Below are 62036 nucleotides of genomic sequence, written 5' to 3' on the forward strand. Positions count from 1 at the left end.
TAGCTGAAATAAACCAGTCTAGCCGTATCTTCATCGGTGAGTTGCCTTATTTTTCGGACTGCATATGCAGCTGAACTGAGCTTACCTGCAGCGGTGTTGACATGGGCTCCCCACTGTAGTTTCTCGTCCAATGTTAACCCTAGAAAATACAGTAGACTCAGTAGGATGCAATACCTCCCCGTTCAAGGTAATATCTCTGTTCAACTTTTTACGTTAGGAAGTAAAAATTCAACACAAGTGGTTTTTTTGGCATTTAATAATAAATTATTTGCAGTAAACCATTCAGATATGTGTAAAAGAGCACTGTTCACTTCGTCAACATTTGGGTCATGCCTATCCACATTAAAAATTAATGAGGTATCATCTGCAAACAGAACTATTTCACACCTATCCTGCAAATAATAGGGAAGATCATTGATATATACCAAGAACAAGAAGGGACCTAAAATTGACCCCTGTGGAACACCAATGTTAATTGACGCACCGCTAGAACGTTCTCCATTAACAACTACAGTCTGTATCCTATCATGCAGGTATGACGCTATGAGGTTCTGTGCTTTTCCTTTAATTCCATAGTGATTAAGTTTATGTAACAAAGTACAATGTTCAACGCAGTCAAATGCCTTGGAGAGGTCACAAAATATCCCCAGAGCATTTTTTGAGTTTTCCCATGCTTTATATATATGTGTTAGAAGTGCAACCCCAGCATCTGTGGTTGAGCGCCCCTTTGTGAAACCAAACTGTTTGGTGTGCAGTAAATCATTAGATGCAAAATGACTACTCAATTGGTTTAATATTAACTTCTCGAATACCTTACTTAATGTTGGTAAAATAGGTCTATAATTGTTACAGTCTTCTTGATCGCCCTTCTTAAATAGAGGTATAACTTAACTAAGCTTTAGTAAATTAGGAAATGTACCATAGTCACAACACTTATTAAATATAAAAGCTAAATTTTTCGCAATATTTTCTATGATATTATTAACTAAATTTACGGACATTCCCCAAAGATCACAAGTATTTTTTAGATTAAGCGTCTTAAAGGCAGTAACAATATCACTAGCAGTTACGTGTCGTAATTCAAATAATGTACTGCACCCCGCAACATGGTCCCTCAAAAAGGTTTCTGCAAGTGCTGAAGACGAATTTAAACTATTAGTAATAGTAACAGGGACACTACTGAAGAATTCTTCAAAAGCAAGCGCAACATCAGCACTTTTGTCAATAACCCTGTCATTATTTACAAGTTTTATAGTATTACTTGATTTGCTTTTACCCATTTCACCATTAATAATAGACCAAACTGTTTTAACTTTATTATCCGATTCGCGTATTTTATCTCTGATATACAATCGCTTCGCAGTAAAACAAACAATTTTAAAAGTTTTTGAGTAATTTCTAACATAACTAAGAAAAGATGGGTCTTTATTATATTGCTTCATACCATATAACTCATAAAGAACGATCCTACACCTATGTATGCTAGGTGTCGCCCATTTACTAAATGGTAAATCCTTGGTAATATTTAAAGATTTAACTTTAAATATTTTTTCAAATTCATTATGTACTAAATTGAAAAGATTTTTAAACATTTCACAAGGATTATTATTACAGGATTGATCATTCAGTACGGGCAGGTTTTTATTAATATTATCTCTAAATTTATTAATGCCTTTTTTACTTATAGGCCTAACATTAATTCTTTTAAATTCAGGTAAGCAATCCCATTCAAAAACTACTTTCTGGCCACAGTGATCCGAAGTGAGTGTATTGAGAATATTTTTCTCTAAACAGAAGCAGTCGCAGTATATATTATCAATACAGGTTGCAGAAGTAGGTGTAATTCGTGTGGGTTCATTAAAAAGTTTATACAGATTAAATGACTGAAACAAATTAACAATTCGTGTAGCCGTTTGTGTTCGTAAAAGTATATCAATATTAAAATCACCACATACTATAACTTTTTTTTTACTCCTACTTAAACGCTTTAATATTTCTTCCATGACTGTCTCAAACATATTATAGTCACTGGAAGGGGGTCTATAAACGCAAACAATAATGTAACGCTCCAGTTCAACACAGGACAGTTCAATGGTCCGTTCTACAGAAAGACTAACAATGTCAGTTCGTTCTTTACATTTTACACTATTGTGTACAAAAATAAGAGAACCTCCATGAATAGCATATGTCCTGAAGTATATACTTTTTAATGTATAATTATCAATATTTATTACCAACTGACATTGTTTAAGCCAATGTTCTGTTACACAAAAAACCTTAATTCTATTATGATATAAAATAATTCTTTTCCCATCACAAGCACAATTACACATTGCGGCTTTCAACATGATTTTCAAGAAATCTCAACATTGTAATTGCGATTGTTTCTATTCTTTATAAATTTCTATTTATAAAGCATTTGAATGCCATAAAAACCAAAAAATATAAATTGCGATCTCTCTCAATATAAAATGAAATGTAGTCTTATGTCCAGAGGGCAATATAATTAACTTCGCTGAAATGTGTTCGCTGACATGTTCATAAAATACAGCATATTTTATTTAGAACAAGGTCACAGTTTTTCTTATCTATATTATATCTGAAGAGTTTGTTTGTTTGTTTGAACGCGCTAAACTCAGAAACTACTGGTCCGATTTGAAAAACTATTTCGGTGTTAGATAGTCGGGGAAGGCTATTATATATCATCTCGCTAAAAACAACAGGAGCCTAGCAATGCGGGTATTGTATAGTTTGTTTATTTCACGAAAACTAAATGTTTAGAGCAGATTACTTCTAATTAGCTGCAGTAATGTAGCAAGGTTTATTAGAGAGACGTGACAGCTTTAAGCTCTCTAATGCTGTAGTACGCCTAGCTTTTACATTCTAATGGAAAAGTTATGTGAATTTTAAAGGCAATAAATAAAGCACGAACTTGTTTTACTGATGCTAATTATTCATGAGAATAAGTTAATTTTATTCTTACCCTGTTGGTAAGTTAGTAAGCAGTGTAAACATATAGATTGAAAAATAGTGCCTTAATTGTTTTGTTAAATATTCGACATTTCACTATCTCGATAAATAGATTTTAACCATGACATTTCCAAATTTGCGCAAGCAGATATAAGGTTACAATACAAGGGTTTATTAGCAATTAATACAGTTACAGTGACGACTGATAATTTCGAGGTATTCGCAATCAAGATTATTGGTTGTGGGTAAATATATTTGCACACATATTGTGTTCCTTTGAGCTATTAATAAGCACGTAATAAAATCAACTATGTACAGTTACATATATTTATCTATCGTATATGAAAATTGTCTTTAGTATCACAGCAAAAAAACGATAATTAAATTTATCATACTTACTACTGTTACACCTACAAAATTAAACACGTACTAAATTTGATTGGCTGTGAAATATAAGCTACCAAGTGAATTACTTGAGTTTGAAGTCAAATGAACTAACGAACTCTATTCAGCTCTGAGTTACAGCAAAATACCTGTAAGAGCATTAATTATTATTTGAGATTTATTCATTGAAGCCTTGAAGCGATCGGAATAATAATTTTGAATAAAATTTATGTAAAGTTTTGATTTAACTCAATATTAGTGGTGAACTTCAAAGGAAGCTTCAGATAGAAAACATCAGATAGATGTTATGTATAAAAAAAAAACTATAAAAGGTACAAATTCACTGATAAAATTTTATAGATTATCATTAAACCGTTGAATGAAGAGTCTCAAGCATTAATAGGACAGCTGATTAAGCTCCTTCAAAACCATCAATAATTACCCATCGGTGAGAATTTGACATTTTCATATACTCAACACTTTCACATTCAGCGTTCCACTACACGCAACTAATTACTAACTACGTTGTCATAAAATTAAATTAAATAAATATAGCTACCTTCTTCCTTCATTTTAAGAAAGTTGTTTAAAACAACAATTTATGTATCATGATGATACGTGGAGTGAAATTCCTCCGTGCAAAAAGACGACTCATGACGTATTTGATTTATGACTTTTTTAACTTTCAGGTGCCCTGCAATCTCGTATTTATCTTATTTCTTAAACTTCCACACTTTTGTAAAAACAATTACGTAAGAGACATTATTTATAAACAAATATTGTGTGTAACTAGTAACTACAGCTCTCAACCAAATTTCTATTACCTACATATCATGATGAATAATTGTAGGTATATACTAATCATTATTATTACAATACAAAAACATCTTGATAGATACTAATATAACAAGAGAATAGAAACAATAGAGCCGCCCACATAATTACAATACACGATAAAACGTTGATGGCTTGTTATTATGTGATGATAATATCGATATCGATTACCGTCAATATGAATGTTCCATAAATATTTATAGTGGTGTGCTTATTGTATCGATATCTTATATTTAGTATCGCTATTCCGAATTGTTTTTCTCGTAATCTCGGATTATGTAGGCTTTCGTTGTGTTTCGAAGCAATCGCTTACAAATAGATAATTGTAACAAAAACCTTCAGATAAATATGAAATGCCATTATAGTATATTTATTAACTTGGACATAAATAAGCAATTTAAGTAAGTTTTTACGACACTTAGGTATTTCAAATATAATTTGATTAAGTTAAGTTCCCTCAATAGACAAAAATGTATCAGGAAAAAATATAAATACTTTAGCCAAATTATTAAGCACTTAGAATACATAAATTTTATATGTATTCTAAGGTTTAAGCATAGATGCTCATTATGATAACAAGCACCTTCATTATACAAGGCCAAAATATTAGAAATATAATATCTGGATATAGAGAACATATTTATATTCTACCCCGTACGTCTCATTATGGGGAAAATGACAATCCTGATTATGGAGGAACCTGAGGAAAATAAGGTAATATTGACGCGATAGCTTCCATTGGCTTCATTATTTTCTTTTGACAAAAAATTATTTTCCTCCTAAAAAATTTCCCGTGTCATCAAAAATCTTATTTATAAACATTCAATGAATTGTTCATGTATAAAATTAACAGCAATTGAAAGAGAAACCTTCGTATAAATATTTCGGGAATAATAAGCCAATTTGGAATCTGTAAGCGACGTAATGTCAGCTGCCGTCATCTGTTATTTTACAATTAACCCATTCACTGATTACACAAACGAATACCTTTTTATTCGAACAATTAAAGATCGCAATTTTTATTGTGCTCTTAATTTATACCTTTTATCTATTTATTTAATTTTTTTATTACTAATACATACGTATACTTTATAAATTTGCAAATGATAGAGAGACTCCTTTACATTCACTATTCATCTATTTGAAGGTAGGTTCTGGGAACGAGTAAAAGGCGGCATTTGTCGTTCGTCTAATACAAACTGACATGTACTTTCCTTCTTTCTTTTCGAGTCCTTTCCAGAATTACCAAATACTTTTAAAAAATAATGAGTTCCAACTCAATTCCAAATTTAAATTCAAAGTTCCAGAAAAGAACAAAGTTTTTTAATCGAAATGAACGCAGTGAATAAAAATTAGCCTACATTTTTGTGACTCTCTCCTCTCTCTCTTCATAGAATGTTCAAATTCAAACTACTTGAGAGCTAAAAATAAATGGAACGTACCATTTGGAATTCGAGAGCTCTCTTAATTTCATAAGCGCCGTTAAAATTTCCATTAAAATTTCGTACACATTTCAGAACGATTGGAAAATTTTAATCAACGATGCATAACTTTAGCTCCATACCAACTTATAGAACGTCAAGCGTGCGCATACATATTTCATTTAAATTGCCATTCAAAGTTGGGTAACTTTGGAATTCCGGCGTGTGTGCAACTCATTTGCTTTATGACACGTCAAATCGTTCTACATCAGTGTTCGTGACAGTCGGAAATAATTTACGTGCACCGCATTTATGTGAAACGCTTGCGATCCGCCCTGGCTCCGCTTCCGACAAAATGAATCTAGTACCTAACGAGAGACTTAGATATATCAAGCTCTAGATGTATTAAACGTATTGTTGCAAACGTTCTTATAACTATTAAGATTATGAAGTTGAGAACTTAATCCGGAATCTGTATAAGATATAGCTATTCTAAGAATTTCAGGCTTGTAGCAGAAATAATACTCAAACAAAAGTCATTCCAAAATATCTCAAGGGATATTTAAATAATGTATTATGAAAACTGTAACAGTAGGTATGTGTAGTGTGTATATTTACAAATTTTATCATAATCTTGCGTATTCAGTATGTTGAACTACTAGTTAAAAAGGGAAAAAAATCAACTTATGAAAATAAAATTTACATGTGAATTTTCAAAATATTTCAACGTACGGACGCAGTTATTTTGTAATTTGACAATATTGCACAACATCAAATGCCGACATCGAATTTAATTAGCGTTCTTAAGCGGGAATTTGTCATGATGTAACGGGGTTAGGTATTTCAATTTAGCATTAGTTACAATTACGATACAAATGAGATATATGACGTACGGAATAGAAAGTGGTACAATATATTGCAAATAAACAGGAACATCTGTGTAAGAGAACATTTCAACAAAGCGTTATAGAGCGGGTAAGAACTTCATACTACGCAATAATTAATTACCTATCCATATGTACCTCTAGTTCATAATATTAAATTTTATTTGATTAGAATTTCTCTGTAATTCTATAATTGTTATATGACTTATGTGTATCTCAATAATTATGGCAAATTAATTTCATAATAAAAAAGGGTTATAAGAATGTGTTTTAATTTTAACTTTAATTAAGTGATTCAACACGCACGCACGATAAAAATAACGCAATTTTAAGTGAATATAATTAGTTTCTATTGAACAAAAAGCTCATGGAAAGCTTAATGTGAGACATGATGAGAAACCAAATTATTTTTTATTTCATAAAACCTTCTTCATATTTTCTTTTCATCCGTGTATAATTCATATTCAGTTAATTTTCGAATCCTCGTTGTTCTATCTCGAGGGTAATTTGTTTCATGTTATTTCCTGGATTAAGGAAAGGTGAAGTTAGATATTCTACTTCAGTTGAGAAAAATTCTTCAATGTTTATTATATTCTGGAATATTGACGAAAAGTTTGTCTAAATGGAAAGTTAGTTTCTTTATCATGCATGAAATTAAATACAATTGTGAATTGAATAAATAGATAGCTGTAGTTACCATCCACAAAATAATTTTTAAACTAGTTATTAAACAGGACACATATTTTGTCTTGTCTATAAAGCGTTGAACTTCTAAGAAATTGTTCGGTAATAATTTGAAAATATTATAAAAAAGGACAACTCACCAGTGTATCATTTATCATAATCTCTACGGCCATTTAGAAATTACGTTCGCGACAATAAAAGTCACAGATATACATAATTTCATAAACATTCGAGACATTTCGCGCCTTAGAAAGTCCTTTAAAAGAATATTCTTCCAAACATAATTGTAAAATTAAGATCTAAAATAGCTATTGTATACAGAAATGTTTGTGTATCTAACTGAATATACTAAACTACCAATAAAAATAACAAGCAGTACATAAAATATTATTGATCATACACTCAATACAAATTTCATTTAACAATTCTATACCGTTAAATATACTCGCAAAACAAGTACCAATAAGAAGGTAATAAATATGAACATAGAGAACAGGAAAATCCACGTGATTCGAATCTGTCCGGGCAATAAGATTTACAATCAACCTTCGAGTGATATCGAGGGGAGTCATCGAGTCGTGAGGGCTTCGAAACGGATTTACAGTCAAATTGGTATCAGTGACGAAGGACATTGAACATTTAATAGCTGTTGGCCCTCGTCCTGGCTTTCAAAGCTTACTTCTCTCATATATAACGCCAATTCTACACGTTTTTATCCATCATGCGTGTATTTCGCAAGATTACTGTTAAATCCCCTTTGAGAAGTCAAGCGGAATAAAAAAGACACCGGGAATGACAGCTATTAAGGATAATGCGTGTATTCAATTTAGTGCTTTTGTACGAAATAACCTGACATAATATATCTTTCTTTTTTGAGTTCATTTTTCAAACTATAATGAACTCAAATAGACTAATAAAATGTTTACTGTGTTTTAATCGTGATATTACATGAGTGCATATTTTTATGATGATAATTAATACAAAATTCATTATTATCTCACATGTGTTATAGCTACGCTACGTAGCTTCGGGTCTACGCTATCTACACTTATATAAGCCTACGATCACCTATCTCCAAGCGCTCACCGCTTATTGCATTTCGTTTGACGTATGCATTTGATTGCCTTTATGAAAAAAAAACTATCTGAGATAGATGAGTCATCTGATGAAAGCTTAAAACCCAAATTTCTGTCAGTAACTTCGAGCATAAAACCTAATATACCAACCTAAACCATCTATACTATTATAATTTAAAGACAAAACCAGTTTAAATATTCCATTTCTGTATATACGTGCTTATATTTAACGAGTCACAAAGATTTCTACTTTGTCTCCAACACATACAATAGCACGAGAAAACAAAACCTTTTAGTGTCGAAGTTAAAAGCTAAGTGGCAGTAATGAGCCGCGGCAGGCGGTTGCCACGTTTCTTTATATAATATATACGTGAAACCAAATATTTATCAGAATTACCGTTTAGAAACGGGGGCGTACCGTGTATCAAATTACGAAGAAATGCTGTTTTGTATATTGTATCTGTTTTTGTATCGCTATGAAGAGCTTATTAGGTATTTAGATAAAAAGTCTACGCGTGTAAAGAGAAATTTACTATTACTAACATTTATATTTCTGAAAATATAAATATGAAATTTTATCGTTGATGTGAACAAAAAAGTGTTACACTGAGATCTCTAACGCTCATTACGATATCGAGACAACTCGAATAATGAACTGAAACACAGTTGAAGATAATATTATGTTTTCTAACCCTTTCATATTAAACATGTATATTGAAATTTTTTCCCCTTTTTATTGCAATAAATAAGTTCATTTAAAGTTTAAACAGTACGTATGAAAAATTACTGAACCGGCAATTTAGAAGAAAATTACTAAATTGAATATACACTCCAAGAATTATAAGAGCGTAGGTTGTGTATCAAAACTGTAGTCTTTAATTTCGTATAATTATGCTTTTGCATACAAATGATTTAATAAAATTCTTATTAACCGTTTTAATGAATAAACAATTTTTACTTTTCAAAGATCCGATTTTTTTATTAATATTCATGGACTGAAATCGTATGTTATATTTATGATGTGCCTTGTATTGTGGAAGATTTAATCATTATATTTTTAACTCTATGAATAAATTGGCTTGTGTGGTACGGTTGCGTTGCATCTCTCAAAAGTGCTTCAAGCGCCTCTCCCAAGTTAAACAATTTATCTTCAAACTTCAGGACAGTCATCATAAAATAAAGTAGTAATTGATACAGAAAAAAATGAAATATAAAGAACAATAACCCCAAATAAAACAACACATTAACAACATTCAATAATTTATTTCATGTACTAATATGCCAGCTTATACAGATTCAACTTTATACATTTATGCGTAGCTTATTTACATGTATTGTTAACAATTATTACGGCAGAAGCAACGATCGTTATTAACATGGAATAATTTCTTCAATATTTACATTTATTCTCTTTTGTATGTACATACTATATCTTCTGATTAAAGTCATGTAAACCGTCTTTAATTTGGCGCAAATATTTTTCTATATTGAGACAACAAAAGTATTTCATAACAAAAATATTTTTGAGACAAATTATGTCAATACTAATATTATCTAAGAAATTTAAATGTTAAAATATATTTTTATACATTATAAATAATTAGCTTTCCACGCGCAGCTTCACCCGCGCAGTCAAAGAAAAACCCGCATAGTTCCCGTTCCCGTGGGATTTCCGGGATAAAACCTATTCTATTTCCCGGGGTAATTTTTATATTTTCTTTCTCGGGTATGAAAATATCTCTATACCTACCAAATTTCATGCAAATTGGTTCAGTAGTTAAGGCGTGATTGAGTAACAGACAGACAGACAGAGTTACTTTCGCATTTATAATATTAAGTATGGATTACACAAAATATAAGAATCGTACAAAAATAAAACATCCTTTAACTTACCATTACCATAAAGATTAATATAATATTATATTTACTATAATATTTTACATTTGAACCGCACTAACTAATAACTGTTGTTTTATTTGCGATTTCTATGCAAGAATTAACTAATTGGAAAATATGCAAAGCTTTAAACAGTTTGTATCTAATTTATACTAACCCAGTGTTTCTTATTAATTTATTTGATGTATTAAACAAAACTCTGATCAGTTTAAATAACAATTATCATGGTCTATAACTAAGTTTCTTTTTTCAAACAGCTGTAGTGTAACAAGTAAGCATTGTACTAAATTGAATTATTATTGTTATTATTAATAAACGTATTCACGATTATTTATTACAGACAATCATCAAATAAGTATATAAACTTCTACATAAAAATAAATTAAGTGAGAAAAGAAACTGATAAAAAGTCACAAATAATTATGATCTCCTAAACATTATAATATGTACCTACATCTCAATAACATAATCAACAAATGTTTATTAAAACAAAAATTACTGATTTAAAATTAATGCATAGATAGTAATGTTACACCATGTAAATACTATTGGCCACTATAACAATTTGGATAATATTACAAACATAGCTTCACTTCAACAATCACATTTAAGTTTGCCGTAATCCGTCAACTAAATCACTTTCACTGTACACAGTTAAATCACCATTTCAAGAAACGCTATTCCAAAGTATCACAATTACACTTCAGTCCTATACAAAACTATAATATGTCAAAGCGAGTGCATGCTAGCATCTGTATCGCTTTCCACGTTGCCTAGCAACAGGCTAGACTCGCAAGGGGCAGAGTCCCCGGAGGCTTTGGGAGGCAATAGTCACAGCTCGATGGGAGCTGCGCCCTTCCATGTTACACCCGCCCTTAGTAGGTGATACAGTCGTAGTACGGACCATATGCATAGACACTGGAAGGAAAGGTAAGGGTTAATCTTAGGGTTAATCCTAAATACACTGTATTAAAACGTACGATACTTAAATAATAATAACGTACTATAATTTGCATACTGATATCTAAATGTTATAAAATTGCACGAATTCTATATGTATAAACAAAGACAGAAATTAACAATTTAGTGAAATTTTATTGAACAGAAACTTAAACAGAATAAACGTTTAAACATAATTTGCAAATTAAATAATACCTACTTTGTAACGAAATATTACATGAAAAGATACTTGCGTCCGCCGATTTAATACTTACGTTTAAAAATATTCTCGGTATCAAAAACGATATTTCTGCTTTACACATCGCGTCGAATTGCTGTAACAAAATAAATTAATTACATTTTCATTTAAGCAACAATTCATTACCGGGCCTAATAAAACGCCCAAAGCACCAACAATATACAAAAATATACGATGAAGTAATTTATTGTACAATTCTCTGCTTATATCTAAATTGGTTTTTTATTTTTCATCTTTATCCTATTACTTATACTTCGTTCCATTTTAATAAATGATAATGTATCTGTATTCTAGATTTTGTAACAGAAATAAAAGCGGCATATTTGAAAGCTTTTCTCATTTTTAACACACATTGATTGAATTGTTTTTCTTTCATTAAACGATAAAAACAGGAATCCGTATGAGCATTTCGACATTGTTTTATATTCCTAAACAGAACCCTTCCTAATTTTATATGATAACATGAAAGGCTACGAGTTGTGTATTACAAACAAAATGAATTCTTTATTCATCAAGAGGTGGGTTGACTGCTCTTAACGTCAACATTCGGTAATTGTATCCAGGATATCTCCCGATAACATTTTTCTTCCATTACGTAAAGCAGTCAAAGAAATTCAGCAAATTGCTTCTAGAGCCTTCTTATGTTACTGTTGGAATATTTAAACGGCCGCAAACTCGTAAGTATTGACTGAATTATCTTTCAATATAACACTTTTTAACAATTTCGCTCGGAATAAATTTGAAAGTACCACGGAAAAGTTTTAAGATGTAAGATTGATGTAAGTCTTTAGAGAGTTGTCTTATTTTTGGGCCAAAGAAATTACGGAAGAATAAACAGTCCCTGTGTTGTCGAAAATCTTATTATTCTTTCATGCTTGGGTTGGCTTCAATTTGGCAGTAATAAGATTATAATATATGAGTTATATATTTCACTACATGTATTTATAAATATTAAACTGTACAAAAATATTTTCAATTTATTAAAGTTAACTATATTGAATTAATCAAATCATTTGCAGGTAAAAATAGAATAAAATAGTACCATTCGAAAGCCAATTTACTACGATCTGAAGCAAAACAAATCGGATTATTATAATTTTTACATAATATAGATAAATACTTTACATTCCATTAAAGTCAACAAAATCGTGAACCACACCCACGCTCGCGTGATGTTTTATTCAGTGCGTACAGCCCTTATCAACTAATGGAACTTAATTATTATGGTCATAATATGAAACTAACACATAATGACTGTTTATTTAGAACTATTTATAGTACAAATATACATGTATTTGCTATATATACTTTCTTAAATAGTTTTTCAATGTTGAAGAGTTTAATTGTAAGGATATTGGTATTTTCTTTGCAAACTCAACTCAAACTCAAACCTGTAGTTCTTTTAGGTTGTTGCTATTCTGATACAGTATATTATTTCTTATCAAACGCCTTCTTTTAATGGCGCCAGCAGAAATTCTCCAAAGATTTTTATGCATCTAGGTTATTGGTATTTTTAAGGAATGTCACACACGAACTCTATAATTGAATTTCAGTACCGCTTCTAAAGCTGGGGGCTTATCTGTTTAAATTAAACACTTGTTAATTGTTATACTCATTCATATAACTCTTTATCAAGCATAAGAACCTGATTATAATAAATCTTTACCATCAGGGTCTTAGATTCCAAATAACTGCCAATATTATCATCCTAAGAAACTTCTTTATTTACCTTCGTATTTTACATTTGCCTAAGTGGGTAAATACTTATATAGAAATTTAATAAAATTCCACAAAGTTTATTTAAATTATTATGTTTATAAAGTTACCTAGACGGATCCTAAATTAGAATATTTCGACCTAATCCTATCTAGAACTAGTGATACATTACTAGGCGTTAATGATGCAGCAGATATCGAAATGGCGTGTTATGTGAGACCACAGACTAATAATAATATACTACGTATGTGAGACTGATTAACTACGCTGTATTTCAATCCTTTGCTGAATCATACTGGTCAAGCCTAATGAAGCCATTTAATCTATGCATATATTTCAGAAGGATTTACAGTACATTAAGCTTATATTTCATCGTTATACGGCTTAGCCGTAATAGAAATCCTGTTGTAATTGTGTAGGTATTTAATGTCGGTTTAGAATATTATGTGTCAGTTTGATAATGCTAGTTTGGATGGTAACGTACTTTTAAATATTTGATACAATGGAGAACGTGTGACCTGTTTCTTCGACACGTTAAAATAAACCCAAAAAACATGCTTGATACTTTCAACGATAGTATATTATTATTTAGATACCTAAAAGGTATCTTCGCAACATAAATTTACAATACATATTTCAAAACCATAAACAACAAGACGGCGAACAATAGAACAACGAACCTAAATTTAAAGTACGTACTAAATAACAGGATTATTCACGAGGTAACATTATACAAACTGTATAATTTAATTATGTTCTCTAGTTATCTTAAATTGTAGCAAAGCCTACGTAATACAAACATAACCTTTCTATGTATGAGATACTGCGGTAAAGGCGACAAACCCAGGCATTAGTCGTGTTGAATAGCTATGATATTCCGGTTGCCGAAATATGTGTTACGGTTCACACGTGCTTGGTCCCTCGAGCATACACAAAGTTGAAAGAAAGATTGAAGACGAAAAGGGAACCGACGTCACTGTCAATAAGATTGGGAGTGAGCTAAGAATAAACGTATAAGGTAAGTTCAGTGTAATTCTTCTGAAATGAAGTTTTCTATAGCTATGTTACAATATTCTTATAATTGAATAAAAAAATAATGCTGTATTGATTTTCATTGAAAACAACAATTAATCAAACACCATTCTTGAAAATAAAATCAAAGTAAATATCAAATATCCAACTCAACTTTCACACTGAGATGAAGTGTTGTTTATACAAGTTCTAGCGCATAAACTTAACAAGTGATCACATTGCTCAGCGGAGTGGAGCCGATCTCGTTATAATCATCCCCTCATAACCTTCATGGCGATGGAGGCTGACCTATAAACGTGATCATGAACTTGTGCCTATTACGTCACACAGCCACGTGATTGCTTTTCCATACTTATATAAGTAGAGAATAAAAAGCTATGGAAAGTATTCTGAAAGAGGCATGACGTTGTGGGTTTTGAAGTTCATGATATCAGAACAATTTGTGTGACAATAGGAAAATTATTTTACTATATTTGGGATAACTTAATCTAAGCAAAAGTGGAATGATAATCCAAAAAAAATTTATAATTCGTGATTAATAGAATAAATAGCAAATCCCAAAACGGGGTGGAACTTCTTACGTGTTACTGCTACATTCTCATAAATTTTGCTACACGAACTTATTTATACAGTTTGTTAGCAGAAAATTTTGTTCGCTTTTTGTTCATTTATTAATCTTCATAATTGCCAGTAAAATGCTGCATATTATTTGCCTAATAGGGAACTATATTTTTGTTAAATTTAACGAATATATGCGTCACTTGATGTAAGTATACACCATAAACATTCACACGAAAGGCACTCAACCCTAAGTAGGATTTGGAATCAAAATGGTTCTGAGGGAAAGGTTGGCAACACTCTAATACTAGGCTTTTTTATCTCACAAAAACACAGGATTACAAAATTGCCGTTATTTCTCTTAGACACAAAAGAAAATACATACGCGAACTGTATGAAATCTAGGAATGGATTACACTTAGTAACACAAAAGATATCTTCAATCCATCTGATATAGGTCACATTGCCGAGACAAGCCTTGACGAACTAAATAATTACGACAATTATGTGTCGTAGAACCTTCAAAGTTTCTACACAATGACTTAAGAAATTAAGTCTGTGTTATTAATAATAAATGTATTCCATACGCGTGAAGGTCATTGCAAACACGTGTCAAAGTTTAAGGTCGAGTTAATGTTATTGTTGAATATTATAATGAACATCAACAAACAATCACGGTAAAAGTCTAAGACTAATATTAAAGAGCAATAATTTCTGACATAACTATTACAAGAAGTATCTAGTACTAATGGAAACTGTATTCCGAGAAACTTTATACCTATCGCATTATTACACTAATAAAAAGCTTATGTATCAATATTATATATAGTCTCATGGCACATAGTAAGTGAACATGACAAAATTTTGAATCATGGCGGCATGATATTTCAATTTCCACCCTATCCTTGTTATTGATCGTCCTTCAGGAATAAGGGCCACGTTTATAATGAGGCAAAATTTTCGACTACAAACGTTTTTTTAAACCCACAGAAGGAAAATTATGTCACCTCATCAGCGCTTGGGAATTTTTAAGTAAACTTGCGTCAGATACTTTGATTTTATTTTTGGAAATAGGATTTGATCGTATAGTATATTTTTTATAATTAATGTATTTTTTATAATCCACCACGATCTACTCATGAATACATGAACCTTATCTTTTATACTTATGCTAAATTTATAAGCACTACTTGCAGCAAAATTATCGCAAATTTATTTTTATTTAGAACGTATAAACTGAAAGTAAATTGTAAACCAAATTACAATATGAAAATCTATAAAACAACAGCTTTGAAGTATACTCACTTTATTGACGTGATCTCTTAAAATATTGGAATACACCATGGCCATCGCTTCCAAGGCCATAAACGTCATGCATCCAACCACCCATGGGACTAAAAATGCAACGTTTTCCTGCAAAAATATTATATAAGAAAAGAAACAAGAATAATAATTTTAAAAGTTTTATCTAAAAATGGTCAGATAAAAGCTTTCTTTAAGATTAAATTAAGAAGTTACTTATTTCTTTAATGTATAAAAATTAAAACTATACTTTAGTTTTACCAACTTTGAATTACCTACTTGCTCGAATTAAAAAAAACTTTTAACTAAATGAAAACTGAATTGTCGGTTGTTAAATGTATAACGTATGAAGACCGTCTTAATATCCAATTCCTAAGAATATTAATATCCAATTCCCGATTTCTCATTTTCTTCATAATTCGATACAAATAAACCAAAACTGCCACCAATATATTTGTAAAATATAATTTGTAAGCAAACTTACTTTATAAATACCATAAAACAGAAATATGCTGAGCACAATCATGAACATTTGCGTTCCTATTATTGCGAAGTATGCTATCTGTACACCTGCAACAAAGAAAATTCATTTCAGTTACCATAAAAATTAATAAATACACAAAAGTATATCTATATATAGAACTATATCTTGCAGAAATATTTAAGATAAATCATTATTTCTTCGACGACATGTGTCATCCGCCAACACGCACTTGGCCAGCGTGGTGGATTATGGCCTGTACCCTCATAGGAGGCCCGTGTCCCAGCAGTGGGAACGTATATGGGCTGATGATGATGATGATGATGATTATTATTTCTTCATATCAAAAGCTTTTTTTGCTATATTGTTTTAACATGTTTAAGTACCTACTCATTAATTATCTGAATATAGAAGTACATTATATACATTTTCTTGTATCGCATAAGTTGTACCTATATAGGTAATTTCTTTTTTTCTTTTATTTATTTATTTATTTATTTCAAGAACATAGTGGCTTACAGTCACGCCTAGGGCATGCACCCGGGTTTACCCGGTTCCGAAAAACCCGGGTAAACCCGGGTTTTTTGATGATCTTGAGAACCGGGTCTGAAAAGTATGAAACCCGGTTCTCCCGGTTCCGACCAAAATACTAAAATATAAAGTATTATTTATATTTTGCTGCATTATTTTAACAAATTTATTGTATCTGGCAACGTCAGACTCACGTGCATCGCGAATTTTCGTGCCACGCCTCAAGCGTGGCTCTGATTGGTTAACTAACCTTAGATGCCATAAGTTTCCTACTGTTGTATTACCAAAAAAAAAAATTAGGCTTCGAAAATGACAAAAATAAGCTACAGAAATATTTTTATTAGATTTGTCGTGAATTTGAAAAGCTGTTGATTTTACTGTTTCATATAATGATCCAGTCATGTTTTTGTTTTTGGTATCAAGCTGAAAGTTATATTGAATACTCAAGTCTTCGGTCCCTTGATGCTGTGAAAAAGTCAAACTCACAAGTCAACGCATCAAAAGATACAGCCATAAATGCTGAAAATTTTCGCAAATTTCGACATTCCCATGGGACTCAAAACCTACAGCTGGGTACTTTTCATGAACACAGATCCTTTAAATTTGGTAAAAATAACGTCTTATAACACAGATAAAAGAAAAATTGCTAGAAACATAAATTTTAAAGTTACAACATTATAAAAAATAGGTTTGTTCGGAGCCCTCAGAGCGCGAGTCCGACTTGCACTTGGCCGGTTTTTTGCTTTACAGTTTGCAGTTAATGAATAAGGTATATGTTATATTATGATAACAAGGTACTTTTATAAGACTGATAAATAAAGAGAAGTATTGAAATTTTGTTTCTTTATTAATTTAATAATAAGACACAAGCCGCGTAAAATAAAAGGCCCATCAGCTACTTTTACAGATACTTTTGTTTAATTTCGTATTTTTTCCGAAGTATTATGAAAGAACCGGGTAACCCGGTTCTACCCGGTTCTGAGCTCGATTTGGAACCGGGTTTCAGAAACTTGGAACCGGACTCGGTTCTGCATGCCCTAGTCACGCCAAAGCACCACTATGCTATAGGTAAACCAGAATCTGATGGCAATTAGGGAAATCAAAATTTTGAGTGTGCAACCCTAGGGAAAATGGACTGAACGATCTTGATACTGCTTATTTTTTATTTTGTCCTCAATATCAATAGTCACATTACATAAGTGGACAATACTGTACTAAATAATGAGATATCCACTTAATATTATGTAGGTACATACTTACATGAATAATATACAATTATACATGTTACTTTTATACAGGTAATACATATTATTATTTACACATACCTATATTTGTATATTCATTACCAGTATGCCATGTGAAAATATCGATATAATGATAATGTAGATCAAAACTGCTTATAATTTTTTATAAATAAAATAAAAATAAAATAAAACTATGTTTATTTTCATAAGTATTAACAGATAAACACATTATAAAATTGACTTGGACAGCTTGGACTTGACGAATAGCCGAATTGGAAACTCCTGTAATAAGTTTTCATAAAATTATACTCTAATCAACAAACAATATTATTATATTATTATTTACCTAGATATAATATTTTTTTTAATTTAAAGTATCAAAACGGGTAAGTCCAATTTACCAATAAAATCTTCAAAATTGAAAATTGTGATGTGTTTGACCCTTCTTCATCGAATGTTTTTCTATACACATTATAAACAACACCTCTTGCTTGTGATCGCAGCGGCTTTGTCGACATTTTCGAAGATTTTTTAGACAAAATCCTAAAAATTATTCATTTACTGCAAAAAAGACAAATAATTTGACAACCAATTTGATAGTTGTCAAATAAGTTGCCACATGAAAATCTTTGATTTCTTAAATATAAATATGCCATCAGATTCTGGTAGACCTATATACAGTACAATTTAATCATTATTAACACAATTCAAGTCAAAATATACAAGTCAAAATACAAAAGAAAAATACTAACTGCAATTAATTTAACATTATGACAATACAAATAATAATAATATATACAGATATAATAGGACACAATACAATGGAAATTTACAGAAACAGAAGAAATCAGACAGATTAGAAAGTTACTCAATTTAATTAAAAATTGCTATCCAGATAATAAATGGCGTACCGAATAAATACAGTCATACTGTCAGTGAAGAAGTCAAGATGTTGGTACTGGGCAAGCAAGTCTCCGAGCAACTTTCGCGCTCGCGCGGTGGGCGCGTTCCTAGCGCGGTGCGTTCTTATTCCTATTCTCAGAATATCTTTTTTGCAGTTTAGCATTATAACGTCAGCATAATATTATATTCAATTAATCTACAGGCACAGATTTCTACACTAGTGCTACGCGCCTACGTTTTTTAAATTACCTTTATTATTTCAAAATTTATTGAATTGTATCTGTGATGAGAATTGCGACACTTATTAAGTATTTTTTAGATTAGTAAGAAAAATAAATAAATATATTTTATATAATATTAACATCACCACCTCTATCCTCGTTATCAGTCAATTTCATTATCCTTTACCTTGCAGTACCTAACTATACTGCACAATTTTTGAATTCAGCATGCTGTATCAAAACAAAGTTCCTATTCACCGTTTAGAACAATGACATGTTAAATGCGCAGATAAATAGAAAATTTCCATTTGTTTATTTTCTTACACAAGATCTTTAATTAGTATACATAGAGTATAAAAACAAAAGCTCGAGAGTAAACAGCTGTCTAGTTGGATATGGGGCTGAAACTAACCAGACGACCGCCCGCGGTTCGCCACAGAGTAAATAACAGGGTGAAGTTAACGTGATTAACGTAAAATACAGGGCCTTAGAGGGCAAATGGAGTAATCAATAATCGTACATTAACAGTGTATTAAACTTTGCTATGAACCTATTACATAACTTATTATTCAACATCTGCATAGAAAAGAATAAAACGCATTACTTGAAAGTGTTAATAACAGTGATGCTCATGCAAATATGGACCATATTTTAATTGCATTAGTAAGTTTTAATATTATTGGAAATTTATTGATATCCTAGCACTTTCATTTTAGACTCATCATTACAGAAAGCTGTCTTCGAGCAATTAAGATCAATTTCGAAATAAACGAGGATAACATCTTCGTTATTAACCGAAAGAGTAAAGGGTGGATTACAGCCTGAATATAATTAAGTATGAAAATGTTAAATATTACAGTCTGTTAATTTTCGCGATCGCTTGTTTACTTCTCATAATATTTAATACCCTAATAAGGTATCGCTTGACATTTACGCGTATACCTACGTCTTCGAAAGTGAAAATAATATTGATCTAAACTACTCGCCTATGTAATAATTTTATTAATTACACATTCATTTTAATTTCTTGCTCTTACGCTTATAAACTTAAATAAACGTAAACAAAATAAAATGTAAAGCATATTTGCCTTACATTTTCACAAAGTAAAATGAAATGGTGTTAATCGCACAAAATAAATCTCCTAAGAAAGTAACCCCAACTCGATTAAAATTTTATCTCTAAAATATCTTTGCAGTTTGAAATAATCAATATCTCATTTCAGACGCGAAAAACTGGATCTGATAATCCACCCAGAAATGATTGGTTCGAAAAAAGCTGTATTAAACCTCAAAGTAAATCTATGATGTGGAATTAATATATTTACTCTCTTATAAACTGTTTTTCTAGTAAAGATCACTCGTTAGAAATAAGATCCGTCTTGTTCCTCAGCTATACTTTGACATTTTATTGTAAAGAAAACCATTTTTTCTACTCTTCTTATTAGCTTGTAGAAAAAATATTTTTGTACTTAAACTTCTCGTAACATAAGTAGCAAGATTTAACTACCACAAGCATTAAGATAATTGTATGCTAATTCAAAAAAGCATTGAAATGTATACGCTATATATTTCAGCCAGTTTCACATTACCTAATTCCCGTTTTCAATTCAATTGCCTTGTGTAAATCCGAAAAAGCCGCTCAGAAAGTACAATATTTACAACCGCTTGGATCTAATTTATGCGACGAATGTCTTGGGCCCGAATAAAGTGACACCATTTACGAAGGGAATTGTTTCATTTATATGTCCCCCACATTTTATTGTATGTGTAATTTAAACAGAATAACCCACTTAGCCCCCGAACCTAGTCTAAGATTTCAGCATCATAAAAACCCTTTGTTATTTAACTTGTAAATAGCACTCATAAAAAATATTAAACTCTTCAAACTTTCAAGTACTTTACATTGTTAGTTGAATAGAGTTTACTTAGCTCTCTTAAATAAAAATGATCAAAGAGCTTAAACCTTAGGTCCATTGTTAAACAAAATATTCATAAAGAAACCTGGGAGAGTAAAATCCAACAATATTAGTACCAGACAACATTACGTATTTTTAAACTTTTCTTTGAATCTTCGCCGTATTTGTTCATGTAAAATTGTGAAGTAAACGAGGACGGTATTTAAAGAAATGCGTCCTCTGTACTTAAATGTTTTTATATATTATTGTTTTATTAATTGATATTTCTTCGACTTAACATCGAAACCTTTTTCTATACAGATGAATTAACAAGACCCTTCATTTACAGCTCTGGCTAATGTAAAATATTTATAAGCCCAGAATTAGAAATACTATAACTTAGATAACGAAATTAGTATTTTCTTAACATTATGCGATATATTTACCAATAAGCTATACATATGTACAACCCATTACTATAATCAAAGTATCAATTTTTTTCTGTGTACAAAAAATAAATATTTATTTTTTGTACCAATCAATCTAGGTTTATGTAAATTTCAATACTATTTTCCTCAGCTTAAAAGTCGCTCAGGTAAATAAAATGTTATCGTCAATTTATTGTCACTACCGAGGCATTTGCGGTCGCGAGGCGTCCTGTTCAGCGATCAATTTTAACAAAGCCGACAATAGAGATCCTATATAATCCTGCAATAAACCTACAAATACTATGGGTCCCAGCTTGTGTACAATTTACATTAATTTGGTAACCTTACTTGAAATTCAAAAGAGATTCCGACGGGAGAGTTGAATAATACAACAATATTTCGTGTAAACAATGTAAAGTGGCTGTTAGTGGGAGAAACGCTGTAGTTACATCGTACAAATATTTAAGAGTAACATATTGTGTTGGTACAGGTGTTTGGGAATGTTTTTAAGAACAATTAACGGGGATTCGATTTAATAAAACCACACATTTAACCTTTTTAAACATAGTGATGAAAAACGTTTGATTTGTCAAACCTATTATATGTAATTAACAGCTTATTTAATTATTATATAGCCGGAAATTTAATGTAGTTTTTTAGGACTAATAAAATAATATTTCTTTTTAATCAAAATTAATTTTCAATTATCTCTGTTCTATGAACAGATATTGATGCGAAAAATAATTAAACTTTCCAGACTTACTGATTGCCAATCTCTGTTGGAGCACGCAAATTATATGTTTTAAAATTAACATTTTCATTCCGAAATCTCGTTTTAATTTATTTTAATTATCTGTTTTTAAAATCTCATTCGTTATTTTTATCATTCTTAAGTCTGTGAGTATTTTATAAAGGTTACTTAGTAAGTTAGCTTGACTGTTTAATTTTATAATTTAATTTTAAAATAATGTGTCTGGAAATGCAATTCAACAACTTACTTACAAGAGATGTTATAGTTACTGTTACAGATGTAAAGTAAAGCTTAAGGAACAATAACGACAATACCTTTGTCTCACATTATTATTGTATCATATTACATTAAAACTTTAATGCCAACGTATCTTTACCATGCCATAAACCTTTAATTAGAGCTACGGACAAAGCGTCGTTTGGAAATAAAAATTAACAAAGACTAAAAACACCCACATAACACATTATCTTTAAAACAAATGAAAACTCCGAGCAGGCATAAAAATAAACGTGACATTTACAAAGATAAAAACATAGACAGTGTTTTCCAACGAAAACTTTGCGGCAAATTATGATTAGAAAAGTTATACGCCAATGTAATCTAACTTTGATTGGATATAATTACAGGGAACAGAATAATATGTTCGCGGAATAACTTTCGGCTAATGTATCCATCTGAGATGTAAAACAAACCGCGATATAAAATTTATCTCATTACATTGTACCGCTTATGAAGTTAAGAGTGTGAGTTAATTTTCAGCTATTATACTGACTGAGAAAAATGTACTTGGTGTAGATAAAATCCTACATATTTATTTTATAAATGTGAAAGTTGGGATTGATGTATTTGTTACTCTTTCGAGAATAAACTACTTTGCGGATTTGAATGAAACTTAACAGTAATACAGGGTGTAATCGTTAAGTGTGCACAGGCGATTTTTCCGTAAGTATTACAGAAAACAAAAAACTTTAAACTGATATCGAAAGTACTTAACATAATGAGTAAAATGGCCGTAATAAATTTTTAAATATAAATCGAGAAATATCAAAAAAATTATCTTTAAGCCCTCCCATACAATTAAGTATGAAATATGAATAACCCATATACATTTAATATGAAAGATTTTAGCTTTCTTTTTTATATCTGTGTTATTCTGATACAGAATAACACAGATATAAAAAACTTTATTTTGCCCGCGGGTTTGCCCGCAATGGAAACTGAGCGATTAGTAAACTTATAATACAAAGTTGCCAAGTCACTCATAGATTGCTAGAGCGGTTCACAAATAACTAAACTTTTTCGATTTCTGTTTGCGTGATCACATTTATTAAATGGCAGTGGATTCAACACAAGTGTAGAAGGTACCATATATACTGGTATAATCTATGGTACCTATAGTTGCAACAACAGCACTAATAATATATAATAGATAAGTAATAAGCTCCCAAATTCATCAACATTAACAAGATTACAATCCAAATTACACACAAACATTTAAACCTCTCACTTAAGAATATGCTATTATTATTGTAGTGTATGTGAGTGAAAGAGAGGGAAGTATTATGTCATCTCTTGCGCACATCCAACGGTGACACCGCTCACACAGCTCAGTTGGCTGCAGGCGGTCGGAGTGAGAGGACGTGTGCGTCTAAGAGCCGATAATAGGGAAGGACATTCACTACATTTTGGCGACGAGGTAAATCGGGAATAAATGTAAGTAATTTTTTTGATAATAAAAAAATTACAAAACAAAAAAAAAGGGAGGAAATAGGTGTGCTGTGATAACTATTGAACTAATTATATCCACAGTCGAGTTACATCGAAGGGAATATTAAAGTTAATAATAATATACACACATACTTATTTTCATTATGATATTTTGTTCCGCTTACAAAAAAAAAAAAAAATACCCGCACAAAGTAGATAAATAACATGTGCGACGTGCGTGCCTTTCGAGAGGCCACCGCGCCGTAGAAAACGAAGGTTTCGTTTACATAAAGATTTAGCAAAACCTCTAAAATAATTGTAGCCAGAAGGATAAAGTAGGTGTTGTAAATTGTTTCTTGTATACATAACTACACTGATACAAATGCATACGCGGGCTGTCTTTATTGCTCGAGCGTATGGTGCCTGTGTGATAAATACACTGTACAGTGTACGGGTATACAGCTAGCGTAGTCCAGTATGTACTCACGTAGTCATGCATAGGACTGTAACTGCGTTAAGTGAGACTAAATGTGATATTTTGTTTAGTCGAGGTTGTAGATTATTATTTTGGGACATTTGTTTACATATAAATTTATTAATACTGATATGTAAAAAACCTGCTTAGAGGATTGGTTAAACATGATTAAATGAGCTAAGAAGGTTCGATTCCCGATCAGCTCAGAATAGATTTGTCTGGTTACAAAAATATAATTACACCAAATACCCACTTATATCTTATTTAATTACTCGATGTGAAGTTGCATGAGTATTATTTAAGATTATTCATTATTGCATAAAGAAGTAATTAATGGTTATCATGCAAGGAACGTAAGTTTCCTGGACAGGCTAATATAGTAACATTATGGAAGTTCTGATGTATGTGTTTCGATGGTGATGTGGACCACGACAAGGGATTTCTAAAGTTGTTGTTGTTAAGCTATAATGTTACAAGATGAAGCCTGACAAAAAAAAGGGTAACGCCCGTGTACGTACTTTGAAATGTGTTACCAGATGATGCCTGGTAGTACAGGAAAAAACGGGTGATGCCCGTGTGTACCTTGTACTGTGTTACCAGATAATGCCTGGTGGTCAAGAAAAATCGGGTGACGCCCGTGTGTATTTTGTAATGTTATACCAGATGATGCCTGGTAGTACAAAAACAAAAAATCGGGTGACGCCCGTGTGTATTTTGTAATGTTATACCAGATGATGATGCCTGGTAGTGCAAAAACAAAAATCGGGTGACGCCCGTGTGTACTTTGTTATTTCATACCAGATGATGCCTGGTAGTCGTAATATAATTACAATACAGGTGATGCCTGTAGTGATGTGATACGGGTGATGCTCGTATAAAATGTTTATATTTTGGGTGATGCCCATATTGCGAATTCATGCACTTAAATACGCGATTTTAAAAAAGATGTGATAGTTAGTCATCATTTCATAGTGTTTCTTCTAAGATGGATTGTATCTTCGAAAATACTTACGGTTAGTATTGTTATCCAAATTAAAAATGGAATAATACAATTTTAAGAGTATAAATAGTAAATGCTAAAATATTTACAGTAGTTTTTATTATTCATAATATCTAAAAGTGACTTAATATTTTCATAATTTCGTACTTAACAGATTTTGTTTAACAAAGAAAGAATAGTCATGAAGGTAAAAAAAAAAGTGATAGTTCGTCACCATTTCACAGTGAAGTATTGTTCGTAAGATAGATTGTATCTTCGAAAATACTTACAGTTAGTTAGGATATCAATCCAAATAAAAAATGGAATAATACAATTTTTAAGAGCATACAGTGAATACTAAAATATTTACAGTAGCTTTTATTATTCGTATCTAAAAGTGACTTAATATTTTCACAATTTCATAGCAGATTTTGTTAAACAACGAAAGAATAATCATAATGATAACAATACCTAAAATATCTGCGATAGGTATTGTACATTTAACCGACAACTATAAAGTTAGACAGGTTAAGTGATAATATAATTATCATAAACAGGGTAAGGTAACAAAACAATGAATATTCGTAAACAAAAATAAATGGAATGAGAGACATACAGAGTAGTCTCAATATTCATTATTTCAAACTAGCCACCTGGCAGACGTTATGCTCTTTCGCCCTTTATCGGTTCGTTAAACGAATTGGAATATGAATATTATCCGGATTGGCAAGCCGATACGCCGCGCGCCGAGGTTGGAGTTACACTAAGCAACATATTTGGCTATTCATTTTTATTGTATATACTATGTGGCGTTGTAGGTGAGGTGGAAACAAAAAAAATAATAATAAGAACTACTCACCATACAGTCGACAATTAATTTAGTTAATTAATAAAATAAAATACAACTATCAGTAACAATAAGGGTCGTGGTGTGCCTAGGGTCCAAACCCTCTGGTAGGGCTCTTACCGATATAGGTAGACGTAAGATGGAATGCGCGTCGGTTTCAGGTTGGTCGCTAAATTCCTTCAACAGGAATTAAGGAGCCGAAGCAAGCAAGACGTAGGATTTCCTCAGCGGCAATCGTAGCAATGTCGTACTACTACTGAAGATGGGTCTTAAGCGGTATGTAGCAGCGTATGAGGTTCTTTATCGGAACGTGGCAAGGACGCGACAATTCCCTACGCGGGAACGTTGCAGGTATGTAGAAGCTTTCTAAACGGAACGTAGCAGTAGTATAACACTACTCCCTCAGCGGAAATGTAGCACCCCGGTTTGGGGTTAGGTATAACACACAATCATTACATGTTGGAACGTTGAAACTTTTACGTAATTTATACAATAGTATACCGTGAAAGACAATAGTTGGACAATAGACATTTGCATAAAATATGAATCGTTAATTATTGTAGATAAAAATTACTTTGATAGATAGTGTATAGTGACAAACAACCTGTCATCAAATATACACTTAAAATATTTAGATAAATAATAAAGGTCAATTTCAAGACGAACATTTAATGTAAAATAAAAAATGGCATATATACCACATCATACCGCAAATATTGGTATATGCAAGTACCGTGCATGGTAAAATCATACACCATGTGCATCTAGTTATTACTATATTAATAACGTCTGTTTTTAATTTAAAACACCAATTTAATTATAGATGAGAAAATCAGCAACACAAACACCAACGTGAATAGTATTATAAAAGTCAATACACTAATAATCTTATTTACAAGTTTAAAAAGTTATTAAGAATTTAATAAGATTTACAACGTAGTAATTCATATAAAATCCAAGTTTTAATGGTGGTTTGTAAGACTGGTCTGATTTCATATTCATAAAGTACCTACGTATGTACCTACACCTTTTAAAGCTCATCTTTTGAACATTAAATATCGCACGCATTAACACCGCTGCGATCAAATAATGGATATCGTACTAGATTGAAAATAAAGATTATCAATTAAGAAATACGTTAAAGATTTCTTGTCAAAGCAAAAAAAAAAAAATGTATTATCGCGAAAAGTTCACCATTCGTGCCTTGGTCAGAATATAAATTCCAAGTATTAATCTCTACAATAGTGAGTGGTAGTGGTATTGATTTCGAAATACAAAATTGAATATTGTTTTGTACATTCAAGTTAATTAATTTATGCAAATACTTATATAGTTATAGGTAACAAAGTTTTTATTGATTGTTACAGTTAAATTTGTATTATTGATTGTTACAGTTAACATTGTAGGTACAGTTAAAAAAAAAATTATGTATCCAACTACTTATTTTCAGACCATTAATGTGTGATTAATGTCTAGCCAATAATTATTGTCATTAAGTTATCTTCTTCTTTTTCAAGTGGCTATTAAGTTGTCAGTAATACAAATACAAATGTTATCATTAGCACTGACTAATAATAATATACTACGTATAGGTACATCATAAGTAACAAATAAAATAAAAAAATAAAAATGTCTTCAACAAAATGATACATTGTGATTCGTTTTAGGTACGTTACATTAAAATTAAATTTTAAATTTGTGTTATTAATGTAATAACCATACAATGGACAACACCGCGTGTGTGTTGAGGTTACAAATATAAAATAAAAGTAATAATTAATCACGCTTTACTAAGATATAATGTATTCATTATTGTATTGTCAATAAATTGTTGTAATATTGTCACTGAAGTTAAATCTGTACGGTTTGGGTAGGTCATTAGCGAATCGAAATGAATCGGTTGCATACAGTCATACGAACATACAGGTGAAGCTAAAAGCGGTTCAATAGTCAATGTCACAGTATACTACTATGATATTGTACATGTACTGTTACAGAGCAAGCTCCACAATGCCTATAATTCTGTCAGAGTGGTTTATACCCGAAAGTTTGTATTTAAATAATTGATAATTATGAACCTTAACATTGTAATACATGTGACATTTTAATATTGCGTGACCTATCGGAATTTATAAAATTAGGAATACAAATGCGAACCATAAATTCATGTTTCTGTATGAATTAAATATTTTTAATGAGCTATAAAAAAAAGGCTGCCACTTTCTAGCCTCTAAACTATCACCAAAAATATATCATAAATCGCTTTATTGCGATATGAAAGAGAGACGGACAAACAAATAAATAAACAAATCTTCCCTGTGCCTAAGGATCATATTATGATAACTTGTTGTTGCTTAAATAAGAATAAATAATGAACCAATTAATATGTTTGGTTAAAATTTTGCCGTATAATATTTATTATATTATTTAGGGTACAGATATACATATTATAATACATTCCGATTTTATTAGGCATATTGAAATTTAATTAAAATTGGAACATAATATATTGTTTTAGTAACGAAGTACATATAAACAGAATATAGATATTAGATAAAAACCGAGCATTTAAGTATGTACCTACCTAGTCTATAGGCATTTTACTTGGTAATAATTGTACCGAAGTTTTACTTATATTGTTACTAATCCAATTATAAGGTCTTTTGCAGCTATTGTTTAATAATAATTTTAATATGTGGGAAAACAGTGGTTACTTAAATGGTGCAGATGCCGGTGCAGGTAAAGTGAATTAAATTTTGCGTCAGAAGAAGCAGCATTCACCTCTTCTAAATGACCTGGAGTGCGTCATGATAAATAGTGAGGAAAAAGACAGATGATAACCTATGTAAGTTCCACATCAACAAAGTTGTGCAATAGTCATGTAAGGAAAAAAATAAAACAGGTTAAGTATAGTACCTACAGGTACAGTACAGGATTTAGTCAAAAGTATAGTTAAGTTACAGAAGGAACATAGCTCAAACATTATACCTTACATATACATTAAGTTACTGAAAACGATTTCATTCCATTGGTTAATAAATAAATAATGACTTAATAAACTTAAATATAAGTTTACAACTTATTCATGATAGATTGTCGTATACTTAAATAAATTGCCATTATTGTTATTATAAATACCTATGTAAGATGTTACATTTCTATGATTTTGAAGGAGCAACTATGCCTATATATGTATTCTTGTCGGCTCTTCTCTGTCGAGACGGTTTTCCGAACCAATGGTAAATTCATATTTTTCCCTAAAACGTTTCCGGACGAAGTCTGGTTGATGAATGAAGGTTTGAGTTTGAAAAATTATTGATATCGATTTTAATACATATATTGTATTTGAATATACATATACGTATTGGAAAAAAAAATGAAAAGGAGAGATGTTGCATATAGATAGAATTATATTACTAGGCCAGGTGACACATTCTACTCTATCGCTGGTATGGGCGGACGTGTCCCTGAGTTGTGTGTACTAACTGATACTGGTGTTTAGGTATGGACTAGCATACCCGAATGGAACATAATATTTTATTTTATTTAATAAAATTAATTGAAAAGAATTAAAAATTTCTAAAATAAAGGAGGGATGTAGTGTATGTGAGTGAAAGAGAGGGAAGTATTATGTCATCTCTTGCGCACATGCAACGGTGACACCGCTCACACAGCTCAGTTGGCTGCAGGCGGTCGGAGTGAGAGGACGTGTGCGTCTAAGAGCCGATAATAGGGAAGGACATTCACTACAATTATAATACTTATAACAAAGTTTGCTAAAAAATAATACCTATGTACTAATTACAAAGTTTGTTAAGAAACACAGCTTAAATTAAAGCAAACTACAAACTACTCGGCTACTCTAATTAAAAATATCCGGGAACATTATTCATTGGCACAATAACTCACGGACAATTGTGGAACATCGATCTGCAGCTCCCGAGGGAAATAATTACTTAAGCCACGGATATAAATAACTTGACGCACTCACTCTTGATGTGGATCAACGAGGATTAATACTAGAGCTGTTTTATTTCTTTATTTTATGTGCGATGATTTAGTAAACACTACAGTAAGTAATTGGGCACTGTTAAGCGTGTCTTGGTTGCGAATTATGTGACTGTATATTCGTTTTTCAACCGAATTCAAAATAAGTTCTCAATTCGATTGTGTTTTTTTTTTACTTTGTAAGCTCAGAACTTTGGACTGGATGAATGGAAGTTTTCTTATTCAAAATCTGGTGCTCGTAGGACTACCAATTAAATTGGGTTTATTTCGAACAACTTAAAGGTTGTTTAGTTTTGTGTTAAAATTATTATCTCATGTGTTATCAAGCAAATGGGATTGTTGTTTATTGAAAATAGAGATAAGAAGGGACCAAGTACGGCTCCAATCATTGCGATATTATAAAACAATAGAATTTCCTCTGTGACTTCACGTTATCGCATAACCGTTCGCCATGCAAATTTCCTTCCCCTTTTACACCAAACAAGCATTGTTTTCCTGATAAAATGTTTCCTATGTTCTTTTACATAAATGTTTTGTAAATATTATGTAAAAACAAACAGCAATGCTCGTGTACAAAATACACGCTTTTGTCTTTTTTTCTTTTTAAATTTCCCCGTTCGAGTGTGACTCAACTTCAAAATTCCCTTACGCCACATATAAGAATAAGGAGGAACGTTATAAAATCTCAATTTATTCTAATAATTTATTTATAAAATTACTGACCATAATAAACATCGTCCAATTCTTTATACCTCTTCGCATTTACTCCTATTCTCCAACTGTACAGTAGCACCACCAATATAGATATATTCTGTAACAAAAGAAAAATATTTCATAACTACATTTCAAATTTTATAATACATATCAATAAATAGAGCAATAGAATTGAATAACCGAAGAAATCCATACTTTATATTATAAATACGAAAGTAACTCTGTCTGTGTGTCTGTTACTCAATCACGCCTAAACTACTGAACCAATTTGCATGAAATTTGTTATGGAGATGTTTTGATAACCGAGAGAGGACATAGGCTACCTTTACTTTATTTCGAAATATGTACCACGGGCGAAGCCGGGGCGGACCACTAGTTTAAAGCAACCTAACAATATTTCACAAGAAGCCGTTAAAAAATATATTGACCAAAATCGTCTTTGATAGTAAGTAATGGTTAACATTATGACTGAAAGAATTTCTAATCGAAAGGATTTAAAGACCAGCTATCTATCATTAGTCTCATTCATGATTCAACTCGATATTTCCAATAGGAAACACAATTCAGAACAGACGTAATATTGCAAATCAATGAACAAAAATAACGTTACTTCATATAATTAACGAATGTACTTAAACACATAATGATAAATTGGAATATTAACGGTATTTAATTTCATCCCTTATCTGTATAAATATTAAATAATTAATTCGTCAAACAATGTTTTCATAGTAAATAATAGTTTAATTATTCAAAAGTGATTAAAATAATCCCGATCTTCTAAACGAGTTCAACCTTCGCCCTTGTCTAAATATGCTAAGCAAGACAAATTAATTAATTCGATACAAAACTCAATTTCCAATGAATAACTCTTGAGTGTCCCTCAAAATATTATTCATTTGAACGTAACTCAATTTGTACATGTTTTATGAATCAAATCATTATAATTACATTAAATTACATGAACATTGGAAAACATGAAAAATACCTATCCTCCCATTTTTGAAGTGAAACTTCTTTATCAGGGTTGGAAAAAAATTTAGTGTAACATTTTTTCGTTACGCGTGACATTTTTCCGTTACGCGCCATCTTTTTCTTATCCCTACCACGCGTGATTCGACCGACGTATTTCTGTAAAGTTGCATGCATATTAAATTATTTTTTGAAAAATAAGGTCATAAAGAAGTTTCACTTCTTATGTGTGTACACTAGTACACGCACTCATTTTTTATTTGTTTGGTTGGTTGAAAGGAACAAATGTTTCAAGGTGAAATACCAAGTCCTATAGCCCTTACAGATGTAATTTGTTAATTTGTGTTCATTTTATTCTATTAAATAATAGTGAAAACCAAGTAAAAACTGAAAATGACTCTTAAAATTGATTATGTCACAACTCACACTTCAGTAGCATTATACAGAAACAATGAAGAGCGTTTGCTTTCGTATTCGCAATCCGGTCCATAAATTCTTAAATCGAGACGAATGCTTCAAAAGCCTTTTAAGCCTTCGGTTGCTTTTAAATGGCTTGCTACGAGCTTGATCGAGGTTTCAGCTTTTGCCATAAAAACGAGACAAAATTAATCAGATTTTTGCTCTTATATTAATTTATGGTGTATATTACAATAAGCTTATTTTTTCTTTTACAAAATATTAGCGTAAATCAATTTGTAGGAAATTAAATCTACATGAAAAGAAAAAGAAAACAAACTCATTCGCTTACACATCAACAAACACGCTTTAGTTTAAAAGCTTTAAATAAGCTCCAATACACATACAAAAATTCATTGAAATTGCTTTAAAATCGAGGGTTAGAATTTTTAAATGAAATCAAATACGATTAAATTAAAATACACATTAAAATTTCGATACCAAAAAGCGATTTGTCAATTTTCTAACGTTAAATCCAATTCGCAGAACATTTTCCGATCGAGAACAAATTGAAAATCATTTCATATAAGCTTATCCCGCGCTATCGGATTTATATCAAAATATTAGATAAATTTTAACGTTCAAATATTTTAATAAGTAGATATGTAAGGTACATTGATAACATTATATTCAGTATGTAACTATAGCTAAATGAAAACTAAATAAATTTTCATCCAATAATTTGATTGTTTTATTTTGGGTTTTGTGCTTAATTACTTTTAAGCATTCCTTCCTTTAGTTATTCCCAATATCTTGGTGAATATTAAAAATTGGCTTTTTGCGCTTTATCCAAAAAATTAGTGTAATATAAAAAAAAATAATCTTAATATAGAAAACGTAGGCAAATTTCGCACTTGAACTAGCTTTTTTGTTATTTACTAAGCTTATCACAAACATATTTCCTAGTTAAAAGTTCCCTTCATTTGTTCATCTAAGTTTACTCGTTACATTCACCTCGTGTATAAAACTTTTGTTTTTATTTTGACCTCAATTCTTCTTGGCATTATGCAAAGTTTAGTTCCCGAAATACCCAAAGTTTTATTCAATTACTTTGTTTTTGTTTATGAATGAACAATGGATGTTAAAAACTTTTTGCGAGGTTTTTTTTGAGCACATTATCTGTAAATGTTTTTCGAAATGTTGGAAAACATGTAAATATTATTTCGTAAAACGTATTGAGAAATTTAATTTCTAATGATAATACATCTAGGCGAGTAGGTATAAGTGATATGTGTGGCGGTGATGTTCACTCGCCTCTTATATTAGTTTCATTAATAATATGAAAGAACTTTCATACATTTTACAGAACTCAATACTTTCAAAATTAGGTTGCTCATAAAAAATTATATAAAATATGAAGCTGATACTGAATACATCCGGAATATAACTCACTCCGTAACTTCTTCCATATAAAATGTAATGGACGCTAAGTCTGATAGCATAAAATTTGACAAAGTAAAAACTTTAGCGGAACTTTCCGTCGCCCGAAGCCTCTAAGCGATTTATGATATTGGGAAATATGTTGAGATAAATTAATACTGATAGAAGGACTAGATAGAAGGATTTTAACTATCTTTATATTTAAACTTGTCAAGTTTATTTTGGAAAAATTACATCGCGCAGTATAAGATATGCTTCTGAATATAATAGTTTGATTTTGAAAAAATGAATTGTGTAAGACAGAAGACCTGCTGTGGTATCGTAATCATGCATACTAACGTGTGTATCATATTATTTATAAAGCTTATCATAAAATCTGTTTCGAATAATGGATTACTATGAAAATGAAGATGCTTATCAACGGCGTGTGTTACTATCCATTTGCTGCCCGGAAAGAAAAATATAGTAACGTAAAAGGCCCTTATTATATCGAGTCGTAATTTTACTAACATTAAGGATGCCACCATTAAAATTAAGGCACTTTTCACTACTAATTTGACACGTATTGTAAATAAATCGTTTATTTTAAACTAAAAAGTGTACTTATACATAAAGGTATTACCGGTTGGTAGAGTATTGTTTAAGTTATACTTTTAAATTTCTAATAATAAATATAAATAATATAATTCTATGTAGAATTACTTTGGTATTATTCAATAATAGTTATGTACTCACCAAAGTATATAAAGCGCTCGCGTACGCAGCATGTTTTACATGTAATGTGCGACAGCAAGACAACGATGTGTCTTGCTCATGCGCTGTCCACGCTTTCATCTGAAAATAAATAAAACTGTAGCTAAATATTTAAAAAACATATTATCTTATTTAATAAAGGACACTTCCCGTGCGAACCAACGTAAACTAAGGGAAATCCTTAAAAAAATACATCTTATAAGCACCAACCGCGCTAAACAACGCATATGGATTCTTTTGTTTCTTTTAGAACACAAATTCATATTTGGAACATAGACAATTCAAATTATTTTTAAGTGATGGTGGCAAAAAATCTTTACTCATTGCCATAATAAAAAAACTAAAAACAAAATCGTTATTCTCATTTAGATATGAAATAATACGAACAACAATTATTAAGTCTGTCGTAATGTATTAATTATTTTTCACAAAGAATTCATCTCCTACTTATACAAAACAAAATACCCTCGTTTGTATTTTATGTACTACATTCATAAAATTATGAGAAAATTCCGTGCAAATCCTCGGCCTTAATATTTCTTATTTCGTGACAATGGAAATTTAACCCAACGACGATCCCCACCGTTTATTAAACAACCCGCGTGGATGACACCGCAAACAAACGTAAATATACAATGAATTTTGATGCCTTTGATGTCGTTGCCTCCACGTTTAATTTCATTTTAGTGTTATTGTACGGTACACACTATTGTAAGAAGCCTTCCATTTTTTATAAGGCGACGAAGTTGGCGCCCAAAATTCTCCGTTGTTACTGGCAACATTACTGTTAAGACTACAGATTTTTTTTTTAATTATATTGTGACATGATGCGGTCAGCTACATTTTTATTTCTTGGTACCTACAGAATAAATATAAAATAATTTTTTTAGCAATCAAGTAGTTAGGTACCAAAATTCATTTTTTTTTGTTAATTGCATCTTAAGATAAACGTCAAGAATTAAAGTTTGTTTAAAATTATATTTTATTAAAATTATAGATAATAATTAATAGAATAATTAATGAAGTAAATAAAAAATGCATTCTTTTATTTTTAATTTAATTGATTTGTTAAAATTGAGTTAAATTTATACGTAGATAATGCTGGCTGAATTCAAATTTTGTTTTTTAAAAATAGAACACTGGACCAGTAATAATCAAATTTTATCTGTGGAAATTTGACGCCATTTAATGCGGAAAAGTAAATGTACAAAATATGAGTTACCTATTGTATTGTTGAAAATTTATACATATTGGCTTGAACTGATAAAAATCTAAAAACAAAATGTATCTACACAAATGTATGTAATCGCCGATATTTAAATATTTGAACAAGATGTTGGACGACATTTTAATAGCGCACCGTTGCAACCATAAAAGGTTAGTACATTAATCTGATAACTAGCTGTGCCGTGTGGTTTCACCCGCGTGGCTCCGCTCCTGTTGATCTTAGCGTGATAATATATAGGATACTAGTGGTCCGCACCGGCTTCGCCCGTGGTACATATTTCGCAATAAAATGTAGCCTATGTCCTTTCTCGGGTATCAAAATATCTCCATACCAAATTTCATGAAAATTGGTTCAGTAGTTTAGGCGTGATTGAGTAACAGACAGACAGACAGAGTTACTTTCGCATTTATAATATTAGTATGGATATACTCGTGGATAATGTAGCTTTCGAATGGTGAAAGAATTTTTAAAATCGGTCCAGTAGTTTATGAGCCTATTCATTACAATCAAACAAACAAGCAAACAAACAAAGTTTTCCTATAAATTTATAAAGAATAGAAAAAATTCGATCACGAGGCGGGACTTGAACCCGCATCCTTCGCGCCATTCCGGGGCGGATGCCTAACCAACTCAGCCACTCGTGACCCGCCTGAGCAATCGAATTTATTCTATCCTTTCAGTTTTATGTGTCTTAAGGGACACACCGCGCGCCATCTATTGAGATGATTTAACAACCATCTCAACCAATATGAAGCACTTTTCAGTGAATACAATATTGTAACGATGGAACACGACCTTTTCTTGAATTTATATTTTTTGGTTTTTATGGCATTCAAATGCTTTATAAATATAAATTTATAAAGAATAGAAAAAATTCGATCACGAGGCGGGACTTGAACCCGCATCCTTCGCGCCATTCCGGGGCGGATGCCTAACCAACTCAGCCACTCGTGACCCGCCTGAGCAATCGAATTTATTCTATCCTTTCAGTTTTATGTGTCTTAAGGGACACACCGCGCGCCATCTATTGAGATGATTTAACAACCATCTCAACCAATATGAAGCACTTTTCAGTGAATACAATATTGTAACGATGGAACACGACCTTTTCTTGCATTTATATTTTTTGGTTTTTATGGCATTCAAATGCTTTATAAATATAAATTTATAAAGAATAGAAAAAATTCGATCACGAGGCGGGACTTGAACCCGCATCCTTCGCGCCATTCCGGGGCGGATGCCTAACCAACTCAGCCACTCGTGACCCGCCTGAGCAATCGAATTTATTCTATCCTTTCAGTTTTATGTGTCTTAAGGGACACACCGCGCGCCATCTATTGAGATGATTTAACAACCATCTCAACCAATATGAAGCACTTTTCAGTGAATACAATATTGTAACGATGGAACACGACCTTTTCTTGAATTTATATTTTTTGGTTTTTATGGCATTCAAATGCTTTATAAATATAAATTTATAAAGAATAGAAAAAATTCGATCACGAGGCGGGACTTGAACCCGCATCCTTCGCGCCATTCCGGGGCGGATGCCTAACCAACTCAGCCACTCGTGACCCGCCTGAGCAATCGAATTTATTCTATCCTTTCAGTTTTATGTGTCTTAAGGGACACACCGCGCGCCATCTATTGAGATGATTTAACAACCATCTCAACCAATATGAAGCACTTTTCAGTGAATACAATATTGTAACGATGGAACACGACCTTTTCTTGAATTTATATTTTTTGGTTTTTATGGCATTCAAATGCTTTATAAATATAAATTTATAAAGAATAGAAAAAATTCGATCACGAGGCGGGACTTGAACCCGCATCCTTCGCGCCATTCCGGGGCGGATGCCTAACCAACTCAGCCACTCGTGACCCGCCTGAGCAATCGAATTTATTCTATCCTTTCAGTTTTATGTGTCTTAAGGGACACACCGCGCGCCATCTATTGAGATGATTTAACAACCATCTCAAATCAGAATAAATTCGATTGCTCAGGCGGGTCACGAGTGGCTGAGTTGGTTAGGCATCCGCCCCGGAATGGCGCGAAGGATGCGGGTTCAAGTCCCGCCTCGTGATCGAATTTTTTCTATTCTTTATAAATTTATATTTATAAAGCATTTGAATGCCATAAAAACCAAAAAATATAAATTCAAAGTTTTCCTATTTATAATATTAGTGTAGTCTATATCAAATTACGATATGTATGTATATGTAGTGTAGTCTATATAAAATTACTATATCAAATTATGAAATATACAGAATCCAAATTATCCATTGTTGGTGACAGGTTTCTTATACATATATGTGATACTAGGTTTCCGCCCGCGGTTCGCCCGCGCAGTCAAATAAAAACCCGCATAGTCAGATTGCATCATTTTCCCGGGATAAAAAGTAGCCTGTCCTTTCTCGGGTATCAAAATATCTCCATACCAAATTTTATGAACAATTTTCATTAGTTCAGTAGTTTAGGCGTGATTGAGTAACAGACAGACAGAGTTACTTTCGCATTTATAATATTAGTATGGATTTTTACAAAAACTCATTATAATATTGAGAAAATATAAAATCTTTTTTCGTCAATTTGAAACATCTTTTTATTGTTTTACGATTTACCTTCATCAGTTATTATGTTCGTTAAAGGGGTGTTAATTTTTCTGCTTCACTCTTCTATTCTGCTAAAAGCCCTGACCCAACTGACGTACGTACGTATTACGTAGGTACATATAGTAAAGAGTTTCACAGTGCTAGTTGCACATATTGCGATTATGTGTGAAGTAAAGACATACTCATCTATCGTAGGAGCGAATTATATTTGGTAAAAGTAACGACTAACGTTTAATTACGATCTAATTAGTTAATTCTGTAATTCAAAAAGAGTTTCTTACAAAAGACTTGTTGAATGAAAACATATTTGATAAAGATTTTCATCTAAAATTCGCTGATTTAATAATAATAGAGTAAATAATTTATCTCAAAGGAAATTGATCGCTTTCTATTACAAAATCTTGAACCGCGGAAAGAATAAAATCACAAGAATCATCTTTCATCTCACGTTTTATAATAAAAAGTAAGTAATATTACAACGTCGAGCTGTGACTTCGTAAAAAACTTCAAATGGGTTTTTTTTTTTGAACTGGTAATTTTCTACATACGCAATTTGTTTTTAATTAAACTACATATTACTATCTATATTTTCATCATTAATATGAAGGAAATGGAAAATTTGTTTGAAAAATGTGTAGGTACTGAATATTATTATTTTGTAAAACGATTTTGTATTGCACATTTTACTCAGATCTTATATCAATATTATGCCTTTACATTATGTACGCATTTAAAAATTAATTTTCTATGTATATTTTCGCTATTAACAAAGTCTATTGTTGAATCCAAAATTAGTAGGTTATCAATACACAATCAGTAGTTTTTCCATTTAATGTATCAATAAATAAGAAAAATAAAATGGAAATATGCAAAATAATGTTATGATGACGTTTAATCGATATAATTATTTCAAACTGCCAATATCACTTAATAGAGCCTTATTCAATTTGGCAGCTAGCAATTCCACGTCTCCGTAAAATATTTTTAATAATTAAAAAAAATAGAAAATAATACTATATCTAAACTTTAATAATAAAAAACTTAATTGACAAAGTTAAATCTTTGCCCCTTAAAACACGACCAAATCAGATTATTAAAAAAGTTTTTGTATTTGACACTAACAATTTAACCTTCGAGTCGTTTGGACAGCCATCCATTTAATTAAATTTCTCCCGATACTTAAAAATTAATTATCTCTTCGTCGTAATTAGTAATTTCTTTAATTTTGAAAATTTAATGTTTTCCAAACAGGAATAATTAACTGCTCAAACTTAAAATGCAGACTAATAATTTTAACTTTAATTTTAGAGGCATTATTTTGAAGATATTTAAACTATTTCAAAAGAAAAATAGTATATCGTACTTACTTTTCCACAAACCGACATGTTTTCAAAACAAACAAATTTTAATTGGATAAAAAGAAGCTAGCATTATATATTATCATTTTAAATTACCTTTGCGTTGATGAGATACAAATCTTCAAAACAGATTGCATACTAATAATTTCACGTACTATGTTTTGGTATCGTAAATATACGCGATTGTGTCGCGAAGTGACGCGCTCTCTGTTCGACGGTTGCCAGCATACTGAAGTCTGAAGGCTGAAACTACCAAGTATGAAAGCCGAGTTGCTAAGCTTCTACGGAAAGTTTGCACAGCTCTAGTATCAGCCACTATATCGTTACGATATTTGCATATTGTAAAGCCTCTACACTTGGGAAATAAATTCGTCAGTACATACAATACCACAAATGGTGTACAGGAGGATAATTTATAATATTTATTGTAAAAAATAACTAAATATTTTTTACTTAGTTTTTTAGTGTATTTAACTTTAAGATAGTTAATATTAGGTGATAAGATTAACATAACATTCAATAACTACATCAAGTTTGATGTGGTAATTAAGGTGATTGCAAATAGTGTTTTTAAATATATTTATTTTTTCAAGCCTACAAGTATGAAGCCATGTGAACACATTATAAAGATTGCAAACGTATCTTTCAATTTGTTAAACAAATATTTTGCGATGTCACGATTCTCGCGGGAGGTAAGTAAACAAACCGTTACCTACTTTACCTTAATATGAGATGTATTTTATTTGCTTATTTAATATTTATACTATATTATAGGTATATGGTATAACTCAAATGTCTATCCTTTTTTTATTTATGTTTCTAACAATATATAATTATTATAACTATTTTTCTGCTCATGGGTGTGCATTCATTTTTCTGCCTGAAAACTTTTATTGAACACAATCACAGATAACCTATAACCATTTGCCAAAATATAAAAGATTTAGTAACGTACCAAAGCATGTCGAACATTAGCTTCAACATATTATATTTATTTATTTATTTATTTATTTATTTACCAAGGATAGCCAACAATTGTTTACACTATATATGGCATAAAAGGAAAAATACAATTTAACGTATCAAGTGTAACAATTACTTACAGGCTAACACTACATGCTTTTGAAAACGGTTATGACTTATGAACATTAAAAAAAAAAACTGATAAATACACAAGATAACGTTTAACAAATTATCAACAGAATATCTATTTAAAAACTAATGTAAGTCATATTAAAATAAAATCGGCATACAAAAATTACAATTTTAAAATATTAAATTAAAGTACATAAAAAGTTAAAAACCAACATAAAAATTCATTTTTTATAATATTAATAATATAATATAATATCTACATAAAAATAAAGTTCGACAGACAAAATATCTATTTAAACAATGTAAATATTCAAGTTAAGATAAAATCGGAATTTAATTTACAATTTTCAAATATAATATTAAAAAGCTTAAAAAAAACCAACACAAAAATTCAATTTTTTTTTATAATATCTACACAAAAATATAGTTTATAGAACAAACATAAGAAAAATATCCATTTATAAATAATTTAAACATTCATATTAATATTAAGATAAAATCGTCATTCAATTAATTACATTACAATATTAAAATTAAAGAAAAAAAATTAAAATAACAATAACAATAAAAAAGCTACAATTAAATAAATACATTATTTGGTACAATTATTTTTCCTTGAAATATTTGAGAGAAGCATTATAAAACTTAACCACACTGTCTGCATTTATATCTATTAGATCACTGTATTCGTTTAGAGATTTAGTTAATCTGCCGATGGGGGAATTTGCCCCTAGAACCGTTCTTCGTAGTGGCGGACACAACGGAGTAATACATTTACGTGGGTACTTGGATGGAACGCGAAAATTTATCAGATGCAATATGCCTGGACAGTTAATTTTATTTCTAAGAATTTTAAAGAGAAACAACACATCGCTGACATTATAGCGGGTCGATAGAGAGATCATTCCGAAAAAGCCGAGACGCTCCTTATAAGAGGACAGCTGCTTAGCTTTCCCTTTAAAAAAAGCTAAGTGCCATAAAAAACGTTTCTGGACCCTTTCCAATCTCAACATGTGAGTGGCAAAGTGCGGCCTCCAAACGATACTACAGTATTCCATAATACTTCGTACTAAGCTATTGTATAGCATAATTTTTGTACGCTCACGGATAAAGTCCTTAGTGTTTCGGATTAGGAAGCCTAACATTCGGGATGACTTCTTAATGACATGATCAATATGAGGTACAAAGGTTACTTTCTTATCAAAAATTACTCCCAAATCTCGGATTGTGTCAACATTTTGAATTAGTTCATTACCAATTAGATACTGCGATCGAAAGGTTAAATTTTTACGGGAAAAACTTACATGGTAGCATTTTTTTGGATTTAGTTGCATTTTGTTTTGATAACACCATTGAGTAAGCCTATTTAAATCGTCCTGAAGTAGCGCAATGTCATTCGGTTCATCAATAGCTCTAGCAAATTTTAAGTCATCGGCATACATAAAACATTCAGAAAATTGAAAACATCGGGGCAGGTCGTTGATATAGATGTTGAAAAGGATGGGTGCTAAGTGCGAACCCTGGGGAGCACCCGATGAAATGTGGTGACTATTGGATCTGTACCCATTCATGACGACAAAGAACTCGCGGTTCGTAACATAAGACTGGATCCAATTTAATAGTGACCCTGTGATGCCATATGCAGAAAGTTTATAGACTAGTATAGGATGAGAGATTCTATCAAAGGCTTTGCTAAAATCTGTATAGATGACGTCAAATTGTTTATTTGCGTCAATATTTCGGATAAGAGACTCTGTAAACGTCACCAAGTTTGTGGTTGTTGATCTTGATGGAATGAAACCATGCTGGTGATCACTTACATAGAGCTTGAAATGTTGTTGGATGTAAGGACAAATTAATGACTCGAAGACTTTCGCAAATGTTGAGATAATTGAAATAGGCCTATAATTTGAGACTATATCCTTCTTCTCGGACTTATGTACGGGGACGACTTTAGCTTTCTTCCATTGAATTGGGAAAGTTCCAGACTTCAGCGACTTATTAAAAATTATTACCAGGGGGTCAACGAGGGCTGTCGCACAAGTAGATATAAAAATAGGCGGAATCCCATCAGGACCAGCACCTTTTTCGACATTCAGCGACTGTAACTTTTTAAGAATGCAGTCCCTATCAAGTGACGGTATTATTAAGCATTGGCTATTAGTTTCAATTGCATCTAGATGATAAGGAACACGAGAGACACTGTCATGAGCAGTTGTGTATGATGATAAAAAATACGAAGCAAAAAGATTACATATTGTTGTAGCATCTGATGAAGAAGTCTCGCTATCGCTCATAGTCAGGGGATAGGAACTGGTTCCACCGCGCTTTAACTTGATATAAGACCATAAGAGCTTTGGATTCTTCGATAGATTAGATTCTAATGAGTCCATATATTTTTTGTATAAGTCCTTTGCTAGTAATTGACATCTCTTTGTTATTAATTTGAATTCAATTTCATCCATTGGATTTTTGTACATCTTATAACGCAATCTCAACTTATTCTTTTCTTTTAATGAACGTATCATTCCTTTATTAAACCATGGTGGATAACGAGTCGATGAGGTTTTATTGGTTGGAACATGCTTAGCTATGATCTCATTTAGCAAATCATATAGAATTTGAACCATGCTATCAACATCATTAGACCCACCAAGAACTTCACTCCAATTAAGACTATTCAGGTACTCTATAATTTTCTTATAATTTGCTTTGTAGAAATTACGTTTCAAGTTGTGTTTGTTGTAAGGTAGATTTAGTTCCTTTAAAAATATAAGTGTAATGTCAAGCGGAGGGTGAAGTACGTCAATGGATGTCAAAGTGAATAAGGGTTCACTTACTGAGCATGAAGATAAGGAAGAAAGGACAAGATCCAAAGTTCGACCAGAAATATTTTTTACACAGTTGAATTGGGACAGTTTACTAACATCAACAAATTCCAGAAATGTTTTACACACATTAGGAAGAGATATATTAAGGGATCTAGAGGTCCAGTTTATTTTACCTAGATTGAAATCTCCTATTATGCATATTGGCATTTTTGTCGACTCAATGACTATATTGCAGTGCTCAATAAAATGTTCGATGGAGGACAGAGAAACAGGTGGAGGATGGTACACTGCACAGAAGATAACTTGATTTGAGACGTGATTAGAAGGCACATCAACAGTCACCCAGAGATCCTCACATCTACTTTCCCATCTATCGATACGGTAGGAGTTAAATTTCCTTAGAACAGCAATTAAGACTCCACCGCCATCTTTATTTGGGTGAAAACCTGACGTCTCCCTATCCCGCCTATAGATCACGTACCTATCATCAACCAGTTCAGAACTAAGTATATTGCTATTTAGCCAGGTTTCGGTTAGGATTATTATATCATAATCGGTACAGGAAATATTATTGTAAAAAGTGTTGGTTTTAGTTCTAAGGCCCCTGCAATTTTGGTAATAGATTTTTAAATTATTGAATTTTGTAGAGGTTAAGTCTCAATCATGGTTATAATAAAAGAAAAACTTACGATCTAGGTTCAGCTAAATTAATTTGCTAAGACTAACACTATTCTTGATCAATATATATTCAGCACCATCAGTTTTACGTACAAATATTTTACCATTTCTAACCCAGACGTATTTGTAACCCATTTCTTTAGCTTTAATTCTGGTCGCTGCATGAAGAGCCTTGTTGGCTGGCGAAAGGTGTTCCATTATGTAAACAGGAGACCTCTGTGTCTCACAGCCCAGATGAGTAGAGTTTAGTTTATCGTGAGGGTTGTTTTGGTTATACTTCAGAATCGAGGCAAGCAGCTGATCGCGCATCTTTGTTGACGTTAACTGAACCACTATAGACCGTGGGCGAGAATTCGATTTATTGGACTTAGCAACGCGAGTACAATGCAAAATATCTTTTTCTCCGATGTTGCAATTAACAACGTTGCCTAGTTGAGTAACGATGTTGTATAGATTCTCATTTCTTTTTTCAGGCATGCATTGTATTTCCAGATTATTCGAACGAGAATGTTGCTCCAGGTTATTAATTCGTAAAAGTAAATCATCAATTGAATTTCTAAGTTCGGTATTTTCTTTTTCTAATTTTTTTGTTATTTCAGTGGCAGATTGCTGTAATTTCTCAATTTCATCAAATCTTGCATTCATAAACTGCATCGATCTTACGAGCTCCTTCATTTCCTCACGGACTGGTATTAGTTCTTTATTGATAGTGGAGACAATACTAACATTAAATTGACCTAACATCTCGCTAAATTCCGTTTTTATAATATTCTGTATCATTAAACGTAAATCTTCATTATTAGATATCGGAGAAGTTGGTGGTGGGGATCCTGAGGCTTGCCTTTTATTGCCTCTATTCAAGGTTACATTACGGATAGGAGTCGAATCCTTCTTCAAAGTTTTTGGGTTCTTGCTTAGGCATATAGGGCAGTTCCAGGATTTTTCCTCCTTAGATTTGTAGGGGGAAACCTTCATAGATAAGCAGGCATAATGAAATGACTTTCCACACGATGAACATATAATGCACTTTTGGTTTCCACCAGTATCATCGTCATTTGTGCAACATCCCCATAATGCGGATACAGTAGCCATAGTATATATTTAAAAAGTGTAATCCAAAAACTTTAACTTATATTTCCGAATTTTCCCTATATAAAGATTCTCACAGCGGCACACAAGGGCAAGGCACTAAGTAACTTACGTTCCGTCGCTTATTCTTTGACGCAATGGGCGGGGACTATGCTTCAACGCGGCAGGCAAGCAGTTCTGATGCTTATGCGTGGAGCGGAACCGTGCAAATTGCACGCACTACGCGTAGAAATCACAAGTCATGCAGACGTCAGTACATCGATTGTAATATAACTTTTGAACGGAATGATATAAGTTCGCTTAAAATACACACTGTTTATTGATATTTTTGATGTAATTCACTGCAGCACTGGTTTATTGTCAAGTTATGAAAGTACTTGTTGCAATTTAAACGTAAATAACTTTAAGAAATAGTAATTCTTCACAGAGCAAAAACTAACGTATGCTAGCCGTTTGAGTGCACGGTCAAAGATGACATTATATGGATACTAAACGTTGGTTTGATAGTTTTTACTGGCTTCAGTCCAAAGACCTCACATCGTTTCCTTTAGTCGTTGCATTGCGTATAATATTGAAGATACTTCCTTTAGGTAAACTTTGATATTCACAAATATTCTAGAGCCTAAAATTAGGATAAATAACTAATTGTGAAGATTAATAGTCTTCTTTAAATGTCATTAAAATTGATACTTTGCCACTTAAAGGATTGTTTCTTGGTTGTTTCTCTTTTATAAACTTAAGAATCTGTGTGTGACCTGGATACTTTGTTTATTATTTTTATTCTTATAACTTTTTCTTAAAATATACATACTTGTATGTCTAAAACGCCGTCACTTTGCCCGAACAGTACATCTAATATAGTAAATAGTAATAGATAGTTTAATAACATCTTCGTGTACCTACCTTTTGCTCATTTTCTTACTCACTTTGCGTCGATCCCTATCTATGAGCAAGACTACATCTATTATAGCAAAAGCAATCAAGTAGTGTATCAAAACTTTCCACAAATCTTGTGGTTAGTCCCTCTTGATATACCCCTTTCCCTAAATAAGGATTATGAGAATCTAAGTTGTGACAGATAATAAGTATAGTTTACAACGTAATTTATCGAATTTTGAACAATTAATAATTTTGTTACCTCGGCGAGTCTAAGTCAATTTTGCTGCAATATATTTTTCAATTTATTTCAATACTAGCTTTCCACCCGCGACATCGCCCGCGCAGTCAAAGAAAAACCCGCATAGTTCCCGTTCCCGTGGGATTTCCGGGATAAAGCCTATCCTATGTCCTTTCTCGGGTATAAAAATATCTCTATATCAAATTTCATGCAAATTGATTCAGTAGTTAAGGCGTGATTGAGTAACAGACAGACAGACAGAGTTACTTTCGCATTTATAATATAAGTATGAATATATTTTTCAATTTATTTCAATATTTTTTTAAATGTACATACTTATCTAGTAATTGAAGCATTTCGATTTCCGTTTATTTTTATTTTTTTGCTAAAAGTATATTTTATAAGTAAGGCCGAGTAAATATAGACATATTATTTTATAGTTTTATTAAGCTATTGCATAGCTTCTATCGCGGGCCTTGAGTGCTGGGACCGAATCGAGAAATTCCGTAACGAAAAAACCTCACACTCTCCACTCCGACGGGCGGAGGTGTGGCTTGAAGGCATAGTATGCAATAGCTTTACCGCGGCAGTCCCCGAGTGCCACACGTCGTTGTTTTATATATTTTAGTGAGTAAACGTAATCTTTTAACTGATTCAAATTTTTTAAAAGCTTTTTCTATTTCAAAGCGTTATTCATTTTTCAAATAAATCTTCTTGCAAATTCATATGATTTTATGAAATCGTTTATACCGTGGCAGTGATATTGAAATAATCAATATGCACGGTCTGCTCTGAAGCCCTCGCTTCTCTACATTTCGAATTCATGACCAGTAAGCAAAATTTTTATTGGACCGTACTTTCTTTGACCACAAATACTCCTTACATAAAATATTTCTAGAAGAGTTCAAAGTGCAAATTCCACAGTTTCCAACTGTTAAACAGCTGCGCGGAGTTATTTGAAATGGATATCCTATAACTTTTATCGTGCGACGTTGATGTCGCAACACAAAGTGCGCAAGTTTATGAAAAATGTTTCTTTAAAAAGTTCGAGCGAAAAGGCTTGATAGGATATTATATCAGTACCCTGAGAACATAACAATGCGCTACACGGCAAACTTGTTTCGAAATTTGATTTCAATGTCTTGCATAATAATATTGAATCGAGTTGCATAATTTTCGACGCCTACAAAATTATATAGCTTAAAATATAATATTATATTATGGCGTTAAAAGATCGCAATTAAGGGCCATATATAAATACATATTATGTAAATAAATACATCATCATTATACCTATAAAAGTTTTAGTTGTCTATCAATCAGTTAAATTAGTCATATAAGGATATATACATATATAAGTGTTACGTTTTTGTTGAGGGAAAAAAAAGTATTTTATGCAAAATTTATTTTTTTATATTACTTTGATCATCAATTAAACCATTAAACAACGCAGTAATAATATAGAAAATATTAAAGCTTTATCGAGGTATATCGACAGAAATATCAGCTATGATGTACGCGAGTGCCGTCCAGAAAGCTGTGCACATATCTAGTTCCTCGGGGTCCTCTACATTCATAGTATCTCCTTCCGTATGGTGAAACCAGAAGTATTTTTCATTTGCGTTATGTAAACTAGCTCCTGGCACTCCAGTTTTTATTAGTACTTGAATATCAGACCCTGGCGTATCAGATTCAACTAGAGTGGAAGCGTTGATAGACTCGAATAATTTTAATATTTCACCAATAATACAACGAGCTTCTTGTGTCCCAGCAACGGACAATCCTAGTGGTGCAAATGTTCCTTCATCAGATTCCATAATAAAGTTGATATTGTGACTCTCATTTCGGTGTTTCTCTTCATATGCATAAGCTCCTATTAATCCAAACTCTTCAGCCGTCCAGAAAATAGTTCTTACTGTTCTTTTTGGTCTCAAATTCAATCTTTTTAGAATAACAGGAGCAGCCCAGCTCACAAATAAGCCACCGCCATCGTCCATAGCACCTTGACCAACATCCCAGCTATCTATATGACCAGAAACTATTACTAATTTTTCTGGATTATCCTTGCCTTTCAAATCTATAAGGGTATTTCTGGAAATTTTCATTTCATATGAACTGGTCATTTTAATATTTAAAACAACTTTTTCGCCTCTATCGTGGAATCTTCGGATTAAATCAGCGTCTTCCAACGTAATTGCTGCTGTAGGTATTTTTGTAACGTTTTCAGCGTAATTTTGTGAGCCGGTGTGTGGCGTATAGATTGAAAACGGTGCTATTGATCTGACTAAAGATGCAACTGCGCCTTTTGCAGCCGCTTTAGCAGCACCTTGAGATCTGTATACAGCAGTTTCGCCGTACGTTGTGAATACTGGGTCATATAATACTATTTTACCTTCTATGTCTTTAACAGGGGTTTCATCCAGTTTTTCAAAACTAGAAAGTACTATTACTTCTGCGGTAATTCCCTCCGGCGGAGTACTAACGCTTTTCCCGAGGCCCAACAATGCAATAAGTTTTGATCGTGGTTCCAACATAGTAATTTTTTCTTGTTCCCTCACCCAGTGTGGAACCTGTAAAAAATTCGTGATAGAAAAGTAAGAACAATTTATCGAATAAAAGGATTACACTTGTCGATGATTCGACGTGAATGATAAGTGCGATATTCGATCAGGTAACCTACATATTGATATTTTGTCTTATTATTATTCAATTTGAGAATTTAATAATATTTAAATCATATTATTTTGATCATTTAGATATCATCGATTAAATTATAGGATGTTATATTATCCGCGCTGCAATTTAAAGCTAATTACCTCAAGCTCCTCGGTGATAATGTCATTAAGCTCCTCTTCCTTAGTCAACTCTATCATATAATCTATGGAGTCTTCGAGCACTTGGGACCCCGATATACGGGCACCAAACTTGTCCACAAATTTAGCCAATCTGAAAATATTATCGTCTTTATAAATCTAATGTTGTATTATTATCGTAGCGAGATGATGAACATAAAAATAGCTTTCTTATAATTTAACAGGCTGTTTTTAAATAATTCGTTTGAATAAAAGCTAACAATTTTAGAAGCTGTTTTGTTAATAAAATTAGTATTTCATTTAATTTCTATTAATATATAATTCAATAGTTCCTTTCTATATTTTTCATAATAAGTTATTTATTTTCATAACAATATAATTTACCTACATGTACACATATTGACCCAGTTATTGTTTTTATTAAAACTTTATCTCCTTGAGAGCTAAGTGAATACTATGAAATTAATTCAAATATACATAATTTAAAAAAAGGGATTTTAGCCGTACAAAAAAAAGTTTTTCCATAGATTACTCACTCATCATAACTTTTACTTTTAAACTCTCCTTCAAGCACATATATAAATATCTGGTCCTTCACATCTTGGTAAGAAGAAATCTCGTTTATTAAATCATCACCCAAAAGAGACCTACATTTATCTGAACTTTTTGGCAACGACTTTGCCTCACTTATAGTTATAATAAGGAATATTACGGCGATACGGCCGAATGAATACATTTTTCCGCCGCCACCTCTAAAATATTGCGATGTTGTGATAAGCAGAAAACCCTTTTGTTAAGCGTCTATCTTATCAGCCTGAGGAACAAAAATTAGAGATATCATTGGAGAAAGAGGAACGGCACTTTATAGTTAATGCCATGAAATGGATAATACAGAGATAAGTTAAGATGAGATCGAATTCCGTATATGATAGCATAGCATCTTTGCGTCAATTTTGAAATATACTGAATACAGCAATTCAAACTTCAAGTGCATTATTATTAACAATAACAATATATTTAACAAGTATCGCGTGATAATTGAATGCGTCGTTAACAAAAGGGTCGTGTAATTTCTAAAGGTCAGTTCAATAAGTAAGAGTTATGACGTGCCACTACTCACTCGTGATATGTCTTCCCTTTGAATGGGCCGGAGATGACATAATCCATAATATCCCGAACCGCAGTATCATAAGATGCTATTTCGTCAGCTAAATTGCCAATGTCACACGACATTAACTCGGTATAGGACTTTTTCCTTGGCGCACTTTGCACTTCACTCAGGATAATAACAAGTATCAATTTAGATATTGCTAGATACATCGTAAATACTGTTATCGTAACACGTCCTTACTCGAGGATGTTGATAATGGTCTGGTCTAGGAGGATAGTAAACAACGCAAGGATCAATAATTGAATGCAGTAGTTCGTAATGGATTCCGTAAAGCATAATCTGCTATGACTAGTAAAGAGAATGAACTAGAATTTTAATACCGAGTAACCGCATTATTCTTTGAGAACTAATTAGTAGTTTATAATACATTGATTTTATAAAATATAAAATATGAATATGAAATAATTATTTGTTTGCTATAGGTATAGAAATTTTAAGAAAATTGCAGTTTTTTTTTTCATTTACTAACTCAATTACTGTGTTTTACGAATTGTTTCTCATGTTTGAATATTTATACGTTACTTAATCAATATACATATTTAAAATACATAGATATAATATCCATACTAATATTGTAAATTCGAAAGTAACTCTGTCTGTCTGTCTGTTACTCAATCACGCCTAAACTACTGAACCAATTTTCATGAAATGACGCAAAAGGGAAATGACGCAATCTCGGAAATCCCACGGGAACGGGAACTATGCGGGTTTTTTTTTTGACTGCGCGGCCGAAGCCGCGGGCGGAAACCTAGTATTTTATATGTGAATAGCACAATAACACTAATAATATATAAGGTCTGTACAATAAACATGGAAATCAACGGTTTAACGGTGTCATTCGAGCGACTCTGAACTAAAATACCGCTTTTATTCGCGCTGCCTGCACATTGCACAATGGCAAGTAGTTATCATTAATTCGTTGAATTAAAATGAAAAATAATCTCACGCTTCCGTTGCAATTGTATGGAAATAAAAATAAATAAAAGCGGGCTTTTGATAGTTATAAATTTCCGGTTAAACACCTTAATCACACCTTTAGGGACTGGAACATGCTTCCTGAATCTGTGTTCCCCGACGAGTACAATATGGGGGTCTTCAAGCGTAGAGTGAACAGCCCCCCTAGCCAAGTGGCTTTCTGTTAGCGTAGCGTTCAATAGAATAGACTACGAATGTATGAGATTGACGTAAGCTGTAGACAAGTTGTCAAGCTCTTCCCTATCGTCAATAAAAAAATAATAATCATGAATCATGCTGAAATATCCAAAGTTAATGTATTTATTTATTTTAATCTTTGAAGACGATAGGAAATCGTCTAGACAAATTTCTTATCGGAATGGTACCACTTGAGATCAGCGTGGCTCAAATTGGCTGAGCCACGAAGACAAAATTTGTAGCTAAAAGTTTTAGTTAACTTTTGGTACCTATGATAGATTTATTGATAAAAACACAGTAAAATAATAAGAATTACATGAATTTTATTACTCAATAATACATGTTTTATGCACTTGTGCATTGCTATATTATGATCTTTTAATCCAAGAAGTTAATAATAAAATAATAAATATATCATGTATTTATGTTTTAATTGGTTTTCCGAAGTTATTGTGCAGCTAATTATTTACTATTTACCCACCTACCATCAACAATTTTTTACAGTTTATAGGTGTGATATTGACAAATAAACATTTATTCTGTCTTTCTAATAAGTATTGCATATGTGAAAGTTTGGATGTATAGATATGTGTTACTTAAAAAACTTTATACTACAAGTAAATATTTTTGCAACTTATATGCAACATTAGCTCTACAAAAACCTACTAGCTTTTTTAATTAATACTTTCTTCCACATGTAAATCCGCGAGGCACAGATCGCTCAACAGATAGGTACTTATAACTATGATATATAAAAGAGCTAGATACGTTACCCGCTCTCTATTTTGGCAAGAAAAAACTCAGCTAAGTGCCCGAGTTTCACTTAGTCACGCACCATTCAGCGTCGTGGCTGGACGTTCTTTTTATATTTTAATCGGCAGTTGTTATTACGAAGTACATGAGTGAGACATGTATTATGTCTCGTGCGTGAGAGTGAAAGAGAGAACAACTGTATTGGTGATAATGCGTTAGTAATGTAGGTATGTATTAATTACGCTGTTTTTTAGTGCAATGATGTTAGCGTATGCCGCGTCTACTAGTATAATAGGTCATTGACTTATAATCATAAAAGTGAGTTAACGAATAACGGATACGAATGACGAATTTTGATTTGATACAGTTGCACCCTATCTCTATTGTACTTCAATTTAAATAAAGCTCTAGATTATTTTAAATGTACTATCTATCATAATACAGTTAAGAAACGCAACGGCAAATACTATATATCATTTTAGTTGGAAGCCAAACTTTTGCATGTCGTTCCGTTGAAGTTTGTATAATTGAAATAGCACAAGCAAACACTAAATTCTTCCTCGCTTTTTCTGTAAACCATGTTATTTTTTTTTTACCAAATTTTTATGGGACCATTTAAATTTGGTCTATTTGTGATAATAATTTAAAGGCGGTTTATTTTTTTTTTTTTGTTAAAAATAATTCGACTAGGGTTTTTCACATATAAAAATATCCTATCTTTCCACAACATAGACAATATACTGACTACATTCGCTATCACAACAAAATGTACTTTATGGTTCGGAAGTTTATGTACCGCAAGTGCAATAAAAATCATGAAGCAATTCCGATGTCACATACCTGCCACAGTAGACATATCGATCGGAGAATGGGGACAAGACTACACTTTCTGGTTTCGCATTTTTACCAAATTTATTTTGACTAACTGAAACTTGAGGCGTCTAAGTATGTTAAAATATCTGTCCATTTCCCATGTCCAAGCATCATAAACTTATAATGCTATTAACTTTTAAATTGTTAAATTAATGCCCATAAATATTTGTTACCTTATGATACTATATTAATTGCGCTGCACATCTTGCGTCGTAACAATAAAGACTATCTGTAATATTTAAGACTATGATTCAAAATAATTTTATAAGCTTATCGTTACTCAGCAAATATTATAATCCCTCAAGCAACTACTTGAATAGAAACGCTAAGATTTGTTTAATTTTAATTACATTTTTTTGTTGTTATTAATGCAGGGGCGTAGCTACCGCCGTATCTGCCGTATCAATTATACGCGGCCCCCAACTTGCGTAAACAAAAATGACTAAAAACTTCCAAATTTTTTTTTCAGAAATGACAAAAGTAAAAAAAAGCAATTTTCTGGCCTCCTGTGTGTATATTTAATTTGAATTGTTTTTAAAAATTTTGGAATAAGTGACAGATAGATAATTATGATGAATAAAATTATTTCTTTTAATTTTATGCAAACATTTTTTTTTCTTTTGTGAGAAATCTTTACCCTTCCTAAGAGCCCAAACAAATTTTTATACGGGGCCCCGCCAAGGCACGCTACGCTTCTGTATCAATGTCAGTATTTATACCCTAAAAAATATTTATAGTTTCATGTGGTATCATTGAGTATTATTTGTGGATAGTATTAATAACTAAAAAAAACGATGTTGTTTATGGTTAATTTAGGAACTACTTATTACTATTAAATATTTTGAACGATTTAGCATTACATTATGTTATTTGTACAGAAAATAATTAATGTTGCATTTATTAAATAAAGACAAATGAATTCTAGCTCAATTAAAAATGTCAAAATGTGTTTTTCTGTTGCAATGAATGGCTCTGAATATTTAATCCAGACAGACTCATTAAAATTCTTGTTTGTTAGCATAGATGTAGAGATAGGGTATATTACAATAATATAAATAAAACTGATTGCTGTTATCATAATATGAGACGTCACTGATACAGTAATTTCTATAAATACTATAACGTTATAAATCATATTTCGATTCTTCATGGCTCTTAAATGTAATTTTGTTTCGTTATTTAAGAATACCAGGTACAGAGATAAATCTACCTTATTCTGTATTCATTAGAGTCGTTATTGTTATCTTTGAATAAATTTATTAAAAGCAAAACCTTTATTATATTACGTTTATTTCATTATTTATGTCACATGGATAATGTGGATAATTTGTATTTTATATGGCTAGCCAGTACTAAAATTGACGCTATAACAGTGTTAGTAATACAATAGAAAAAGTAACATGAGTTTGATATTTTGTATTTACATTTTTATATTCTTAAATGCAGTGTCATGCAGTAGACATTTTCAAAGAGCTATACAATATACGCTTCAGAATGACTGTGCTAATTTCGTTAATGATACTTTGAGAGAAGAAATTCAATCGTATAAAAATATCGTCGATGATATAATGTACGAAATCACATCGAATCCACTGAGAGACAGATTTTACAACCAGTAAGTATGATGATAAATTTCAAATCGACTCTAAAAGATTCCGTTACATGGAAACATACAAAAGAAGCTATTATAAGCGTGTTAAAAATAACGTATAATTTGATATTCGTTAGGAAACAATAAAATAAATTCAAGCTCCTTATTTTATTATATCTAGCTCTACTAAATTAATACAATTCTCCTTTGTCCAACGACTCAGTTACCGTTTGAACCAATACTACTGTGTACGAATTTGACCTCTTGTAACAATTTCACAGCATCGGTTTGAACTTCAAAGCATATTGATAAGATACGACTCACCCACTTATTTCATTCATTATTAATTAATCGCAATACAAGTGTATATAATGCCAGTCGTGTAGTTATGAATCTCACAAATATTGTATTTTATTTCATTTTATACTTCGAGTCTGTATATTCACTATCAATAATAAACAGATATGATGATTGTGATTTAGACAATGCATTAATAGAAGAAATTAAAAGTTATAAAAATGTTACAATGAAAATAATGAATGATATAATAAACACTGACTTAGGAGCGAGTATGTATCAAAAGTAAGTTGGATACGTTCTTTTGTTTTCACAATTATACTAATGAATATTTGTGTGATATTGTTAGTATTAAATCGTCGTTGCCTCTCTATAGTACCTCTACAAAAAAAATTAACTTTTGATCGATTAATATTATTTAAATTCATTATAATTTATAGGTATACTGAATTCATTGACAAATTTGGTGCTCGTCCTTCCGGCACTGATGTATTGGAACAGTCTATAGACTATATGGTCAATCTAACCATTGGAGCAGGAATTAAAGATGTGACAACCGAAGAACTAGAGGTAACGTAAACTTAGAAATTACGATTATGTTTTAAATAATAATTACTGTACGAAATAATCTTAATATTTACTTTTCAGGTGCCGCATTGGGTACGAGGCTTTGAATCGGTGCAAATGCTTGAACCTCGTATAAAGAAAATTGCAGTTCTTGGCCTTGGTCCAAGTGTATCCACACCAAGTGAAGGTATCACTGCTGACTTAATAGTAGTAAGCAGTTTTAATGACCTTGATAAATTATCGGAGGAGGATGTTAAAGGAAAGATTGTTTTGTTTGACGAGGTTTACACAAATTATGGAGAAACAGTCATATATAGAGTCGAGTCGGCATCTAGAGCAGCCAAAAACGGAGCTGTTGCGTCACTCATAAGAAGTGTTACGCCATTCTCTTTATATACTCCTCATACTGGATACCAACACTATGAAAAAGATGTACCAAAAATACCGACTGCAGCCATTACCGTTGAAGATGCTGCTTTATTAAGAAGATTATATGAGAAAAAGGAGAAAATTGTTCTAAACATTAAAATGTTTAGTACTTATGATAGAAAAAAGTCTCGAAACACAATTATAGATTTCAAAGGAAGCAAATATCCTGATAAGTATGTCATTGTATCCGGACATATTGACAGTTGGGACGTCGGTCAGGGTGCAATGGACGACGGTGGTGGTATGATGATAAGTTGGTTTGTCCCCGTGGTGTTGAAACATTTCCAAATCCGACCGAAACGAACTCTTCGAGCTATTTTGTGGACTTCAGAAGAAGCGGGGTTAGTTGGTGCTCAAGCATATTTAAAACGTCATTTAGACGAACTAGACAAAATTAATTTTATAATGGAATCTGACGAAGGTACGTTTAAGCCTCTTGGCTTAGACGTGGGCGGCTCAAAGACAGCACAATGTATAATAGCTGAAATATTAAAACTGTTTCCAACGATAGACAAAATGACGGAGAGTGAGAGCCCTGGCTCGGATATTATACTTTTTATCAAGAAAGGAATCCCTGGGGCGTCGTTATTAAACGAAAATGATAAATACTTCTGGTTCCACCACACAGAGGCGGATACGATGGAGGTTCAGAAAATGGAGGATGTCGTTAAATGTGCCGCTTTTTGGACAGCTATATCTTATGTTATTGCTGACTTATCGGTTGATATCCCTCGACAGTAATAGAAATCTTTACACACGCTTAAAAAAAGACACATATCGTATAGAAAATCATACATTTATTTTATAAGGTTGCTTATTATCTAAATCCTTGAAGAAAAAACCTTTTATATTTTCTGAATTTATAATTATATGACCTTTACTAGTGCATAAAGCTATTAAAAAATAGAATTCGGTCTACTAAATTGTTAGAAAATCAAGATGTCGGAAACAATACAAACTTTGGAAGTGAAAGCATTGTTCTTGGCAAGTCGTTGAATCTAGGAAAATGAATGTATTGCAAAAGCTTTCAGCATTCCAATTGATTTCCAGAATGTGCAGGAATGAAAGTTCCCAAGAAATTTAACTTCGTAATGTTCAAGAATGGGCTTTTATTTGGAAATTTCCTAAGCTTTTAGGTTCATAGAATTAAAGTCCATAAATGAATTATGATATAATTGTAATTCATAAGATGTTGATGTTATTAAATAACATTATAAAATTATTTGAACGGTGTACCTTCATTTATATTTAACGCCAATAAATGGTGTATCCTTAGAAAATAGAAGTGGCTAATATGTAGTTCCTATAAAGAATTTAAAAACATCAACTATTTCTCTTTTTAAAATGTAAAATTATTTTTTTAATAATTATAAGGTTATACATTATACAGACAATATATTTCAATATACCCATTAATATTCTCAAACGTCGACGCGCATTTAATATTGTTCGTATGAAGCTCTCAATTGTGTGTCATGGCATTCCAGTGAAGAATTAGTAGCTATGATATTGTTTTATTACTAGCTCAAGAATAGGTACTGTTTGGATATATCTCAAACTTTAAATTCATTTCAAACAATGATTTTTACATAATTTTTATATTTAATGAGTTTTATAATTTTCTAAATAATTGCACAATTATTGTCCTCTTTTATATCTATTTCAATACGTAATTAATTGCAAGCCAAGCCAAGCCGTCCTCATTGTCTATACTCGGTGCTTAAAATGCAAGGCTTCACATCGAGGCAATATGTAATTTAAACCTATGAGAAGTACCCACTTCGTAGAAACTACTTTATTTTTCCTTCATATCTTTTCATTTAAAATGCCTTTTGTGCTCTCAGAAACATTTTTAAGGGCAGACATTATTATGATGTAACGTGACCCTGTTGTAAACAAGAGTAGGTATATAAATTAATCTTAAATGCATAAAGGTACTTTGAATACTAGGTTTTCTACACTAATATTATAAAGAGGAAAACTTTGTTTGTTTGATTGTAATGAATAGGCTCATAAACTACTGGACCGATTTTAAAAATTCTTTCACCATTCGAAAGCTACATTATCCACGAGTAATATAGGCTATATAATATTGTCACGCTAAGACCAACAGGAGTGGAGCCACGCGGGTGAAACCGCACGGTACAGCTAGTATAAAATAATGAGGATGAGTTAAATCTCGCTAATGATAAAAACTTTTTCTCACTAGATAAGATGAAGATGGTGACGTATCGATTTGTCTATCTGTAGAAGTTTGTCTAATTATAATAAATAATTCAATCGAAGTCTCTTCTACTAATATTATTGTGCCTCATAGTGAATAGTGATCTCTATTAAATTATGTTTACCAATATTCAACGATGGGAAAATATGGTCATACATGATTTATGGACGTATGCTTTACAAATAACGGCGAGCTATAAATCAAATCCAGTATTAATTTATTGATATTTTTATTCGTTTTTACTGATATGAATTGGGTCAGTTATGAAAACAATTTTCATGCTCCTGTCGATAAAGAAATACAAATATTGTGATGCGTTTATTTTTGTTTAAAAATTGTGAGCTGACGTATTATATTCATAATATTTAATTTTCCCTATTTAAAACACAGTATAAAATTTTAATAAAAATAAAACGAATTATCTGTATCAACCAATACATTTAAGAAATACAGCTTAGCATAGCGTTACAATACTCATAATATGCAGCCACCCAAAATACTGAAATTATAACAAGAAAATTCAAAGGCAAATGACGTAATTTATCCGTAACGATGTGGAACTAACGACTTTTTCGGGATGAGGACTGATGCTATGAATGATATCCGCTAGATATGGTTTATTCAAGCCTCATGTACTTTCAATAAAGACAATTTTGAATACCAACGAATGAGACGAATTTCAGTGTAGGTATACTAGTGTTGAAATATTTAAAATCTGGTTGTTCAGTTAATAAAAATAAATAAATAAATAAATAAATAAATATTATAGGACATTATTACACAAATCGACCTAGTCCCACAGTAAGCTCAATTAAGGCTTGTGTTGTGGGTACTAGGCGACGATAAATATAATATTTAATAAATACATATATAGATAATAACACCCAGACCCAAGAACAAATAATTGAGTTCATCACACAAATATTTGCCCTGACCGGGGATCGAACCCGGGACCGTCGGCTCAGTAGGCAGCACTTTACCACTGCGCCAACCGCGTCGTCATAAAAATAATATTATATTGTAAAAAAATATATATTATATTGTAGATCACACCCCAATTATTATTTAAAAAAAAATTCAATGTACAATTTAGAGTTCCCTACGATTTTATTATATGTATATAGATATTATGGATTAATAAGAACTATAAAACGTTGAAGCACAAGGCTCACAGCTTCATCGTATTTCAAGTACCTATTCTCATTGTAATTCGACAGCGATTTAAAAAATTCGCAATACAATTTTCTTTCCGAGGAGCTTACGTAAGACCTTTGTTGTTTTATCTCGTTCGTAATAAATCTGAGCGAATAAAAGACGGCAAAAGTTTAAATCGGCACAACAAAAGGCGTGCATCAAAATACAAGAAGCCAGATTCCTTGCGGAAAGTGTTAGCAATGCCTCAAACGTAAGTATTATCAAATGATAATATGCTGGCGTGAGGTTATTACTTTTTCTTGACAATTTTAATTTTATCTAATTTCATATTAATGAGGAGAAACGAAGGGCTCTTAAATCGGAGCCTATGCGCGTTATTAAGTACTTGTTACAAATTAATTACATTTTTTAACGATTCGATTACTATTATGAATAATAAGATAAAGGTACGTTAATTATTACATAAGTTATTACGTATGTTTACATAAGTTTACATTGCAAAATTACAATTCAATTGGAATATAATAATATGTTCATATCAAATAAATAGTCTATAGCATTAAAACAGAAGTTAATTTGAATTTCAGGGGATTTTTACATTTCAACCTTCACAAACTATACGCCTCTTGAGACAGACCCAGTTTATCTTCATAGAGAACCCGAATTCATACATATATTTAATTATGTGTAAATTCTCTGTCATGTAAACTAACTAAGGGTAAACTGGCATATTAAAGAGATTTGACCCTTGATTTGCTTGGTTGGTCTACCCGAAATATTTAATATTGTGGAATTCATTTCGAAAGGGTTTTCTAAATATTTTGATAGCCCAAGTTATAACATGAGGCATTCAGAACATTATTTACCAGAATCTGTTTATTAAACACGTGTCTATTACCGTCCTTCAACTGAATTACGGTGTAATTAACTGAGAACATTTTAGTGTAAACTCAGATTTAATGAAATGTGTACATACTTTTACTAAATGAAAAAGAGGTATTAATTATTATTAGAGTATTAAAATTGTAAAAGACAAAATATATGATACATACTTATTTACTTACTAACTTAATTTTCTCTTTCTACATCTAAATTTAGAATAGTTTATGTATCCTAGACTTCGTGCAAAACAATTATTGGTCATAAAAATATAATGCTCTATCTAGACTTATTAAACGAAGCACAATTTGTTTCTGTAATGCTCTAATAAGTATGAGACATAAAATATAGCTATAACCGTTTCACTTTAGCACTATTGCAACTCCATTATACGACTGCAGTGGATATGAATTTCAAAGCCATCTCTATTCAAATTACGGAACAATAATAAAACTGAATAGAGCGCTCGGTCGGCGACCGATTATTTTCCTGTTTGTAACTAAAAGTTCTGCACGGGTAATCGTTTAATATTTCCATAAATTCAAAACCCTTTATATTTCAACGTAATGTTAATCAACGCTACAATCGTAAAACGTCCATTAATTGAATCTTTTCTTAATAGATACATAAAAATGAATACAAAAAAATATAGATGAAACAAAAGGTAGGTAATGTAAATTTATGTCAACTATTTCCAATCATACATATTTTTAGTCAAAAATAGTTTGATATTTTCTCAATCAATATCTGGGTCTAATAAATTATTTATACGTATTTATGTTTTTTTTAACAATAAAATATATGGGCCTTAGAATTAGTGGTGGTTGTAGTAATTTAGAAGTGCTGTTAGGTACCTATATGCTGGCAATTGATAAAAAAATTGGCGTTATAATCGCAAATTGCAATCTTATTTATGTTTAACTGAACAGTGAACACGGTACAAAATTTTTTTGTCGATTTAATTTAATATTTTGGATATATTCATTACAATACATTAAAAAAAACAAATTATACTTGTTTTTAGTAAATTAATGTGGATCTTGATCTAGATGCTTCTTCATGTGACATCGTCTTTTACGACAAAATTATAGAAAAAAAATCGTATTTAAGTGTAGAGTTCATTCACATTACATATGATAAGCCGATAACAGTAAGAACGATAACATTATATTAATACTAATGTTATCCAATTCAGCCTAATCATTGGGTATCGTTACACCAAGACATGAATCAGTTCCTTACCTATATTTGCGTAATAATTGTTGTTAATAATTGCCCCAAGGTATAACTTTGTCAGCCGCGAATTGTTTGAATTCTTTTGAAATTGGATTGATTTTTTCAACTGTTTTTATTTTCTTTTTAACACTATCTGAACAATCAAGGTTTTAAATGTCACAAAATAGACCATGACTAAATCACA

At 31.5% G+C, this 62036-nt stretch overlaps 3 protein-coding genes across 4 annotated transcripts; 1 reads left to right on the top strand and 2 right to left on the bottom strand.

Moving 5' to 3' along the window:
• Positions 1-10522: 10522 nt before the first annotated feature.
• LOC123691772 lies at positions 10523-40144 on the bottom strand. The gene is made up of 7 exons (XM_045636327.1): positions 39999-40144; positions 34683-34781; positions 31149-31236; positions 16440-16525; positions 15959-16066; positions 11364-11423; positions 10523-11067 (listed from the first exon to the last, which is right to left on the bottom strand). Exons 2-7 carry the CDS (start codon positions 34779-34781, stop codon positions 10981-10983), a joined length of 528 nt encoding a protein of 175 aa, XP_045492283.1. The 5' UTR covers positions 39999-40144; the 3' UTR covers positions 10523-10980.
• A 7964-nt stretch (positions 40145-48108) lies between these two features.
• On the bottom strand, positions 48109-50908 carry LOC123691771 (carboxypeptidase Q-like). The gene is made up of 3 exons (XM_045636326.1): positions 50646-50908; positions 49529-49658; positions 48109-49282 (listed from the first exon to the last, which is right to left on the bottom strand). The coding sequence occupies exons 1-3, from the start codon at positions 50843-50845 to the stop codon at positions 48191-48193; spliced, it is 1422 nt and encodes a 473-aa protein (XP_045492282.1). The 5' UTR covers positions 50846-50908; the 3' UTR covers positions 48109-48190.
• A 3929-nt stretch (positions 50909-54837) lies between these two features.
• On the top strand, positions 54838-57580 carry LOC123691980 (carboxypeptidase Q-like). 2 transcript variants are annotated; one of them, XM_045636579.1, is made up of 3 exons: positions 54838-55089; positions 55803-55932; positions 56011-57580. In XM_045636579.1, the coding sequence occupies exons 1-3, from the start codon at positions 54875-54877 to the stop codon at positions 57097-57099; spliced, it is 1434 nt and encodes a 477-aa protein (XP_045492535.1). In that variant the 5' UTR covers positions 54838-54874; the 3' UTR covers positions 57100-57580. The 2 variants fall into 2 exon arrangements, with proteins under 2 accessions (XP_045492535.1, XP_045492536.1); XM_045636580.1 differs by lacking the exon at positions 54838-55089 and adding an exon at positions 55433-55647.
• The last annotated feature ends 4456 nt before the right edge of the window (positions 57581-62036 follow it).

Source organism: Colias croceus, chromosome 5 (genome assembly GCF_905220415.1).
Source record: "Colias croceus chromosome 5, ilColCroc2.1".
In the NCBI taxonomy this organism is placed as follows: domain Eukaryota; kingdom Metazoa; phylum Arthropoda; class Insecta; order Lepidoptera; family Pieridae; genus Colias; species Colias croceus.

Bases quoted from the DNA above. Each gene is read 5' to 3' on its own strand.
- LOC123691772 (XM_045636327.1), bottom strand. From the start codon at position 34,781: ATGAAAGCGTGGACAGCGCATGAGCAAGACACATCGTTGTCTTGCTGT. The intron at 16,526-31,148 runs GTCAGTAATTTT...TCTTTGTTGCAG, and splicing joins ATTGGACGATGTTTATTATG to GTGTACAGATAGCATACTTC. The intron at 11,424-15,958 runs GTGAGTATACTT...ATTTTGTTACAG, and splicing joins TAAGAGATCACGTCAATAAA to CAATTCGACGCGATGTGTAA.
- LOC123691771 (XM_045636326.1), bottom strand. From the start codon at position 50,845: ATGTATCTAGCAATATCTAAATTGATACTTGTTATTATCCTGAGTGAA. The intron at 49,659-50,645 runs GTGAGTAGTGGC...TAATATTTTCAG, and splicing joins AAAGGGAAGACATATCACGA to ATTGGCTAAATTTGTGGACA. The intron at 49,283-49,528 runs GTAATTAGCTTT...AATTTTTTACAG, and splicing joins TTATCACCGAGGAGCTTGAG to GTTCCACACTGGGTGAGGGA.
- LOC123691980 (XM_045636579.1), top strand. From the start codon at position 54,875: ATGAGTTTGATATTTTGTATTTACATTTTTATATTCTTAAATGCAGTG. The intron at 55,090-55,802 runs GTAAGTATGATG...TATAATTTATAG, and splicing joins AGAGACAGATTTTACAACCA to GTATACTGAATTCATTGACA. The intron at 55,933-56,010 runs GTAACGTAAACT...TTTACTTTTCAG, and splicing joins TGACAACCGAAGAACTAGAG to GTGCCGCATTGGGTACGAGG.